The 72089-nt window shown below is 35.8% G+C and overlaps 5 protein-coding genes and 1 pseudogene across 7 annotated transcripts in view; 4 read left to right on the forward strand and 2 right to left on the reverse strand.

The window, feature by feature from the left end:
- The first annotated feature begins 8540 nt into the window (after window positions 1-8540).
- Window positions 8541-25979, forward strand: LOC132312275 (NAD-dependent protein deacetylase SRT1). Its single transcript, XM_059810578.1, has 14 exons — window positions 8541-8789; window positions 11115-11144; window positions 11260-11352; window positions 14348-14467; window positions 15021-15121; window positions 15375-15483; window positions 17226-17305; window positions 20403-20481; window positions 21687-21740; window positions 22003-22099; window positions 23300-23382; window positions 24045-24112; window positions 24655-24760; window positions 25408-25979. The coding sequence occupies exons 1-14, from the start codon at window positions 8691-8693 to the stop codon at window positions 25708-25710; spliced, it is 1422 nt and encodes a 473-aa protein (XP_059666561.1). The 5' UTR covers window positions 8541-8690; the 3' UTR covers window positions 25711-25979.
- A 1454-nt stretch (window positions 25980-27433) lies between these two features.
- LOC132312276 (nicotinamide/nicotinic acid mononucleotide adenylyltransferase-like) lies at window positions 27434-33841 on the reverse strand (annotated as a pseudogene).
- Window positions 33842-35089: 1248 nt separating this feature from the next.
- LOC132312277 (uncharacterized) lies at window positions 35090-55709 on the forward strand. The gene is made up of 10 exons (XM_059810579.1): window positions 35090-35618; window positions 36950-39303; window positions 45914-46621; window positions 49292-50687; window positions 52553-52902; window positions 52989-53192; window positions 53789-53946; window positions 54243-54334; window positions 54413-54558; window positions 55370-55709. Exons 1-9 carry the CDS (start codon window positions 35273-35275, stop codon window positions 54442-54444), a joined length of 5640 nt encoding a protein of 1879 aa, XP_059666562.1. The 5' UTR covers window positions 35090-35272; the 3' UTR covers window positions 54445-54558; window positions 55370-55709.
- A 3036-nt stretch (window positions 55710-58745) lies between these two features.
- LOC132312278 (probable L-type lectin-domain containing receptor kinase S.7) lies at window positions 58746-61446 on the forward strand. The gene is made up of 2 exons (XM_059810580.1): window positions 58746-60113; window positions 60262-61446. Exons 1-2 carry the CDS (start codon window positions 58919-58921, stop codon window positions 61143-61145), a joined length of 2079 nt encoding a protein of 692 aa, XP_059666563.1. The 5' UTR covers window positions 58746-58918; the 3' UTR covers window positions 61146-61446.
- Window positions 61447-67031: 5585 nt separating this feature from the next.
- LOC132314960 (early nodulin-like protein 6) lies at window positions 67032-68696 on the forward strand. The gene is made up of 2 exons (XM_059813725.1): window positions 67032-67236; window positions 68290-68696. Exons 1-2 carry the CDS (start codon window positions 67032-67034, stop codon window positions 68694-68696), a joined length of 612 nt encoding a protein of 203 aa, XP_059669708.1.
- Window positions 68697-69350: 654 nt separating this feature from the next.
- LOC132312279 (uncharacterized) overlaps window positions 69351-72089 on the reverse strand; it is an 11958-nt gene continuing 9219 nt past the window's right edge. For 2 of the 3 annotated variants that reach the window (XM_059810582.1, XM_059810581.1), the window contains 6 exons: window positions 72088-72089; window positions 71930-72001; window positions 71671-71756; window positions 71445-71541; window positions 70329-70467; window positions 69351-70022 (listed from right to left, as the gene is read on the reverse strand). The exon at window positions 72088-72089 is cut by the window's right edge and continues 117 nt beyond it. In XM_059810582.1, the coding sequence (XP_059666565.1) occupies window positions 70336-70467; window positions 71445-71541; window positions 71671-71756; window positions 71930-72001; window positions 72088-72089 (389 nt within the window). In that variant the 3' untranslated portion in view covers window positions 69351-70022; window positions 70329-70335. Of the gene's footprint in view, window positions 70023-70328; window positions 70468-71444; window positions 71542-71670; window positions 71757-71929; window positions 72002-72087 lie in introns of those variants that run through there. The other variant, XR_009483235.1, reaches the window with a different exon arrangement.

Genomic DNA, 72089 nt, shown 5'->3' on the forward strand with positions numbered 1-72089 from the left:
CCAAGTTGCAAATGACGGCAAAAGAAAACAATCCACAAGTCCAATTAATGGGATGAAAATTACACAACAGACCCGCATCCTGATTCATAAGGCCTGTTGATTCGGATCCAAATACTAACCAAACATGAAGCAGTGTTTGGATTGTGTTAGGATAAGGCAAAGAAAAAAAAAGTAAACTTATTTTCAGAAATATATATGTTCATTAAATTATTCACAAGTCTAATGAACTAAGTTACAAATTATTCAAACAAAATTTGTTTACTAGGTTTACAAATTTGTCCCAAAATTTGTCCCAAACATAAGTGTGGACAAAGGAATGGTTGGTTGATTACAACAAAAGAGTCACAACTTTGGGTGAAGGTAAATGTCACCGGTCATGTCACTTGTTTTAGTTGTATACCATTATATGACACGTCACTTGTATTAGTTGTATCCCATTATATTAGTGTCGCAGCTATAAGAGGCAAACAAGTCTAATCAATGACTTTTGTGAATGGATAAGGGGTAATACAACACTGTAATACTGTATTAAGTGTTGTACTACATTTAAGAGTTCAACCTGTAAAATTGTAGGTTATTGGGTTTGCATCTGGATCATGCAGCTCGGAAGTGTATTTGATTACATTGGCTAAATGTAATTAGTTGAGACCATATGGTCTTGATCACCTAAAAATTTCTCATCTAACTTCACACATTTGTGGACCCTACTATAATGTTATACAGGATTCGTGAAATTATTATATGATTTGAGATTATATAATTCCGATCAATCACATAAATCACAAAAATTATAAAATCAAGACATAATTATATATATATATATGATTGCTTGCAGTGATGGACCTAGGAATGTTTTTGAGGTGGGCGCCGAAGAATAAAAATAAAATAAAATTGTAGACAAATATTTTTAAATTTTTTTTAAAGTAGGGGTATTTTTGAAATTTGAACTAAAAATTTAGGTAACTATATAAAATAAAAAAATCCAGTTGAGAAATAAGCAGGTTAAAAATGCAAAGGGGCATTTTTAAAAATTAAATTAGAGTATTTTTTAAATTTTAACTAAAATTGTAAGTAATAATATAATTTTAAAAAAAATTCAGGGCATCTACCCACTGAGCCTGAACCGAGTCGGTGCCTGGTTGAATGTGAACAGCGGGTCCGGTTCATATAATGATTTCTCAAACCAATCGTAATCCACATATTATACCTTCATTTATTGATTTAATCAGCTGACGCCCTTTCAAATACGTCATATGGGTCCCACACATCTTTAACACGCGGGCTTCAATTGAACACATCGAAGCATGAGAGTGAGGTCCCACTCGCAACGAATAACGAATGCTAAAGCGAAGACATAAGAGGGAAACGCAGCCACAATTTGAACCATAGTGAAATGACCTAAGAGGACCCTCTATTATTGGTTCCACTTTCCATCAGTAATTAGGGCTGACCCGAAGTTGCCAAACGAAAATCCAGCATAATAATCCGATCCGACCCAGATTTTATTAAATACAGAAAATAACTAAATATCATCTCTTATCTTATTTGGAACGTTATTTTGTGTTTTTTCGTTGCTTTGGTTGTACGAGTCAGCTGATAATTGGAATTGCCCTTCGAATAACGCTTTTGGTCATGGTCATCTCTCTGACCCGTTTCACCCCGCTAAGGGTTGTTATGATGTCAAGTTTCAAGTCATGGTCAATAATCAAAATGCTTGAGGGGACAACTGACCCTTTTGAGTGTGAAAACGACTCACTCATGCAACAAGATCAACTATTTTCACAAACTGCTAAAAAAAAAAATTTAAAAATAAAAATAAAGAAGCTATATATTTTGGATAATTAAAGTGCTAATATCTCATATTTATTATTTGATATAAGCAAAGTCTCATTATAATTTCAAAAAAATGAAGTTGATTAAAATGTTGACGTGAATATAAAAAAATACTACTTACTCTAATAGAGAGATCACTTTTTGGTACGCATATGTCACTTTTAGATAAACATGTATCAGGTATCATTTTTTGTTTTGGATACAGAGTTATCACTTTTCTATCAGAGTAAACAATGTATTTTTATATTTTTATTTTTTTTAAATTAGGAGACTTTGACCCTATCAAATAATAAATACTTATATATTTTCACAAAATATGGAGATATGATGGTTTTATAGAAGTGTATCAAAATATCATCATGATCATGGACCCAATTATTGCGTAGTGGTATGACTTATACTTGATTTTACTTTATACACACACTGTATAGTAATATATATATTGTATCCCTCTTATTTTCTTTCTCTTTAGGCTTTGACCATTATAATAAACTAATAATGTCCTGTAACCAGTTCAATTGTACACTTCATTATTTCTTGTGCCTTTCGATTTGATTTGTAGCGCAGAGAGATGCGGCGATAAATTCATGATAAATGTAATTATACAATTCTTCAGCCACAAATAAATATTTAATTCATATATACATGTATCCATGTAATCATGATACATGTGTATATGGTTTTTGATAAAAATTCGATATTATATCCACCTCATAATTTTTAATTGCTAAAAATATATCCCTCTTTTGTTTTCTTTTTCTCCTTTTCTCTTTAAATTTCTTTGATTCCCTTAAAAAATGAAAAAATAAAAAAAACCAAAACAGCTAGAAACCCTTTCTTCAATCAAACCTTTCCATTCCCTTCAAAGTTTGTTAATTTTTCTTTCCTTTAAATTTGTTTTTTCGTTTCTTCTTTTTTTGGTAAATTTGTTTTTTATAATATTACTTAAAAAAAAAAAAGTGCCGCTTAAAAATAAAATAAAAAAATATAAAAAGAAAAGAAAAGAAATCACAATTTATAATTTCTGCTTATGCACTTAAAATCCAGCTCTCAGAACTTTTAGTAATTAATTTTCAATTTTATTAAACAACACCTTTCTCATTGTACTGGACCAGAAATCAATTATTCACACATAAGTGTAGGCAAATTTAGGGATAAAAAAAAAATGTTGGCACATATAATTTCTACCTAAGTCCAGTCCGAATTTAGACTGGATTCGTATTTTCTGGCCCAACCTATCAAACTTTGGGCCGGACTCATGATCGTCTGCCCAATTGCAGCCCAACAAAATAAATTGCAAAAATTGGCAATTTAATTTTGAAACAGTGAGCGTCATTGTCAAATGTCAATCCACTGCATTTATATCCATAGCACCTATTTTCCAATTGAGCTTGGTCCATCCCCAACAAATTGCATTAATGTGGCCTGTATCTATTTGGAAAATTGAAAGGACACAGACAGAGAAATGAAATAATAAGAGACTATTAAAAGAAAATTGAGGGAAAAGGACCAGATTCTTAATTGTCCAATTATATTGTTTTCGGACATTACTTAACGACTCCTTTTGAAATTAGATGAAAATAATTAGGAAATTACTAATTACACAATCTCATTCATATATTTTTGTTTTATAGCAAGTGAATTGTTGTTATTATTATTTGTTATCATATGTATTCACTTGGTGTAACAATATTAATTTCAATTTTTTTTTCTTTCTTTCTATTCTCTGTCTTTCCGATATAAGTTATGACGGGATTAACAATAAAATTTCCATAACTTCAAGGGATTAGCTTAATGCAAAGACTCTCACTTTATATTTAGAAAAAAATTTCTTGTAATTGCCTGGTACGTGTGGAACGGGAGGACTGTATATGTTCGGCGGTGAGTTATGAAATGCTCTTGACACTATCATTGTCAAATAATAATAATAATAATAATAATCCCTTGATTGGAGGTCAGGTGTCCATTTCACTATTTTCTTTCCTTCATACTTCTCCAAACACAACATGTTTTTTCTTAAAAAATTTCATTTATAACCAAGATCACCTTGTTTTTAAAAATTGTCAACAGAAATTAATGGCTCAATTAGATCTTATATCTTTTGCGTTTTCCACAATTTCACAAAAGTTTTTTGATTTGTCAATTCATATTTACAAAAAACAATGTCACCCGATCATCATCAAATTATTTGGAAATATTTGGATACAAAAGAACCTAAATATGCCGCCATTATTGAAATTTTACACAATGGCTGTTCGTCCTTCAACATTATGGTGTGACTAATCGCAATTTTGTTTCAAATTTGGAAGCATGAAATATTGACATTTCTTGGCTATTTTCAAATTGGAATCACCATAATTACAGGCATAATTTGGATTCTGTGAAAGTCCAAAGTCCAAGCTAATCATAATATTTTCATTTGTCTTCATTATTATGTCTTGTTGTTCACACTTTTCTTGCCTTTTTTTTCCAATGCAACCTTAGTAACCACTCTTTACATGATAAAAAACTAAGTGCCCAGATAGAATGTTTGGTGAAACAGTGACAAATTAACAAAGAAATTTGAATGACATGTGAGGTTTGTCTGTTCTCGACCAACATCCCCTCATGCAGGGACCGTTGTTGCTCTTTGATAACTAGTTTTGATGCATGGAAATGTTTTGTTTGAGTCAATATTTGTAAACACAATTAGACTTTTACTTGTCTTAATACATGGAGATAGTCATATAAACCCTCCTTCTCTTAATACATGGAGATGGTATGGAAAGTTTTACAAAACTATCTAAACCTAACTTTTCTAGGTCATGACAGCTCTTATCATAATATCTATTTCACCAGGCATCTCTAGAGTTTGAGTTTTGAGTGTGAGTTTGAAGTTCATGTGACTCTTATTTCTAAGTTCATTAAGTGAAATGAGTACAAGACAAATATATATATATATTTTTTATTGTGATTCTCTTTGCCCCTAGGAGCGGAGCCACGTTTTGAATTCAGGGGGGGCATGGTGGGAATTTTTTTTTAAAATAAATAAATAAATAAGAATAAGAGTAATGAAAAATGAATTTTGATGTAAATAAATTAGAGCATTCTTAAATAAGAAAAATTTAATCTTTTTAAAAAGGTAATTAAAGAAATTTAAAGAGTAAAAGAGAAAAAATATAATAAGTTTAAAAGAATTTCGGAAACTAATAATTTTAGGGCGGCCATAATATACAAATTTATATATAGATATGTAAAGAATATAATAAAAACCACATATATAGGGCGGGGCCAGGTCCCTGCGCGCCCCCGCAGGGGGGGGGGGGGGGGGGGCGTGTTGCTGCTTGCCACAACTCTTGAAATGTTATACTTATATTGTTTAACATGAGATCTATTTGTAACATGGGGTGATAAAACTGAAGGCAAAGCTACGGAAATGTGATTATGGGTAAAATGCCAAAAAAATAAAATAATAAATCAACATTTGATGAATATTTTTTCTTAGCATCAAATTGACAATTTATAATTTTTTTGGATCATTGACCTCTGAAATTTGTCAATTTCCCACATAGATCCCCTCTACATTTCATAATCACACTTACCTCTTATGAGGTTTTGGTTTATATAATATAATCTCCTGTTGTTTGAGGTATTTCGGCATTCAGCGGCCCTGGGGCTGTTACTGTGTGGGTGTGCCAAAGTCCTTGTGATTCACTCGGACTCGGGGTGCTGAGTTCGTAAACATCAAGCACTCTTGGTTCAGCCCGCGTCATGGTGGGCGTCGGCCTTAGTGCACCCAAAGGATTTCGCGCAGGTGATTGCGAGAGGACAAGAATGGTCCCCCCTCATTGGTTTGAAATGCTTCCCCGGCGTTTCTACCGGATACTGATCATGCCATGTGGTTGGTTATGTTCGGACAGTTGGGTTTGAGAGAGTTGTTGTGAACACCTTCCCGCCAGCCATATATTTGGCCAAACAATAAACTCGGACCGAAGTAACGAAACATACGACTTTTGTGGCCATGCGATTGGCCTGACGTCGTCGTACTTATTATATCCGTAAAAGTGTCGGTCTGGTTCACGTGGAGTATTGGGCAATGAGTTTAGTCGAGTTACATTTCCACCAGAAGATGGATATGGTTTCGCCATGAATGTGGGTTCGTATGAGAATCCCAAATAATACCCATTCTCAAACCGAAGAATCGGCTATGGAGCGGACTCACGTTGAGTAGTAGGTCGTTCATTACTTGGCCGACTACTCCGCTCCTATTCGGCCTTTCTGGCCAAATGTCGGGCACGGACTTTGAAGGCGCTCACCCTTTTCGGTAAACGGACAACCTTCCCACTATTTGGCCATTTATTGGTTAGCCTGGAATTGTTGGAGGGTGAGTCCTGGTAGTTTATTTAAATACTAGTACTTGGAAACTTAAAGACAATGCATTGAAAGTAAATGACTTGAAATTAAAGAGTGTTGTAAAAGACTTGTAATTTAAATGCGGAAAGTAATTAAGTGCAAGAAAGTAAGTTGCAACAAAAGTTAAGGGTGACAATTCGTGTTCGTGGGTCGTGTTAGTGTCGTGTTGATGTAAGGATATTATACTAAATAGGTAAACCCAAACCCAACTTATTTAATAATCGTGTCAAAAATTCTTAACATTAACCCAACCCATTTATTAAATAAGGAAACGTGTTAACCCGTTTAATGACCTATTTATCAAAATGAGACGATATTTAATCAAATACTAAATAATAGAAAAAAAATTGTCATAATTAATCCAAATATTCAAAATAAAAAAGAAAATCATAAGCCATAGACAAGGTTTATGTTGAAATGACTTAACTATCTATAGTAATTGGGTTTAAACAGGTAACATATTACATAAATCATATTCACGATTATTACATGTTGAGTTAAATGGGTCATAAACGTGTTACACGGGTTGAACCCTTCAACCCTAACTCGACACAATTAAGTAAACGGGTTATTCGTGTCGACCCTTTTATGACCCAAACCTGTTTATACCAAACCCAAACCTTTTTAACTCGTGTTATATTGTTGTGTCGCGTCGTAATTTACCACCCCTAACGAAAGTGAAGGGTTGAAAAACCATGGACTTGAAAGCTTCAGGGAAGCATTTAAAATACAATTAATTTAAAAACATAAAATAAACAAAACATGATAGCTTGGAACAAATCCATGAGAGGCGTTTTTGATCTATCGATAGATCTTGATCTGTGACTAACTGGTGGGAGAGCCTGAGCAGCGATACTTGGTCCATAAGAAGCCACGCGGCTGTCCTTTGTTACTTAGCCATTTGGGTTTGCTTTGCATTCGTAGGGAATCGACATTTGTCTTGTATTTGAGCTAAAGAGGCAAAGACATTAAGAACTCATGTCTAGTGTATCTTCGTTTAGCCGACAATGTAAAACGACTTTGGGCTTTATGCACGAATATTAGTTCCGGCCTGAACGAAGGTAATTTAAGGAAAAGGGACTGTTTGACTAGTCCTGAGAGTTTGTGCAAATCTTTGGTCATTTGGTCAGGATGAATATCCTGCATGGTGAGCTGTAACTTGCTAACCCAAGTCGTGTTTCCACCGGCACTCAAACTGTGCCCAATCTGGATGATAGGGGCACAAATGTAGTTGAGGACATGACAATGTTCTGGGCATGTGTTGTAAGTGTCGGTTCAACACTTTTTTCACCATAACTATCCACTATGAATGGTGGTGTGCGAGTATTACTGCCTGGGTTCTTCAAATTGGATTAGACTTCTATATTGGGTGTTGTGGGTTAAGCATGTAATCACTGTGCTTCGGCTAAGATGATCTGTGATTGGTCGATACATTATTTGGGTTTAGTTTCCTTGCCGATCGTCAAGGAGGCATGTCAAAATATTATTTTGAGTGCAAACCCGTATCATTAGGCACCTGGCAAATTTTGCTGATGTCAACAAGAGAAAATTGATAAAAGGTCAATTTTGCTCTTTTAATACCTGAAATGACAATATTATATGGGCAAAATAGTAAAATAACACATTATAGATACCAAGTTAGACGGCCATCGCTGACAGGGGTGGTAAGTGGAATTATAAAATGTAAAGGGATTTATGTGTGTGTGATATGGACAAACCTTAAAGGAGGCAAGTGGAATTTACTATTCATTTTTTTTTTTTTTTTTTTTTTTTTTTTTTTTTTAGCTTGGCAAGAAATTCATATGTTCACACACCGCTTTGCTCATATGAAGAGTTGGACCCTACAACGAAAGGTGAGGAACATGACATATAACCAACAGGCTAGTGGCCTAGCGGTACTAAGCCCCTACTTTTTAAAGAGATGTCAGGGGTTCTAGTCTCAGTGAAGGCATATGTGTGTAAGTACCAACTAGGGGAAAAAAAAAATGACATATAGATTTGATTAAATGACAATTATACCCATAGTTGGGTTACTTATTCTAAGATATTTCCTATTTTTATTCTTATGGTAAGGGCAATTTAGTACTCTTATAACACTTACAATTCATTTTTAAAATTTTTTCAATGCAGTTAAATTTTAAATTTTTTTCAATGCATTTACATATTGACCTTTATTGCAAACTCTTGTATTATTATTATAGTTGTTGAGGAAGGTATCGGCATTAATGTAATTTGGCAGGCAATGAGAAATTTTTCCTGTTATGAACTAATTTATGGTGTGGGAATCACTATTTTTGGCTTTTGGGGTCTCATAAGAAAAGAGTCTTAAGTACTTTATTAACTATACATCAAAAGAGAGAAAAAGACTTCCCAAGTCTCTTTACATTGATCAACTTCTCGAGAGAGAGATAGAGAGAGAGAATCTGAGAAGAGGGAAAGAGAGGATTCACAGAGCGAAACCCACCATGTCTCTGGGTTACGCAGAGAAGCTTTCGTTCATAGAGGATGTCGGTAAGGTTGGAATGTCTGAGATTTTCGACCCGCCTCGCGTTTTGCAAGAAAAAGTAAATTTTTTTCTCAGTCCCTTTTTTTCTCTTGACATTTTATTAAATATGCTTTCTTTTATGTTGTACTTGATACTTATCATTTTTGGGTTGGCTGTGTTGATGATCTCTTGAAATTGTAGTACCCATTATAGTTAGGTTTTGTGCTGGGACTTTTATCAATTTATTGGTGTTATATAGTGTACTGTGGAACTCTGTTTTGTTGGTTAATATATCTTTTTTAGTTTTTTGATGAGATATGACTGATGGGTTTTGCCATTTTCTTTCTCTAGTTCTTAATTTCACTTGTTCTGATACAGCGGTATGCTTGAAGTTCAATACTTTAAAAGGAAAATAATAATGTAGTCGAATTGATTGTATTGATGTTGATCACCGGTACAATTCATGCCGATATCAAATGTCGGTTATTGATTTAGATGGTGAATATTACGATTGTGAAGCAAGAACATGCAATGAACTTACTTTAAAGTGGAACAAGTATGTGATTCGGATGAATAAAATATCTTTATGGATTCACACACACACAATTCAAGAACCCTAGACTTGTATGTTATCTGTGGGATACTTGCAGCTCCTTAATTTATTGAAATTAAATGCTTTAATGTATTATTATTCTCATACCTTCTGCTCGACATTGTGTTGCGATTAATATTTTGATCCCCATGGATGCATGTTATGTATTAGGTGTCAGAAAAAAATTACATTACAAATCCCTTTAGCAAAATTGATTATGTATGAAAGAAAAAAGTATGGCTGATTTTTGATAAAAACTTTTGAAGCTGTGTAGTGTCACTTTTCTTTTTAGGGGGAAAAATTGCAAGTTCTGGAGATCCAATTCTCGAAGGAAAAAAATTCTCGAAGGACTTCACTTTCCGAAAAAAATTCTCGAAGGACTTCATGATCAACTCTCCAGTTATGGATTTTCTTATCAGAGATAGGATGGAAGGAGTTGGATGCTATTAGATAAGAATACTCGGTTGAGAAAGGGGATCTTACAGCGCTTAGTGATATAGAATTTTTTAAATTTATTTATACTTGTATTCTTTCTGTGGTTTAGGTGGTTACAATTAAAAATCAGTGGTATTCAACCTAACAATTGTATATGTTGTTCCAAATTCTTGCCTCCATAGTCAACTGTTAGCCAGCTATTGTTTGCTCTCCTCCCCTTTTTCGTAAGCTTCATCTATGATTTTGGACTTTTTGGGGTTCACGTGTTACTTGCGTATGCCTACACATTTAGGGAACTTGTTGCAGGTTGCCTTTGCTAAGCTTCAGTTTTAAGGGTTTGTTGATATTAAGAAATGTTGGTCACTTCTTATGAGCTATCCATGCTAATCATAGGAAAAACTTTGATGACGTGGCTTGTGGAATTGTAAGCACAATGTCTTTGTGATGCTTTTCATTTTAGGGAAGTCTAATGATAGTCTTTGATAAAATTCAGAACTCTTTGGTGAGGTTTCTTGTATTTTTTGTGCAACTGCTTTATTTTTCCTTGAGCTTCATTCTATGTATTTTGTTTGTTTTAATATTTTTATTCTGTTAATTTATTTTGATGCTTTTTGTTTGTATTTATGTTTCATTTTAATAACTTTACATATTCTCTACAGTTTATTATAAATTTGAAATTTGATCTTTGTCCTACAATTAAAAACTAGCTATCAGAAAATTGTTATTATTTTTTGTTAAAGGTAAATACTCACACCCTCATTCACACACAATAATTATGGGGCTCGAACCCCTCAACTCCCCTTTGAGGGAGGAGAGGTTATACAAGCTGGGCTAATGGTAGCAAAATTTAATACTGGAGACGCATAAAAATGCAATGATGAAGTGTCACAATCTCTTTCCTTCCCATCCATTGTTCACTTCGATCGAAGGAGAGCCTAAGCCAACCTTGACTCGAACATACAGTATTCATGACAAGTCACCCCAGAAGAAGAATTTGTTGAGCCCCCTTACAAAATCAGCGGAAATGAGCATGTGTTGAAAGAGTAAGTTTGGGGACAACGGTTAATGCCATGATGTTTTGGTAAGGTTGAAATGGATGGTACCTTTTAACTAAACCCAACCATTTCCTTACTTTAGAGGAAAGAGACCACCAACTCATCAAGAACTTCCCTCAGCTGATTCACACAAAAAATTGAGATATTCTTTATGAATATAGTGCCATTCATTATTAACTCAATGACAAACTACTAACACCAGGACTTCTGCTAATGTTACTATTCTTTAGTTTTCCAAGTACTATGCATTTTTGGTTCTTTGTGGCTTAACATACTTGGCGAACTGAAAATCTTGCTTACCTCAACTGGTTTGTTTTGGCAGATTGAAAGACTTGCCATGATGATACGGAAGGTTTGAGCTAACTACAACTCACTCATCTCATCCATTGTATACAGATTTTAATGTTTAAGTCTGCACCAATAAACCTTTTATTTTATTCCTCCTCCTTTATTGGTTTTATCTGCAGAGTAAGCATCTAGTGGTGTTTACAGGAGCAGGAATATCTACTTCTTGTGGTATACCCGACTTCCGAGGTCCCAATGGTATTTGGACACTTCAGGTAAATACTATGCAAAGTATTTTCCATAGGGACTAAAGAATGCCTTGTTCACTGGGGAAAATAAGTCATTTTGCTACAGCACAACCTCAACCATATGACATGCCCTAAAATGAATTAGCCGAGCTTTCTGAATTTTGATAATTTGATACTTTGTCTATTGATTGAATCCAATAAATAGTAACAAAAAAAAAATCTGATGAAAATAATTTTTAATATCTGTGTCCACCTCTTATTTAGGAGAAGTTGGTTTAATTTCGTATATGTCATGGAAAAAAAAAAATATAAAGCAGAGGAGTGTGGTTCTAGAACAGATGAAAGATCATTTGACCCGGGAAAAACAAAAGACCTTGCTTGTACATGGAAAAGTTTTTGCTTTCACTTATTTAGGAACCTATGAATTAAGTAATTAGAAATCATTCAGTGGTTGTTGTAATATGGAAGTTATTCTTTCTTGAAATTGCCTCTGACCTAATTAGAAGGAGATGATAATGGTGGTCAAAATGAACAAGAGGTTTGTAACACGCCACCTATCAGGTTTTAAGTGTTAGATTTTAAGGCACTGTATTTTGCTTTGAATCTATATGTTTTTACTACAATTTGTATAAAATTCATGTTTCTTACATGTATATAAATGCCCTTGTGGGGAGTAAGAATTAATGGAGAAAATATTCATTCATATAATAAACTTGAAGGACATGATGGTTACTTTCTACATGCCCTTTCCCCTCCCCGAAATTTTTGAAAAACAAAAGAAAGGTAAAGGGCAAGGGTAAGACATTTATTATATAAATGTGTATTATTGTATAATTATGTTTGTGTAGTGATTCAGGTATTTCAAGAATCAAAGTCAATTTAAACAATCTTGTCTTCTCTATATTGCTAAATCTTTAGTTTGATCTTCGGCGCAAGAGCGCTCAATCAATGAGCTACCTAATAGCCCATTGTGCAAGCCTGCCACTGGGGGCCTGCTTGCATCCTCTGTATTAGTGTGAGTGCTGGCTCAGAGTTGGCGGTTGCTTATTTCCTAAATACCAATTGGTGGCTTGTGAAGGGGAAGAGGACTGAAACATGCCATTGAAATATGAATTACATTTGTGCATTGCCAGACAGAGATTCTATTCTTTGTGGTCTAACATTCTTGCTAGCATTATACTCGTGTTGTTCACTGAGCTCGTTACTTGATTTAAACTATGTTATTAGTAACTTGTACAGTTCATGCTCTCTGGCTGTACACATGCTTTTTATGCAATTTCAAAAACCTGGAGACTCAACTAATATAAGCAAGGGACAGCGGTAGGAGATTGGAGGTATTGTAACAGGTATACCTGATGGAGAGGTGTTAAGCTTTTTTATCATCTCGGTGAGAGAAAAAAAGAAAAAAAGAAAAAAAGAAAAAAAGAAAAGGTAAAGGACAAGGATATACTATGAGGAGGGCACAAAACTCCCTTCTCTATTTTATACTAATATAAATTATATCTGTGGTTTTGCATAACTTTTGTAAGATGGGGGAATCAATGCACATGATCATCCCTCGCTACATACAAAAGTTTATGATGTGATATAAGTACACTCGTGGACATGATTGTCCCCTTGACAGTGTTCAATTCTAAGTAAATATTTATATTTCTTTTCACAGTATACTCTTACATGTGCATAAATGCCTCTAATGAAGAGAGTTTATTGAAAAAATATTCACATACTCAAAAATTAGAAAGACCAGCATTCCCCTCTGCTTGGGTTTGGTTTGTGGGGGTTGCCATCTACTTGTGAGACATGAGAATCTTGATCTGTGTGCTATTCTTGCTACAAGGAAACGACAAAGTTCATACTAGTCAATTTCCCCTTCTTGGCTTCAAAATCAACAAGTACAAATTTTACTCTTCTGGAAATTCTGCTTGGAACCTTCTTCAAAGATACCACTGTTGAGCAACACCATCGTTGTAGTGGGTACTCTTCTTGCTATTGAACTTTGATGGTTTTGTGAAATATGAAGGTGGTCTTCCTCTGTCAAAATCATTCAAGATATGATACATTTGTGGCCCACGTGCTCACTGTCCCCTTCTCCTAAAATGATTCTGAAGATTTCAGATCAAACCGTCACTTACCCTGCCCGAGTTCTGCTCTCCGTGTAAGCGACACACGGTTTTGGGAACTCACAGAGGCAGAATTCCTTCCCAAGTCCCACCAATGGTACACCAAGAAAATATGATATTTTTACATGGATTTTTTAGTCCTTTTATATTTTTTTGACTTCTCAACTAAAATAATGTTAAGATATAAGGGCATAATGGTAATTTCATAATTCACACCCAAATGTATATTTCAAGTTTGTGTTTGATAAGTGCTTTATTGATAGAGAATGAATCATAGCAAAGAGGACGCGATTCCTTGTTCAGAAAAGCATAGCAGAAGGAACAAAGCTTGCAATTTAATGCATCTGAAGAACCTACAAAGTGATCTTGAACTGAACTAGGACCACTACCTTTTAAGTTGTTTTTAAGTGTATAAAATGAGGGATAATATTGGTGTTGTGTCTGAAGTGGCAATGTAAAATACATTGTAATGTAGGATGCAGTGGACATGATGCAATCACCACCATCTCTCACTTTACAAGGTGTTTGAATTGCAGAAAAATGTCATATATAGGTGTCCATTCGTTAACAGCTTTAAAGAAATCGTTGAATGCAATTGGTTGGAGAGCTAAGTTCAACAGTCAGTAAAATTTTGGCTTCAAAGATTTTATAGATGGAATTGTTTAGATTGCTGTCCAACCCACATCTTCACACTGACAAGACAATTAAGAGTTGTAGGTGTGTCAAACAAGATTTTATTGTTTATCAACTCAGAAGGCCATTGTATGAAAGGGCAGGGGTGATCATGATGAAGAAAAGGCCCTCATATGGCATCTGGCATCTTAGTGTGGCTTGTTTTACAAATAAGCTAATTGATTATTACTTGGATGGTTCTTTTGATCCTTCTCTTAATTGATTTGCAGAGGGAAGGCAAAGCCTTGCCTGAAGCATCACTGCCATTTCATCGTGCAATGCCAAGCATGACTCATATGGCTTTGGTTGAACTAGAGAGGGCTGGTATCCTAAAGTTTGTTATTAGCCAGGTAAGGATGTACTATTCTGTTCTCCAACTATCTGCAATATATTATCTACTAGTGGAATACTTTACATGAAGATGGTTAATGAATCCATTTCTCTTGTTTTCCTATTTGTACTCTTTAAAAGCAAGTTTATTCAGGGAGCATTTCAATTTCTAAAGTTTATATGAGGAGACAAGGTATTGTTTTTGTGCTAATACTGAAATGAACCTAAAGGGAAGAGACCTTTTGTTGATTTGTATGGTTTTGATTTTTTGTATAATCAAAGAGTTACTTTATAGTATCAATGACTCTGGTAGCTTCTTGGGCACTAAGGAACATTTGGAAATTTTCGGAAGTGCCAGACAGTTTGTTAAGGTGTTTTGGCCTTTGGGATGACATCTATATTTCCTTTTGTAATCATGCTATCATGAACAATTCCGATGCTTTTGCTTACCAAATTTGGATTTCTTTGCTAATTGACCTGGCAACCCTCAAATGAGTTATTACTATTATATACAATCATATCTGATTGGCTTTCTTATTTTGTTGCTTAATACCAACTACCTTTAAATGCTAGAATATTGATGGCCTACATCTTCGATCTGGAATACCGAGGGACAAACTTGCTGAATTGCATGGTAACTCCTTCATGGAAATATGCCCTTCTTGTGGACTTGAGTAAGACTTGAAACTTTATCTAACAGATATATTTTTTTTTCAATATATATATATAGTTTTTCAGAACCATCTTCGCATTGTTATCCCTTTATTGTTATTTATTTATTTATTTTAAAAAATTATCTTGTACTTAAATTAATATTTTGGCTTTAATCTGCAATCACTTGTTTGTATGTGTATTATACTGTTATTTATTTGAGAAGGCTCTTTCTTCCGGTTCTAGAAATTGATTTTATGAATTTAAATTGTGAAGGTATTTGCGGGATTTTGAGGTAGAAACTATTGGATTGAAGGAGACATCACGGCGTTGCTCTAATGTAGGTTGTGGCACAAAACTTAAGGACACGGTTCTTGACTGGGAGGTACCAATTACTTGTGTTAACTGATTGCATCATAGTAGAGGCTATAGATATACAAATTACATTTGATTTGTTAAGGGATCTTTGGGTGTACAACTGAAATGAGTATTCAGTAATGATGATCATGACATTTCAAATAGATATATGTTGATAGTAATAGCGGTTGAAATAAGTCTAATTTATTTCATGTATGGATATTTTATTAAAAGTGTATGAAATTGAGTCTCGTTTATTGCATGTATAGGACCATTGTAGAAGTGCAAGGACTAACAATGAGTCATCTTCTTTTAGTGTCAATGTCTAGTTTCTGCTCTTCATTAAGACAGTGAATTCCAGTCTCAAATGCTTTTGGAAAACTGAAAATTATTCCTGATTCATGGGATCCTGGAAGAAGTGCTGATTCTGTGTTTCCTGATGGCATGGGGAATGTCTCACATACATTCAAGAAAGTTTAGCCTGTGAGAATTATTTTTCTGCTACCTTATAAGATGCTACATTTTTTTTTTTTTTTTTCAACTCAGTAGGATAAATAGAAATGGTCCGATGATGTAATGAGGGTGTTCTGTAGCTAAAATGTACTTGACTGGAAATGTCACAAACACAAGTGATGTATTCATGGTCAATACATGGGGAAGGCTGATTATGCAAAGATGCCTCTAGAGGCTTCAGATTGGAGCAAAATTTTATCCAGTTAAACATGCTGCAACAGTTATCAGTAGGGTAATCAGATATTCTTTCTGCTAAACATAGAATTTTGTAGATAGTTTTGAACAAAAAAAATAAATTTTGTAGATAATTTTGTGACATATTCATGGTCAATACATGGGGAAGGCTGATTTTGCAAAGATGCCTCTAGAGGCTTCAGATTGGAGCAAAATTTTATCCAGTTAAACATGCTGCAACAGTTATCAGTAGGGTAATCAGATATTCTTTCTGCTAAACATAGAATTTTGTAGATAGTTTTGAACAAAAAAACAACTTTTACAACTTTATGGTCCAATTTGAATATTGCAGCTGGGATCACACATTGCAGTTCTTCTGAATTCAAAAGCAACACTAATGAATCAAATAAAATTCACACTCAGTTGCATGTTATATATTCTCAATTTCAGTCATAATTTCTCTTTTCAAAATTGTGGAAACAGAAATATACTGAAATGGTATTTAATTTTTCTGATCATTAAAGTCCTTTTCCAACTCACGGAAATAAACCAAAAACAACAATCCTGCCAGAATTGTACCCTTGCATTATGTTATAAAATTTTCATCACTTTATTCATGTTCGCATTTTGTAATATCATGTACATCACATGGATATATGCATATGCATTCTGATGGTTCAGAATGGAGTTATTTTGACAGCGTACAGTTTTTGTTGAAGTTATGAATCTAAAATTAGTTCCCCAACAGAGATATACTGGTCCAACTTAAAGGAGATTTTCCACACACATTGGAAGTGTGGAAAAAGATGTCCCCTGGTACACACCCATGCACACATTGCTCCATGAAAGCAGCATTGCATTAGTTTAGTGATGCCTAGATAGGGAGCTAAGGCATAAGAATTGATCTATCTAGTGGACCCCATTGTCCAATAAATGACCCATTAAAATAATGATGACCACTTATCCAGTTTTTTAACTATTGGCTACTAGGATGAGAAGCAAAGGTTTTGATGCCTGGAATCTTCATTTCATTAAAGGCACATATTGCTGATAATCTCTCTCTCTCTCTCTCTCTCTCTCCAGGATGCATTGCCCCCAAAGGAGATGAATCCAGCAGAGAAACACTGCAAAATGGCTGATGTAGTATTATGCTTAGGGACAAGGTAATTATAAGGTTATCTATGTGACATTAACATTGTAATATTTGAGAATTCTTTTATTGCTTAGATGTTCCAAAAGATACTGAACTGGTTATTGGCCTCCTTTAAAGAGAGATGGATTGACAAACCTATATCATTCTTTCCTTTAAAATATTCATTATCCACCATATCTTTTTTGTGTTTATGGCGTATGAGATTAGTATAGCCTGCTATTGCCAATCCTACTCATTGTTCTTTTGCTGCCATAGTTTTGAAAAGTCTAGGTCATGCCTCCATATGAGGCATAAGAAAATGCCTCAAGGGATTGCTTTGGAGAGATCCCTGAAGTGTATACCTTAAGGTTGAGGCTTGGGTAGAGATATTAATGTTTCACGTATTATCAGGAAAGAAAAGGAAATGCCCAGCATAAAATTTTAAAACTTGAGCCCAATATCAATGGCAAAAAATCCGAATCACAGAAGGAAAAATTCACTAATGACAATGTAATTCATTAGTATCCTGAATAGGTGGTAAAGGATAAGTGTTACAAGGGGAGACTTGTCCCACATCGGATCCGGATGGGAAGTGACATGGGTATAAATGGGTGGGTATGCAGCACTACCCAATAGCTTAAGCTTTTGGGTAAATGGATAAACACCTACCCGTTACAGTTGGTATCAGAGCCAGACCCAGTTCTTAATTCGGTGCCACGCCAAGGCTTGGTCCGGAAGGCATCCGGGTGTGTTACCCGAGTAGGCAGGGTGGCCCGACTGCAACGAGGATGTTGCAAGTTCGGGTGGGGGCATAGTTGTTAAAGGCGCCGGAGGCGCAAGGCGCCACCATGTCGCCTCCAATGGCTTAAGGTGCTGGGGTTGAATAGGGTGGCCGCCTTTGTATAACAGGCGCAAGGCGACAGGCGCTCAAAAGGCGCGCCTGCCTGAAAAAGGGAATTTTTTTAATTGTTTTGTTACTTTTTTGGTTTTGTATTGTTTATTATTTGTTTATGATTACTTTTTATTTGTTTATTACTTTTTATTTATGTATTACAAAACTTACAAGTTACAAAACAAAAAAATAAAAAGAAAACCAAAAGCAAAAGTGGAAAGAAGAGACAGATCTGCCGGCAGCAAAGGCGATATCTGCAAAGCTCTCGGATCTGCCGGTAAGTTCTCCTTCTCTCTCTTCTTCTCTCCTTCTCTCTCTTCTTCTTCTCTTCTCTCTGAATCTCTTGTCAGATTTTTTTTTTTTTTACTTTCTTCTTCTTCTCTCCTCCTTCTCTGTCTTCTTCTTTTCTCTTCTCCTCTCGTCAGAATCTCAAATTTTTTTTTTTTTTTGCTCTTTTCTTCTTCTTCTCTCGGCTCTCTCCTTCTCTCTCTTCTTCTTCTCTCTTCTCTCCAAATCTCTTGTCAGATTTTTTTTTTTTTTTTTTACTCTCTTCTTCTTCTCTCTTCTCTTCTCTCGTTAGAATGTCAGATTTATTTCTCTTTTCTTCTTTTTTTCTTCTTCTTCTTGTCTTCTTCTTCTCTCGGCTCTCTCTCCTTTCAGTTCTTTGAGTTCTTTCCTTTTGCTTTTGGCAGATTTTTTTATTTATTTTTATAATTGTCTAGAATCTAGATGATGTTGGTCCTCTGTTTTTTTTTTTTGAGGGTTTTTGTGGCTTAGTTGTTGTTTCTATAGATTAGTGCCTTACTGCCTTGCATGTGTTTGGTGATGCGCTTGATTGATTTTGTTTACTCATTAAAATAGATAATAGAGATATACCTAATCAATCAATTACTTACCCAAAAATGATTTGAAAAATAGAATGAATCATGGTGCTTATAGAAAATTAGATTGATTTGATTTGAAAATATAGCACATCCTTGATCCTTGTGGTTTTTGCAAGATAAATTCATAATTTCTATTTAATGCATCCAAACATGGTGTTTGCAGTTTGCAAAAATGTTTTATTCGTGCTTAATGAAAATTAGATTTGATTTGACTTAAAGGTAATAATAGCACATCCATGTGATTTTTGCAAGATGAACTCAAATTTTCTATCAATTAATGCAGCATCCAAACATTATTACATCTTTATATATACTATTGCATCTTTAATTCTTTATTGGGTGGGTTTTGTTTTGTTTTTTTTCAACGTGCGCCTTACTTCAGTCGGGCGCACGGCTCGCCTTGCGCCTCAGGCTCCGGGAGGCATTTGCGCTTTTGTGCGCCTTGAGCCTTTAACAACTATGGGTGGGGGAGAATGTTACAGGGGGAGACTTGTCCCACATCAGATCCGGATGGGAAATGACATGGGTATATATTGGTGGGTATGCAACATTACCTAATAGCTTAAACTTTTGGGTAAATGGGCAAGCGCCTACCCGTTACAATAAGAGAGTAGGACAAGATGAATGATCACACAATGTTAAAAATGATACCAATCTGTTGTAATTTAATGATTGAAGATGCAAGTGTCCATCAGGTCTATGTAGTTGGATTAGAAGGGATTTCAACAGATTCTCACTGCCTTCTACAAGGTAGCTTGTTTCTGACAAGGAGTGTCAAAAGATTTAGCAATAAAAACAGTATATAGTTTTGTATTTACAATAAACTACTATATAATGATGAAGAAGCTGCAAGAAGTTTTAGATGTCTCCCAACTCGTTATTGATAATGAACAGCAGATGAATGGACTGTTAAGTCGGCAGCTTGGTTGTCTTATCTTATAATAATTTATTAAAATTCAAGCTTGGATAACTGCAGATCTTGGACATCTTTGCATATTTTTGTTAGCTTCACAACTAAATATTCTAGTGTGATCATTAAATTTTACCTTCTGCATTCTCATTCTTATTTTTCAGAAATGAATATGAAGCATTAAGTAATAATGAGGAGAAATACAATTTAAAAATAGTGAAGCCAAAATTTGGAACAACTTTCTGAATTTGGGTTACGTCATCATTCACTCTCTTTTACGTCGTCTATCCCTCTAAAAATGAGTAACAAGACTTGAGTCCATGACATTGTTTTGTTTCTACCTTTTAGCAAGCTGGGTTGTGCAGGTCTTTGGTGTGGATCCTATAAATCTGCTCTCTTGCATGTTTCATTCAATGATCATGAGTACAGCCATTCTGTGCAGTTTGCAGATAACTCCTGCATGCAATTTGCCTCTAAAATCTCTCCGTGGTGGTGGGAAGATTGTAATTGTGAATCTTCAGGTATTTTCCTTCTTTTTATTTTTAAGTGTTTACAGCTTATCTAAACAAAAAGCTGCATGTAACTTGGATTACTGCTCAGGCCATCCTCCCATGGGTCCCTTCACTTAGTCCCTACTCCTTACAGGAGAAGCAAAGAAAGACATTCGCATTCAGGTAGCTGGGGGGTGTAACCCCACAACCCCAAAAATGAGGAACTGAGGAGTACCCCCAAACCCCCCTAGGCACATCCAACTCCCAAACTAAAAGAATTAAGATCAAAATATCGAGTGTCTTTATTGGTCTTGTTAAATCCTCATGATCTGCAGTTCCATCAAAGCAAAAGCTAAATCATAGATGCATGATAGTCAATTACCAAATTACAATTGTTGTGGATTTTAACCGTGGATAAGTACAAGCCCAATCTTATTCCCAGTTGTTGTCTATATAAATGCTGAAGTAGCATACAATGGAACAACAATAACGCTGTGTAGACTGAACAGCAAATCCTGGCCTGTTCATAACCCTATGGATGAGCTAGTCTATGGCAGGGCCTTCCGTAAAACCTTTCAGATTGCTTGTGTCTAAAAGGCCACTAAAAACCTTTTCCATATTTCACACCAGCTGAAAGTAGAATTGTTTGATAGATTATGAACTTTGGCTTCTTTAATTTGAAACAACTAGCACTCTCGACATCATTGAAGTTGGAAGTTTGATGTAATCTCCAGATTGCTTGTGTCACTGGAAAACTTTTCCAGGTTTCACACCGGCTGACAGTAGAATTATCTAATTTTGAACTTTGATTTATCACTTCTTTTGATTTGAAACAAATAGAACTTTTGACACCATTAAAATTAGCCGAATTCTCACTCTAAAAATTGCACAAGTTACATATGGTAATCTCCACAGGATACATCTGTACTTTGGAGTCCAAGGACTACCACCTCCCAGCAAGGCTATTAACATTTTCTGTCTCAACCATAAATACTGAATCTTAGAAACAAGACTAAACAAAGGTAGCTGTTGAACACTACTGAATACTAGTCCAACCAACAGATGACATAACCATATTTATGACACAACTTACTATAACATAAACAACATATTCTACAGATATAATCTTAGATATGGATCTATGTTTTATCCGCTGTTGGTGTAATATTCTTGTTCCCTTATTTGTAATAAGGCATCAATTATCCAGTTGTTAACTCTTTTTCTAAATTTTACAGAAAACTCCGAAGGACAAGAAGGCATATTTGGTGATCCATGGGCTTGTAGACAAGGTATCATATTATTTTTATTTATTTATTTATTGAGTTCAATGAGCATTCTTTTGACGAGCTTGGATCTGTTTCATACTTGCATACGTTCTAATCTCCCACTATGTCTCTACATCCATAAAATTTTTACAGCTTTGATATTGTGTGTCTTAATAAGACTGAGTTTATCTGGGTTTTGGAATTCATGAGCTCACTTGCACCTGATTCATACTTTGAATAGATTTTGCTTTTTTCTCAGTTTGTTCATTACTTTGAATAAGAACAGGTAATGGCAGGAGTCATGGACCTACTCAATCTGCGGATTCCTCCATTTGTCAGAATTGATCTTCTCCAGATCATTTTTGCTCAGGCCTTCAGTTTAGGTAACATTCTGGATTGTTCTTTTTCTGTTTGTTTTCAGGATCAGGGTACACACAAATAAAACTACAAGCACACATGGTATATGTTTGAAGTAGCTGGTATCATCTGAATTATGGCCCAGCGTTTTTACATTACTCTTTTGTTGTACTGATGGACTTGAACCCTGTTTGCCTTTTTTATTTTTATTTTTATTCAATATTTTGTTTGCCACTAAATGTGAAGTGAAGCCATTCCTTTTGCTGTCCGGTTGCATGAGCCCGTGTGTTCCATGAGAAATGTAGTTGAGATTCTCTCTCTGAAACACGGTTTATTTTTGCAAAACAAATACAGGAGGAAATAGAACCCAAAATCCCCCATTTTTTTCTTTACTGGTGCACAGTGGGTTATTATTTTATAAAAGAAGATTCCTTTTAAATCCATAAAATGATAGAAAATGACTTCTTTGTGATCATTGGGAGGTTATTTGTTAATATATATGCTGGCTATGCATGACTTTAAATATTGGCTGTTATTGCTCTGTGAGACTGTTATGTAATGCTGTTTCTAATTCAATATTCGGTTTTCAATTAGAAGTGCTGTTGAGATTCTCTCTCTCTCTGAAGCATGTTTTATTTTTGCAAAAGAAATACAGGAAATAGAATCCAAAATCCCCCATTACTTTCTTCAGTTGAGGGTGGGCATTTTATAAAATAAGTTTCCTTCAAATATTGGCTGTTAATGTTATATAACTGTTATATTACAGTATTGTCAGGGAGCGGTGGCATTATGGGCAGATATATCGGTCCTATTAACATCAAAATTTCAATAGCCATTATAGCTTGGTAAGGGCCCTTGTGGTCAGTTACATGCTTTTAGAAACCTGTTGTGCTGGTATGACAGCATTGTTAGATGATATAAATTTGGGATAATTACACTGACCTCCCCTGTAGAAAGGCTTAATCACAGTCACTTCCCCTACGTTTTCACTTTTCAAAAATAACACTGACCTCCCTTGTCAAAGGTAATTTTGTAACAGATTCCCAATCCGTTAATGGTCTAAGCTATTCAAATACGGAATCCGCTGATGTCAGCATGCTTGTGCACAAATCCAAATTGTTGAAAGAATGTCAAGTTATTTTTTGTTTTTTATTTTGGTGAGTGTCTAGTAGTTAGCTGAGGCTTTGATTTACAGCTTTCTCACAGACCATTCACTTGCATTACAGATAAAAGGTATGTGAACTGGAGCCTCAGGGTAGCAAGTGCGCACGGGAAGAAAGCTCCATTGCCATTCGTCAAATCTGTTGAGGTGGATTTATTTCTAAGAATTCATTATGCTCATTTCCATTTAATAATAATATATGAAGTCCTACCCGTTGTCAAATGACATTTTGTTTGTTTCCAAAACCAGGGATTAGGTTATCCATATACTGAAAGGCTTGTTTGTTAACAAGGCTATTTTACCAATGTAAATTGATTTTTTGTTTCACACATAATGTTGTGTTGTCGCTTGGTAACTTGTCACTAAATAAACTGTAAACATTGAATATGGGGTTGAGCTTTGTGCTTCATAATAGCAATTCAGTGGCACAAAAACTAATTATTATGGACTACTATAGAAGAATTTCTAACTTAGTTATTTCCATGCCAATTTATTGACTCTGCTGACTCAGTTCAAGGTGGCTATGAAAATACCCATGTATGATAGACTGTTTATTTACGCCGTGACTAGTCTGCGTTCTTTGGACTTCTCAAACTTAGCAAACTGGAACATCTAAGTTGCTAAAGGAAGGGAAATCAACTGAGACCCTGCTAGTAGCGGCGAGTGAGAGCGGGTTAGGGAGACATTGATTCGATTTCAGAATACTGATTGGATTTGGAACCTTTTATTCTTAAATATAGTATTTTTTGTCATTGTTATCACATCTTATGTTGACAGACGGCTAACCCCACTGCTGTTTTGCAACTTAGGTTTCCTTCTCAGAATCACAAAACATGAAAGAAGCTGTTCTACATGAGCAACCACTTCAACTAAAAAGGTAGCAGCAGTCATTTTCCATACTGCAATTGGTAACATTATAATTTACAAGGCTTATTCTCTTACTGGATTCGTGGTATATATATTAAGTAGTACTAAAACTAGGAAATATCATCCAGTATCTGTGAATTTCACCAAGGGAACTACAAAATTCAACATGACAGTGGCAAAGAGTAAATTAGCTATAACTTTTCTATTCGTCTAATATTTCATTTGGTTAAATGGAAAAGGTTTAGTGAAAAAGAATTGCAACATTTTAATTTAAACCACTAAGTTTCTCAAAATAGTCTTGGTTTTATCATACAATCCTTGCAATAATTTAGACTAAGTTTTGGCCATATTTTTTGGCTGTGCAAAATTATGCAACAAAATTTATGACTAAAAAGATATGCATGAATTGAATTTAACTTGTAATTTTATTGTTCGTCACTTCATCCCAGAGTGATTACCCACATTGGATATGTAAACTGGTATATGCTATATGAACTGCCCTGATAGGTGCTTCCTACTCACATTTTCAGTTATATTTATGTGCTTCCACAGGAGAACAGTGAGGACAGCGGAACCATTTGATATTCTGTTGAAACTGAACTTCAGTGATGGTTGTGGGTGTTCATGCACCCGTATCAAGATTCCAATTGACTTTAAGGTAAAAAAAATTTTTAAAACCATTTATAGGCTCTTTTAACCGTGAGCAGAAAAAGGTGACTGATTGCAAATGCTGTGATGCTGCATTTGCAAATGATTCTTTAGTTTTCCAGTTATAGTTGTGATTCCGGTCATTGTTGTTAAAATCATGATTTTTTCATTTATTATTATTATTTTTTTATCACATGCAACCTTTAAGCCGAGCATATAAATAATCCAAGTTTATTGCATATGGCTCAATAACCTGTGATTTTAGGGCTAGTATAGCCTGTTACTAATTATTCGTGAAAATTGTAACTATTCTGCAGAAGCTGAAGTATGACATGCTTCATTCTATATTAACCATTAGCTGAAACTTGTCTTGGCAGGAATAACTCAAAAGTTAACTTTCCATAGAAGAATTCGAGTTGCAGTGTGAGGAAGAAAATATGCATGACCTTTTCACCTTCAAGTCCCCGAACTAATATCAAGTTATCTTGTTGATTTCATAAATAGTTTGTAGCTAATAAAAAAATTTATTGATGAGATGAACCGTACCATATTTTAGGTGGGATAGATAAAAGGCAGCTGTTTGTCTTCCTGGATGTGTCACAGTAATGATCTGTGTATTCTGAGGGCCTGACCTAAATGTACCTATTTACTGTGCAGGTCCCAATGGACTGTTTTAAGCGTGACAAGGATGCTGTCTTTCAGAAGCTGAGAGAGAGAGCCATCCAAGACCTATGCTGTGGGAAAAAGTCAGTTATCGAGAGAGAGGCTGTCACAGACCCTGAAAGCGAGGTCACAGTCTATGCAATTGTAACAGACATTATTAGGTATGAGAAAACTTCTAAAGCATTTGAAGCTGCACCCTTAAGTAATGGCACAGTGAAAAGGCAAGATTTGGGTATCAATTGGATTGAAACACCTCGGAAGCGACGGTGTAAGCATAAAGTAGGAGGTAGACGGTGAAGTGGTAGTGATTCAAGTTGTGTAAATATTTTTCTACCAATTACTAGAACTATGGATGGTAAACAGATGTTTGCAGAGACTGGGTGAATTTTGCTATGTACTACACTCAAGTCTCACCAGGCATGGTATGAAGATGGAATGTGGCTGCCATAACCAAAATTTTGTAGGTTAAAGGGATTTGGGAATCATGCATTCCATGGTGGAATCATGCCTATCATCTCTACTCTTTTATTTCTTTTGATGAAATATATCAGCCAGTTTTGTTGCAATCAACTTTGAACCTCAGATTTCTTTGAACTTAATTGTATTTGTGCTAGGGATGCAACTCGGGCGGTCTCAACCCGAAATAATTCGTGCGTAGCCCGAGATTTTGTTGTGGGCTTGGGCAATGTTTTTTTAATTTTTGTTTGGGCCTCGGCTATATATTTTGAGCACAAATTTAATTCGGGGTGGGCTTGGTTGATATGGATGAAGCTTGAAGCCCAACTCGAGCCCGAAAATATTTTATATATTTATAATTACACTTAAATCGCATGAGTGTAGTAACCAAATTGGCAGTGTGCTTAGGATTTTATGTTTAAGGTTTTACGTGTTCAAGTTATGGGTGTAGCATTAATTGATTTATTTTTTACATACAAATTCTTTTGAGGTGGGCTTAGTGTGGGCTCGGGCTTAGTGTGGGTTCGGGCTGGACAAATTATGTATGGGCTGGGCTTGGGTAGCTCTGCTCGGGCTTAAGGCGGGCTTGGGCTGAAGATTTTTTATATGGGCCTGGTCCGATATGAGTGCCAAGCCCGCCCAACTCACCTGAGTTGTAACCCTAATTTGTGCATCTACAGTGATGGATCTGTATTCATTAATAACGTGCATTGGCTGCATAAAATTGTCAAGTTACCAATTACATGTGGAAATGCACATCAAGTTCATCAACCATTCCTGCTGCTTTCAAATGCACGTCAACCATTCCTGTTGCTTTCAAATGCACCTATGGATTCATCATTTTTCGTGAATTAAAACCTTGCATAACAATATATAAATTGTAGTAAAATATATATATACAAGGTAAAACGGGTGGGCGCTTGCCCATTTATCAAAAAACTCAAACTGTTGGGTAGTGATGCATACCAACCCATTTATATCTATGTCACTTCCTATCTAGATCCGATGTGGAACAAATCTCTTGTAACATTCTCTCATCTGAACCCACGCGACGCCCTTGTTGCGGTCAGACCTTGCCTACCCGGGATGAAGACCTGGATGCCCTCAGGGTGAGGCGCTTGGCATGACATCGAATGAAGGACTGAGTCTGACTCTGATATCAATTGTAACAGGTGGACGCTTGTCCATTTACCTAAAAATTCAAACTGTTGGGTAATATTACATACCCACCTATTTATACCCACGTCACTTTCATCCAAATCCGAGACAAATCTCCCCTCGTAACACAAGGCATCCACAAGATCATCAAACATGCAACACATATTAATTGAAGTGCACTAGGAACCAAAAGTTAGTCTAGCGAGTGGTACAGATTCATTTAAATAAATTGACTACAAACCAACAAAATTACCACAATGGTAACAATAAAGTAGTGCAACATGCACAAAACATTCCGGTTCACGCGATGATGAGCTATAACTATCTTATAAGTATGCATGCGTCTATGTGAGATGTTGAAGTTAATTTCATTGCACCAGAGAAACCCAACAAAGCCAATCTCTTTCTTTAACCAAAAATCATATTTCATTTCAACTTCTATTGTATATTTTGTTGAATAAACTCCCCCTTAAGACCTCACAAGATTTTTTTCACGTTGTGATACAACCACAAACAAACCTTTTCTTCAACTACTTGGAGTCGGCTATTTCTTTTAACCTAAACTCGAATGTGACTTGAATATTATTAAATTTGTCTCACATTACAAAAAATGCTTCGTAAAATACATAAATAACGATGTACTGCTTGTGAAATTCCAGAGCTTGATGTCTGTTGGATCAACGTTTGTCCGTGGAGTTCAAGTATAGATTGTGCTCTTGAATATAATCAATTACTCCATCTGCTGTCAAATATTTGACTGACAAACCTCTCGAAATGCAATTCCTGTATACACAACAATCAACAAAACTAAGCATTTCCTAATTCCAATTTTGTCAGATTAATTACATCACCCTCCAAAAAAACAAAACACACACACAAAAACCAGTTACCTTATTCTCGTCGAGTTGATTTGGTTTGGTACAAGTTCATCCACAACTTTGATATTGTTCTGCAGGAATTTAAACGGTAACACAGTGAAAATGCAAGACCCTTTCAAATTGTAAACCATAATTAACCCATTTATTCCACATGATAAAATGAAGATCTAATTTTAAATTTTGAGTAGGCTCAAAACGTTGGTCGAATCTGAAACTAAAACCATGTGTCATCAGCTGCACCAAATTTGCACAATTTTTTTTTTTCGGAAGGCAAAAGTGCTTATGCAATTTGCACAATTACAAAGGCACCAACCCTATTTTACTCTTAAATGACCAAAAGAAAGTTTGGCTAATGTTCTAATCAAATTCCCCATAAACACAGAGTATCCACATAGGTAACTTAGATCACCTTGTACTCATTCAAAATGTCATCATCTGAGATAATCTTCTCAATGTCTTGACCTTCTCTGCCAAACCACACCATAGTCTCTACATATAGTCCTGACCTGAAAATTTGGAAGTTAAAACATTGTAAAACCAAAATTTTCTGTCACTAAAATTAAAAAAATCCCGAATCCTACCCAATTGTCACTCCACCAATGTCTCAAGTATAGCGCTTTAGTAGTAATTTTTAGCATTCACATTAATTGCTTTTATTAAATACGGGAATCCAAAACTCATAATGCAACGATGGTCATGATGGTTTAAAGAATCAATACAGAGAATGCCCACAATATTTCAACATCTGATGCCTCACATTGTTGTGGCAAATATACAAGATGTAGCACAAGGAGGCAAGCACCACGTTTGAAATGGAAGGTCGCACAATTTTAAGTCTAAAATCTTCCAAATTTAACAATTGCTTAGGGATCGCACAATAATAAGTCTAGCATCATCCAATTTTAACAATTGTTTTTTGTCTACTACTATCTGTTATGTACAAAACAATCCATAATACAAGAACTTACCTGCTCCCGTATCCAAGCTCCAGGAATTCCGAAAGATTCTAGCAGATCAGAGCCACAGATGAGCATGACCTTAAGGGAGTCTACAAGCAGGAGAAGAGCAAGTCATGACATCACCACCGAATTAGAGAATAGAAACATGCAATGAAGCCATTACCTAGTGTGGTCCATGTTAATTGTTTGTACTCGGAAAGGGGTATGCTAGGTTCAGAACTAACCTTTTGGCAATATTAGTTTTTCTCGGCCCCTATGTAGCCAAGCAGTGATAAAGGGAACTAGTTGGTTGATTGGTGGTGGTTTGGGGGGGTGGGGGAATGATTTGATGTGGAAGATTCTTTCTACAACAACTTCCATACGTGGCTGTATAAGAGTTGGAAGTCCATGATAATTGTTTGTGCAAGCCAAGCATGTACTACTAAATACAATTTGTGAAAATATTATCAAAGATCGGGCCCTTACGCAGATTGTCCCTCTCAGCACCCTCAATTAATAGGGGACCCTATAGGGTAATGGCTAAAGAGTCATATTAAACCTTTTTTGTTCAAATCAAACTTCAATTAGCAAAATGACAAAATATTCCCAATAGAACATGAAAAAAAAAAAAAAATTTGACTCCATAAGACAATTGCTCAAATGCAGAATGGAGAAAGAAAAATGTAATGCTTCTACAAGCCTTACCATCAGATATGAGTCCACTCTCACATAAGACACTCCTGATTCTAGACAAAACAGTCACTGTGCGTTGGAAGGTACTTTGATTTGCCTGCAACAAGGGCTTGATACTTCCATATTAGTTTCAATGGCTAAATGCCTAAATACCAAGCAATAGCATAACAAATGAAACAAAATATAAAAATGATATAATAATGCACTTTTTGTAAAAATTTCAACACTATTATAAAGAATCTGTGAAATGACAGAGATACCTCCCAGGGATCCACCATTATAAATCCAGAACTTCTACAAGCTAGATGGCACATTTCGATACGATTTTTAGCAGATATAAGGCCCTGTAAATATTATCATTATTAGCTGGAAATTTGTTAGATCATGTTAAAATGCAGTCATGTAGAAAGAACACATTTATGATTTTGCAAAATATAACTTAGCTATAATTAGATGATTCTCAATAGGGAGCAATACCAACTATTACTACATAAGTACAAATGCAATCAACCAGACTGAGCCATAATGCGTGGAAAAACGTGGTCATAAATATGATTGTATATCAACTTCATCACATGAGAGAATAATATCACCATAAAGAGAATAAAAGATGAAGTATAAACATGAAACAATCCTATATTAAAAAAAGCCGTCTCGACAGTAACATCTCTATTAAAAAGGCTCCACCACTTAATCTCCACAATGGATATTTCAATGTCGAAAACATATATGAAGACTAAAAAATCATTGACAGCTTCTCGCCACAATTTAGTAGTCTCTCACTGCTTTATATTAAGGCAAACATCTTCATTTGCCAATTTGGATGCACCAGAGAGCTTAAAATACTTAAATAATCATAAACCATCCTAGAACTATAAATCCCTGCCACGACAAATTTTTTGCTAAGAAAGTCGGCTTTATTTATAAAGAGGCAATGAAGATACTAAAAGAGGATGGAAATGAAAAAAGGATATGATTCTGAGAAACAACTCAGAAATACAAACACACATTAGTTATTGGAGCTCTAGAAATGGAGGAGATCACTCTCAGAAAGAATTAAAGAACTGTACACACACATTAGTAATTGAATCTCTAAAAAGGGATGAATAAAAATAATCCACTTGCTAATTTTTCGGAGGGTGAACTAATGAGGAGTTGCAATTTTTTCCCGTTAGCCAGGAAACAAAAACAACGAGCCTTCACTTCATATCCAATGAAAAACAGAAAAAATAAAAGGGTTGGGGTTTTCTCAATGTGTCTATTGCACGCTTTTCTGTCTTTAAGAGTTAGGACCAATGAAATAAAAATGTGTACCATTGCACCTTTCCGGTGTCTCAAAGAATTTTCTACAAGCATGCCCGATGATATGCTTCAATATGTTACATACCTTTTTCTTTTATGCATCACTCACAGGTGACATATAACCTCCAATAACACAAAAGCCTTCTGAATTTAATGCATCTCTTGCCAGCTCTAACAATAAAAACAAATTTAAACAATGAAAATTAAACAAAACAAATAACTTTTAACCAAAAATGAAATGATGTGATCCACCATGTTTGTATAGAGGGAAAAGAATATTGTAAAAAGAAAAAAGTAATAGAGGGAAAAGAATATCGTAAGGCTTAATACTCCCTTCACTGATGAATTCCAGCGCCATATTTACATTTCAAAACCCTGAATTGACAATCATATCCCTTCAAATTCTCTCTTCGCACAGATGTAAGAGTTAAAAATAAAATTTAGAACAGGTAAAACCTCCTATTTTGACAGTTTAAGAATCTCACAAGCCTTGATAAGAGTTTGATGTCAACTTCAAATGTTGCTATTAGAACAAACAAAGTACCAAGGTTATGCAAAAAGACGCAAATGCATGTAAGTAGGAGGATTGAAACTTCCAGTTGACACAAGAACGACATACAGTTTGCCCCTATAAGAGAGAGAGAAAGAGAGTTAGCATTTCTATTATTAATTTTTTATTCTTGTTGATGGAGAGGTAAACCGTTGGGCAGTGGAAGCGTGGAAACATTGAGAACCAAAACAATCCAACAAAGCAATCACAAACAAACACAAGATATAACGTGGTTCAGCCAAAACCGACTTACATCCATGGATGAGGAGAGATTCCACTATGATTCGTAGAAATTCTACTGTGATTCGTAGAGATATCACAATTGTAAAGTACCATTCCACGAGTCTCTCTCCTCGCTACTAGTGTTTTTCCTACTCTACCAATCTACATACTACCTCTACCAATCAACTCCCTCATGAGACTACATCTCTCTCAATCTTATAAGTCTCAACCCATAACGTAGGTATCTATTAATAGAGTTCCAAACCTAATTCCTTGTTGGACAAGAATTACAATTTCTTAAAGGCCAATTTTTTAGTGACGTTTAAAACATACCATTGTCAACCAAGCATGCATTTTGACGCAATGAAGGAAAAAAGGAACACTTTCAAGCAACCGAGCAGTAAAATAATTGGTAATGCAACTGAAAAAGGTAAACTTACTCGATTTTAGTTTCCGTGGGTCCTAGAGATAACTTATCCAATGGCAACGCAATATCCATGTTACCTAAAGAAGGAACAAATTTAAATTAACAATTAGACAACAACCAACTAATGAGACAAAATGTTCATACTTCTTGCAATTATCTATATTGAATTAGGAATATCAAAAGAGTTCCGAAGGAAATGACAAAGCAGTGTACAAATGGATTGAACCAAAACATTATGAGCAGCAGGCAATAAGGTTTTATTCGAATCCTTGCTAAATAAGAAGCAGTTTCGTGAAAAAAGAGTGATCCCAGAGTGTCAAAGCAAACAAGGGTTTAAAACTGAACAGAGCTATCACTAGTTAAGATACAATAGCAAAAAAAAAATTCAGAAATGAGTGCGTGTAATTGAACATAATCATTAAAGTCCACAATTCTTGTGGTTCCACAAAACCTACTGGATAATTATTAAGTACATATATGGACAGCACCAAGACTTTCCTAAGTATATTGTGCAAATTTTTGTTGTGTTTGGAAACACCAAATCAATGCTTTGAATTTGGGATTGGAGAAATTTTAATTCACAGATTTAACTAAAATTTTCCAATTTCAAATCCAATCCGTCGATTCGGTGCTCCCAACATAGTATATAGGATTTTATCCTGCATAACCCATAAGAATGTGTGGGCAACTATAACCACAAATATTTAATACGACATCCGTTAATTATAGCGCAATTAACAATAACAATAACTAAAGTGCGCCGAGCATAATGGCCTTAACTACCACCATAACAGTTTTGAGTTTCTTAGAAGCATTAACAAGCAAAAAAGAATAATTATTAGAGGCTAAAACCAATTAATATAACAAATTACATTTTCTATCACTTCCTATTTTTTTTAAGGTGGATTTGATTGACAACATGTAAAGTAATAAGTAGAAGTACATCTGGTACCATCTCTTTATATTGATTTTATTAAACTTAAAACAATTCAAGAAAGAACAATCCACTCAATTTCCTAGTCATATACGTGTGTGTAACAACAAAAGGGGATTAATTAATATGCGCAACTTGATCAAAATAAAATTCCAATACATACATATAGAGAGTGTGTGTAGGGAGAGAAATATAGATGGAGAAGGAGGACGGAGAGGGAGCTAACCGGACATTTTCGCCAAAAGAGACGGAAATTGGCAGCAAAAAACAGTTAATCTTGACAGGGCTTGTGGAAGTGTTTGTTATACTATCGAGAAATTGAAATTTTCCCGCAAAACAATTTTTTCTAGCGTGCCAAATGGGGTTGTAGAATCGTATTCCTCCTCCCTGCGTGAGCTAGACGCATTGCAATAAAGGTTCCTGAGTCGTGGCTAATTTTTTTTTGTGGCGATACTCTCACACCAATAATTTTGACGGATTTCTTACGGAGAATCCTAAGTGGCAGTCCAGCTGGCAAACAACCGTCTCGAGGCGATCTTCAACCACGGCAACGTGTTCCGATTCGTGCCTCTAACATCGCCGTTGAGCGTCAACTACGGCATCGTCGCTGTCGTCTGCAACACGCGTCTCACGCACTCCACGTTCAACCTAAACAAAAACTCCGGCGAGGACATAGACCCAGCACCACTAGTGGATATTACAGCTGGAACGAAATTCCTAATCTCGCCGACCCTCTGTATTCCGAAGTTAAAACTATTGTGTTTTCGAAAAAAAGTTAAAGCTATTGTGTCTACCCATCGGTTTATAATCGATCACTTTTTCATTTGACACCTTCGTTGCGGCTAGAGCCACCTGCCTACTGACTCACCCAGACGTCGTTGCGGCTAGAGCCACCTGCCTACTGACTCACCCAAACGTCTTTATAGGCCTTACGCTTACAGTAAAAAGGATGAACGATTTATTGGTTTATCCAAAATCTGTTAGCTAATACAATTCATATCTATCCATTTATACATAATTATTTTTTTATTTAAATTTCATGTAAAATAAATAATCCTTGTTACAATAACGTAAATTTGACAAACAAGTCGTCAAATATTTGCTTTTTATTTTTATTCATATACATATATATATATATATATATTTTTTTTTTCCATTTTTTTTACAAACAATCACAATAGCAGTCAGCACCAATAGAAATTGCTGTGAAAATTTCTCAACTCTTAGTTGTCAAAAAATAGTAAAAACAAAAATTTGATCAATATGGCAATATTAAAATTTATTTTATTTAGTCGGATATCATATTAAGTATAACAAGAAGTTTAAGACTTGCCGTCATTTGTTTGGACTTAAATTTAAATCTATAAATGGATTGAATTTGAATTGAATTACAATTTATGTTGGATTTGTTATTAATTGAAATCTGATTAGATAGATGTAGTTGTTTTTTTTTTTTTATAATAATACAAAAAATTAAAAGGAGTGAAAACGGAAGACATAAAATATGAAAGAAAAATGAGAAAAAGATAGTTCAGTATTTGTTTTAAAAAATACTTGTTTGAAATAACACTTATTAAGAATGAGAGGAATTAAAGAGAGGGAAGAGGAAGAAGAAAAAATAATTATAAAATTATTTTGATAACATGTAAATATTATATATTATTGTAATAAATAATATATGTTTAAAATATTATTATATAATTTATTATGTCGTTTTGAAATATTATCAGATCGAATTGATGTTAATTCATAGTCGAGTTATTAGATCAAATTCGAATTAAAACTTTAACTCATAACTGAGTTATCGAATTTAATTTCAAATTATGTAATTAAATTTTAATCCATATCCGAGTTATCAGATGGAATTCGAATCAAAACTTCAATATATAACTGAATTATCGGATTTAATACGAATAAAAATTTGATTTATTGGATGATTGGACTTAAATTGCTCTACTAGGATCTACGATTCTTAACAATACTTTACTTTGGAAATAATAAATTTAGTTTTAGTGAGAGTTTTGACTCAAACTCAAACTCATGTCTCATTTTTTATTCTCCCGAAAATGCACTTCTCATTTTATGGAAAATGATCATCAAACATACTTTTATTTTTTATTTTTATTTTTATTTTTCCTATTTTGGGTTTTATTTCAAGGTTTTGAAACTTTTTTGATACGTTACTCGCTCTTTATCGGTGTAAGCTTACTTCAGAAATGCCACACTAGCCTACCGTCGTTTTCCCGAAATTTGAAATCCTATCCGCGCTCTAATGGCAACCCCATCTCTACCGTTCATCTAATGCCCCAAATCTCTCTCTCTCTCTCTCTCTCTCTCTCGCTTCTGGACTCTGGACTTCTTTCTCTCTGTCGATCTCTTTCTCTCTCCGTATATATATATATATATATCTATCTATCTCCAGGGGACATTGATGAGTGCGTTGATGGCTTGTTCACTCTGAAGATGACGACCATAGAGAAGCTATTCGTGCAGATCTTCGAGCGAAAGAAGTGGATCATCGAACAAGTCAAGCAACAAACTGACTTATACGATCAACACCTCGCTTCCAAACTCCTTATTGATGGAATTACCCCTCCAAAGTGGCTGTGGAACCCTAAACTTCGCTCTGATTGTTTAGATCCCAAAGGTACTGCTACTCACTCACACTGCTTCACAATTTCGCGTTAATAGGTCCATGTTCGTCTCTCTAGGGTTCTATTGTTTGCTGTGATAATTTGGGAAAAGAAAAGAATTTGAAATTATGAATTTTCAATTTTTTATTTATAATTTATAATTTTGAGACAAGACAACCTAAACATTAACTTTACTGAGCATAGCACAACTGTATGAATTTTTTATTTATTATTATTATTATTATTTTTTTGTGATGTACATTCAGATGACTATGTTGAGTTTAGTTTTCCAAAATAATTAGAAACTAAAACAAAAGAATATTGTGAAAGGTTCAAAATTTATATTATCTGTATTTCCTTCTGTTTTCCTTTTGTTTTCTCAGAAACCAAACACATTCTCTCTCTAATAAAATTATAAATTTTGAACAAACTATGCATACTTGCTGATAAGAGGCATATATACCCATTTTATTCAATGCTAGTCCTGAAATCACAAGGTTCTAAACTTCTAATACGTGAACACATAACCATATAGCATTTTACTGTTAGTGATAGAATTGATTTAATTGGACATAGGAAAATCATAGTTAATATGTTCTTGTAAGACCTACAATTGACATTTTCTAGTTAATACATATATTGTTGTAAGACGTACAATTGACGTTTTCTTTTTGTATTTAGAAAACCTTTGTTTCATAGTTTAAAGTACAGGGTTCTGAATCCAATGCCGAAGGCTAAAGAACATGCACAGGCTTAACTTTGGTTGTGGTCATAAAAATTACAGTTATGAGTTGAATTTACTTGCAACGGGCCACTTCAATTCAAGGACTTTTGGATCCTCCCCATTGTTTAGTTCAAAATTTCCTTACAAATTATAATCAATCTAGTGGCTTTCCATTCTTTAGTTGGTTATGGTTCATAGTTCATAGTTCATACCAGTTTTTTCCATGTTTTGTTAAATTATAATTTTACCATAGGTGCATGCTTGGCTTAATAAAAAAGTACCTATAAATTTTTATTTAAAACTGACATATTTAGTAGTCAAGGTGATCTGACATACACCTTTACTTTAGGTATACGACCAACGAGTTTTGGTATGCTGATTAAAATTGAAAATATAAACTTTTTCTTCTATTAATTAGTTGATATGATAGTGCTGAAACTGAAAACCAATCAAATGATAAACCGCATTTAAGATTCAATTTTTCATCGTTTGTTGGGAGGCCATCAAGTTACAAGACCTTGATTAATTAATTAAATGTATGCCATTGTATTCTCTGTCTATATTATTAGCAATAAGTGATAAATATTTACATCTTAATTTTAACAGACTTTTGCGTTGTAGAGTTGAAGAAAGAGAAGTTGATTTCTGAACTTCTACTTCCACATCCACATCCACGACCTGCAGTCCCTTATTCTGGTGGTTGCTGCTCTTTGTACAACAAATCAGTTATTACAGAAGATAATGGAGATTTACCCAATGAATTATTCACGGAAACTCATACTTCCAACAAAGGAGTTGATGAAGAAGATGGGCCAACAGTTGTGCCCGAGTGCCACGATATTGATGGTGGATGTGCTTTAAATTGTGTTCCTGAGCTGGATTTTAGTGCTGCCTCTCCTCAAGAGCAGACAGATGTAAGAATCTCAAACATTTCTACTGCATCAGATCCGTCACTTGCTAGAATTCAAAGGTCCAAGTCAAGGCAAAAGGCTCTGGAGCTTCGCAATAGTGCAAGAACAGTTACTAAAAGCAATCACGAGAATAATACTGGTGTTTCTTCTAGTGGATTTGTAGCATCTAGATTTAATTCTCAACCGCCAGATAAAGTCAATGACTTTTTGGAATTGTCCAAACTTTCTGATATTAGCAGTGATAACTGCGAGGAGAGAGAGCCAAAAGAAAATTGCCTGAGCAAGGGAAAGGGTACTGACATTAATTCAGACAGGATTACAAGATCTAGAAGTTCTTCTGTTGGATTTAAAACATCTGCGATTGCTTCAAAAAAGCTTGATCATGTTGATGAAATGTTGGAATTGGCCAAGCCTCCTGATATCAGTAGGGATAGTTGTGTGGTAAGAGAGACAAAAGGTGATGCCTTAAGCAAGGAAAAGGGCACTGACATGTATCGCAATAGAATTACGAGATCTAGAAGTTCTTTCAATCCACGCAGTTGTGTTGATGAATCTTTTAAACTGGATAGCTCTTCTGATATTGCTAAGAAAGACGTTGGCAGAGAGACTAGGTTGCAAACAACTTGTAGTATTGAAGGAATATCTAAGCCTGTAAATTCTTCCAATATTGTTGGCCCAAGATTTACAAGGTCAAGATCTAGTGAATCTGGCAAGTCTCCACTTGCACACTCATTAAACAGTTTTGAAGGATATGATCTTCAGAACGTGTTAGATAGTCAAGAAATCTCGTATCGCCTTGATACAGATGATATTGTTAAAAAGGAAGGAAGTGCTGGAACTGCTACAGGAACTCAGCATGTTTCTGATGGACAAGCTCTGGCTGATTGTTCCGGGTCTAATTTTGATGGTGCTAGGCTACGGTTGGAAGTTTTGGTCTCAAGGCGGACTTCAGATCTTAGTATGTCTGTGAAGCCCAAGCAACTTGAATATGATGACGTTGAAAAGTGCACTTTGAATGAAACCTTTAGTCCTAAGTTGGAAAAGAAAATGTTGGCCAAATCATCAGAAGATAGTACTTTAGTGGATCCTGCAGCATCACTAAATGAATTAGCATCTGTTGACCCTGACAGAAATTATCAGGAGAAGCAATCATTGGTGCAACGAAAGGTTTCAAACAAAGCAGGGGAGGCTCAGGGGGTTTCTTTTGAAGCTCATGTTGAGGAGTGCGTTGAAGTCGATTCAAATGTCAATGAGAATCCTATGCTGAAGAGTATTGAGAATACCTTAGTGGATCCTGCAGCACCACTAAACGAATTAGCATCTGATGACCCCGACAGAAATTCTCTGGAGAAGCAACCGTTGGTGGAACGGAAGGTTTCAAACAAAGCAGGGGAGGCTCAGGGGGTTTCTTTTGTAGCTCATGTTGAGGAGTGTGCTGATGTCGATTCAAACGTCAATGAGAATCCTATCCTGAAGATTATTGAGAATACTTTAGTGGGTCCTGCAGCATCACTAAATGAATTTGCATCTGATGACCCTGACAGAAATTCTCCAGAGAAGCAATCATTGGTGGAACAGAAGGTTTCAAACAAAGCAGGGGAGGCTCAGGGGGTTTCTTTTGAAGCTCATGTTGAGGAGTGCGCTGATGTCAATTCAAAGGTCAATGAGAATCCTATGCTGAAGAGTACTGAGAATACTTTAGTGGATCCTGCAGCATCAGTAAACGAATTATCATCTGATGACCCTGTCAGAAATTATCCGGAGAAGCAATCATTGGTGGAATGGAAGGTTTCAAACAAAGCAAGGGAGGCGAAGGGTGTTTCTTTTGAAGCTCATGTTCAGGAGTGCGTTGATACTGATTCCAACATCAGTGAGAATCGGGTTTTGAAGGGTATTGAAGATAATTTAGATGCTGTCCTGCATATTCAACAATCTCCTGTTTCTCATGAGGTACACGATAAACTACCAAGTGTTGATAAGGGCCCTGCTGAAGAAATCCATCAGAGTTTGAAATTTCATTTAACAGAAGGGTTTGAGTCTTCACCTGATACGCAGATTAAAGAGGTATGTATTTTCCTGTTGTAAGTTTTGAATTCCTACTTTTCTTTTTTATTGATAAGTCAGTTGGTCAGTTATTGTATACACATATTCCTGTTTTCATGTGTTGTCCATGATGTATTTAGTGTAGGTATGTCTATGTATGTACTATTTATACATATAATTAGTTAGCATGTTCTGAGAAAGAAGTTGAACTGTAAATGGTTGTGATACATTGTTTAGGCAGTCATCTAGATGTTATTGTAGAATTCTGGGTTTCACAAGTCATAACCTAAGTTATTTATCTTTTATTTAAAGAGATATGAGTACGTACTTATGAAAAAAGAGAGAGCCTCCAATAGAAAGTAATGTGGAGTTTGATATCCATATATACTGGTCCTTCTTAGAAGCTCACACAAAAGATTGACATGGTTGAACTGTCATAAGCCAAAATTTATGATAATTCAATTTATCAATTAACTCTGTCCATGGACGCTTTAGTATGTATCATCATGAAAAATAGAAAATATTACTCCATGTTTCTACTGGCAAAACTGATATGCATGGGAATATGTTATCACTTGACAAATAATTCTTGTTTACAATAAATACATTTTACTTTAATTAAAAACCCAGAAATTGTAAAATATCCTTGACATTGAACATTTGTTCTTCTGCTTGTTCACCGTGCATATGGCTAAGTTGAGAATTGAGAATTGAGAATTTTGATTGGGCAGGGATCCAGTTAAGCATACATTTATTGACCCAATTGATAGCATGGTTGTATATGGGAAACGACATTTTTAAATTTAATAGAATCTCGATTAATTTCTTATTAGGTGAATATTCGATATTGTATCATGCAACATGCTCTTATATCATTAATGTTGAATATTTTTAATATGTGTTTTCCTCTCTCTCTCTCTCTCTCTCACACACACACACACACGGCGCACATGCCTAACACATACATTTTAAAACTTTGCCTGCTTCGCTTTGTTTCTTGTATGTTGTATCATATTCTATGGAAGTTTTTTTTTTTTTTTTCTCTCTCCTCTCTCTCTCTCTCACACACGCACACACACGCACACACACAATGGCATGCATGCCTAGCACATACATTTTAAAACTGTAAAAGTGAAGATATGTATATTGTAGAAATACACAGAGAGAGAGAGAGAGAGACCGTAAGAGAGAGACACTGAATAAGCTTCTCATATTTTCATTATACAAACCCTAAGACATAAGGAGAGTTTATATACAATACAATACAATAAAGGCATAATTACATAACAGCCACAAACCCTATATCTAATTACCATAAGACCCCAACCTAAATGCATATATACATATAAGTGTTTTAACACTCCCCCTCAAGCTGGAGAATATATATCATATAATCCCAGCTTGGAACAAATTATTTTTAACCGATTAGGACCAAGAGCCTTAGTAAACATATCAGCTAATTGGTCTTCAGACTTCACGAATGGAGTAGAAATATTTCCACTCAATATTTTCTCTCGAGTGAAGTGACAATCAACTTCAATGTGCTTGGTTCTTTCATGAAAAACCGGATTGGATGCGATGTGAATAGCAGCTTGGTTATCACATAGCAGTGGAATAGGAGTCTTGACTATTAACCCAAGTTCTTCAAGAAAGTGTTGAATCCACATTAACTCACTAGAGGTATGGGCCATCGCCCTGTATTCTGCTTCAGCGCTAGACCGTGCTACAACTGTTTGCTTCTTACTTTTCCATGTAACAAGGTTTCCACCAACAAGTGTACAATAGCTTGTAGTAGATTTCCTATCTGAGGGAGAACCAGCCCAGTCAGCATCTGTGAAACCTGTCACATTAAGATGACCATTAGGTTTATATAGTAATCCAAAACCTGGAGCTTGTTTGAGATATCGAATAATTCGAAGAACAGCATTCCAATGTGGTACTCTAGGAACACTCATGAACTGACTTACAACACTAACTGCATATGAAATGTCAGGACGGGTGATAGTGAGATAAATTAATTTCCCAACTAGACATCGATATCTGCCATGATCGTCAAATAAATCACCCTCATCAGGTAATAATTTTATATTTGGGTCCATAGGAGCATCAGCAGGGCGAGTACCTAACATACCTGTTTCTTTTAACAAGTCCAACACATATTTTCTTTGAGATAGACTTATACCTTCCTTGGATCTAGCAACCTCAATACCCAAGAAATATTTGAGTTTGCCTAGATCCTTTGTGTGAAACCGATTCTGCAAGAACAATTTTAACTTTGCAATGCCGTCAGAATTATCACCTGTTATAACAATATCATCTACATATACCACAAGAAATATAAAGCCAGTTTTAGTATGTTGGTGAAATACCGAATGATCTGTCTCACATCTGTTAAGGCCAAAGGAAAGTACTGCCTCGGAGAATTTTCCAAACCAAGCCCTTGGAGATTGTTTCAATCCGTACAGGGCCTTTTTAAGTCGACATACAGCATAACGAGACTCCCCCTGAGCAACAAATCCAGGTGGTTGCTCCATGTAAACCTCTTCATGTAAGTCACCATGTAAGAAAGCATTTTTCACATCTAATTGAAACAATGGCCAATTACGATTGGCGGCAATAGAAATAAGGATTCGGATAGAAGAAATTTTCGCAACAGGAGAAAAGGTCTCATCATAATCAATACCATAGGTTTGTGTGTATCCCTTTGCAACAAGACGAGCCTTCAATCGCTCAACAGATCCATCATGGAGATATTTGATAGTGTAGACCCACTTACAACCAACCATTTTGGAACCGAGGGGTAAGGAAACAAGATCCCATGTCCCATTATGATGAAGAGCATCCATTTCATCTATCATGGCTTTGCGCCAAGCTGTATCAGATAGAGCATCCTGCACAGTTTTTGGAACAGCAGTAGCAGATAACGTGGATAAAAAACAAGAAAATGAGGGCGATACCTTTTTATAGGAAACAAAGTTGGATATGGGGTGTGCAGTGACACAGGAGCGAACACCCTTACGTAATGCAATAGGAAGATCATCAGTAGCAGGAGGAGCCTCAATAGAAGTAGACAATTGGGGGAGGGGGGCTACTCGTGATCGACGGCTATACACTTGAAGAGGCGGTGGCACATGAGATGATTGTGGTGGGTCACAGGGTAATGAATTTGACACAACAGGTAACGGAAGCAGCAGCTCGGTATCTAAAGACGAACTATGTGAAGAAAAATAAGGAGTATCCTCAAAAAATGTAACGTCCATGCACACAAAAGCCTTATGGGTGCTAGGATCCCAGCATTTATAACCTTTTTGAGTCCGAGAGTATCCAATAAAGACACATTTAATGGCACGAGGAGACAATTTATCAGCGCCAGGACGTAATATGTGAGCAAAACACACACACCCAAAAACACGAGGCGGTAATGCAAATAATGGTCGAGTAGGAAAAACAAAGGAGTAAGGACATTTCCAATTAAGAACGGAAGATGGCATACGATTAATTAAATAACAAGCAGTTAAAACAGCATCACCCCAAAATGCTTTTGGAAGATGCATATGTATCATCAATGTACGAGCTATTTCAATTAAATGCCTATTTTTCCGTTCAGCTACGCCATTTTGTTGAGGAGTATAAGAACAAGAAGTTTGGTGCAAAATACCACGGGAGTCACAAAAATTAGAAATAGCACCTTTGACATACTCCATAGCATTATCAGATTGTAAAGTGCGTATAACACACCCAAATTGGACCTCAATTTCTTTTAAAAATATATGAAATATGGAAAACAGTTCAGAACGGTCTTTTATTAAAAACAACCAAGTCATCCTTGAATAATCATCAACAAAGGTAACAAAATAAGAAAAACCTGAGTGACTAGTGTGACGAGCGGGACCCCAAATGTCCGTATGTACTAATTCAAATAAAGAAGACCGACGATTAACAATACGAGGAGGGAACGGCACTCTATGGTGCTTACCCAACTGACAAGACTCACAATTTAAAATAGGTACCGACTCAAGAAAAGGCAAAGCAGACTTCAAATACCGCAACGAGGGATGACCTAACCGGTAATGCCACTGGTACACAGACATCTGGGAATGTAAAGCAACAATGGAAGGTTTGCAATCCAAATAGTATAGGCCATTTCTGTTACTGCCCCCACCAATCGTCTGTTTCGTGTTGAGGTCCTGAAAGACACAAGACGAAGGATAAAATGTGACAAAACACTTCAGAGCTTGAGTCAATTTACTTACAGATAATAAATTAAAAGGAAAATTTGGAACTAATTGCACAGAGGATAAAGAAATGGATGGGGTTAATTTAATTGTTCCCTGGCCAATAATGGAACATGTTCTACCATCAGCCAGAGTAACAAAAGATGAGGAACTAGACTTCTGAAAGTTAGAAAATAGAGAGGCATCACCTGTGAGATGGGTAGAAGCCCCAGAGTCAATGACCCAAGGGGATGCTGAAGTCTGTAAATCGGACAAGCATGCAATATTACCTGATTACGCAAAATTAATTACATCAGTAGAGTTGGGATGTGTCCGGTTGACCAAAGCACTGAACTCAGCTCGTGATAGTGATAGTGTCACAGTGTCACTAGTAGCTGCAGGTGATGGTAATACAGAAGTCTGACCAAGAGAGGGATGAGACCCCGCAAGGTCAGAGGAAGATACTGCTTGGTTTGCCCATGCTGGTTTCCCATGAAGAGTCCAACAGTTCTCAACAGAATGGTTAGTACCTTTACAGTGGCTGCACATACGAGTGTCACTACGTCCACGACCACGGCGATTGCGACTTCTATCGCGGCCACTACCGCCACGAGAACTACCTGAATTTCCACCATACCCTCTGTTGCCACTAGGAATATCTCCTGAATTTCCACCATACCCTCTGTTGCCAGTAGAACTATCACGACCTCTAGAGGACTGTGGAAAAATAGAAGGAATCATCATAGCTGAATTTTCTTTCACTCCAGTGGGTGTCACATGTGATTGTTCTGAAACCCTAAGTAGGCGGGAGTAAATGTTACCCAAAGATGGAAGTCCTCCATCACCCGCAAGAATCTGGTCCCGAATATTATGAAGGTTCGGGTGCAAACCAGCAAGAAAAATTGAAACAGAAAATTCCTCACGTTGTCGCTTGAGAACATCAGGATCAGTAGTCAAGGGGTGGTACTGATTTAACTCATCTAACAGGCTTTTGAAATTACTGTAATACTCACCAAGCCCTTGACCAGAGAAGTCAGATTGACGAGAATGAAATATCTTTTCATACAAAGAATATATGCGCGAAACATTTGTGTCCATGGAATAAGTTTCTTTAACTGCATCCCAGATTGCCTTGGCAGTGTTGACAAACATAAAAGTGGATGCAATTGAAGGTTCCATACTGTTCCACAACCAAGACATAACTATATAGTTATCAGTTTCCCATTCCTCATATGTTGCTGATGTTTTTGATGGAGGATCAGTAGTAATAAACTTCAGCTTTCGTCGGGCACCTAAAGAAATCTTTACTGCTTGAGCCCATAGTAAGTAATTGGAATTACTTAATTTCATAGATGTAATTTGCAGCCCAACAGGATCAACATATGTTGCAGAAGATTTAACTCCAGAAGACCCAGAGGCAACATTTGAATCTTCCGGCATGGAGATGTGAATATGAAAGGAAAAAGAAAACTTATCTCTGCCAAGTTACCAAAGAGGCTGTTGCACACGAGAAGGCAAGACCAGAGTTTAACCGCGAACAAAAGAAGATTCGGAGCGGAACAGACCCGGCAAGAGAATCGGGCCGGATCCTGGATCGGGTCTAACGGGCCGGATCCTGGATCGGGTCTAACGGACCGGATCCTGGATCGAGTCTAGCGGGCCGGATGCTGTTTCGGGTCGAACAAGCTGGACCTTGGATCGGGCCGAAACAAATCCGGTTTATATTAACCTGGATTAGGATAGCGAGCACCTGTAGCCAAACACCATTCGTCTCTCAACTCTCCGGCGAGTACGCAGCGGCAGCGGCAACGACGATGGAATAAGCAAGCAGCGATGCACCTCGCAACAGCCGTCGGTGACCAAGCAGCAAGCAGCGACGGCAAGAGAAGGCGGCGAGTAACAAAACTGGGTTTCAGATCTGAGACCAAACGACGAGAGAGACGAGCGACGACGACGAGAAACGGCGGCGAGCTCGTCGACACCCAAAAAAAACGGCAACAACACCACCGTCGCGAACTCTGAACTCTACAGATCTATACAAGAACAATACAATTGCAATTTCCCACACTCACAATTTTGATCCGCTCTGATACCATGTAAAAGTGAAGATATGTATATTGTAGAAATACACAGAGAGAGAGAGAGAGAGAGACCGTAAGAGAGAGACACTGAATAAGCTTCTCATATTTTCATTATACAAACCCTAAGACATAAGGAGAGTTTATATACAATACAATACAATAAAGGCATAATTACATAACAGCCACAAACCCTATATCTAATTACCATAAGACCCCAACCTAAATGCATATATACATATAAGTGTTTCAACAAAAACTTTGCCTACTTTGCTTTGTTTCTTACATGTTGTATCATATTTCATCTGATGCAGCATTTATGTTTTATTTTGTTGACAGGCTGAACTTGGCTATGAAGGGAGAAGCAAAACCACCCCTTTCACATTCAAACACAAACAATTGGGGCCATCTATTGTCTCAAGTTTGACCAAACAGGAAGCTGGAGACTCACAAGGTTGCGTGGTTGAGGAAGCGGGAATGACAGATCCAACTAGCATTGTCGTTGATAACCAAAATCTGTTGCACCCAGAAGATAAACTTGATTGGAGAAGTAAAGGCATTGTGGCTTCTGATGAGAGAAACCTGCAGGAAAGGAGAAAAACTCGTCTGGTTGAGGGTAGTTTATTTGAGTATGGTTCAGTTGGATCTGTGCATAACGAGGAGAAGAACGCCAGTTGTATTAATAGTGAATTCCAAGTTGCAAAAAAGTCCTTTCTGCCACAGAGAAGTTTGAGCTCTGCTATGCAGGATTCATGGCCGCAGTTTAAGCGGAGAAAGATCGAGGGACAGCAAACTAAGTTCTTCTCTGCTTCTCCAAGCTGTAGGGTGGAAAGGCTACATAGTATTGAAAGAGGGCCTGCAAAAAGATATTTGAGGACTGTGGAAAATGCAGGGGCTGTCCCAGAATTTAAAAAAATTCCTGTTTCCCATGAAGTGGATGCTAGACAATCAAATGTCTATGAGAATCCTGACGTGGAAATGCATCAGGCAGGGAAGTGCATTTTGGCAGAAGAAAATGAGCCTTCACCTAAGCTGGAACTGGAAGAGGTATTTTGATATTCTCCGGTTTAATTGTATGTTATTACTTGACTTATTAGGAAAGAAGATATTGAACTAGAAAGGTCCGTGATATATTACTAGTTATCTAAATGTCATAGAAGAATATTGGGATTAGGTCGGTTGCTTTTCATTTATTATTTAGAGAGCCTCTAGTAAAGTGGGATTGCAATGTTGATGTTGGATCTCCACAACTTATTGGCACTGCCTTGAAGATGATTGACAAATGACCTTGGTAGATGACATAAGCCTAAGCTCATAACTACTCTCATAGTTTAGTTGTCTTGCAGTTACGACTGTTAATGAGTTTTGGTGAAAAACAGAAACTTTATTTCGTGTTTTATTTTTTAAAACAATAACAGACATCAACTGAGTTTGTGATGTTCATTGAATCTCATCAGTACTTAATTACAATCAATATGCCATTCTACCTTAATTTTAGTAGTAAACAGGAAATTATGGTAAATTCTTGAGTTTCTATCGTTGCTTTATATCTGTTCTTGACTCTGTTGGTTAATAAGACAAAATGATGGATTTAAGGGAATGGCTGACAGGCTGACACCCTATGGTCAGATTACCCACGTTTCTAGTTTAGACCTAGAGAGGGGGGATTAGGTTTAAATTCCCAATTAGATATTTAACTTAGCGTCTCAATAATCAAATCAAACAAAATCACACTTGCTTTTAAATACAGAAAGTAGAAACTTAAAGTAAAAAGATACAATTTTTTGTGAAAAACCCTAGAAAGAAAAAACCACGGGAGCTACGGTCCAGGCACGAACAATCCACTATGTAAGAGAAGTTTACAATCTAAGTTTCATACTCTACTCTCTAGAATCACCTAGTTACTTGTTATTCCTTGAACACTGTTGCTGGCAATCAACAAACTTGATTTTCAACAATGCTTGATCTCTTTTGTTGTTCGTCCAATCCGTGTTCTTCAATAATATCTGGTTGGTTGATGGTTGAAAATATTCAATCGATACTTGCTTTGATTCACTCAATCACACAAGAAGAATGGAGTTCTATGTGAAACCCTAGGTAACGGTTGAATGTCAAAGCTCTAAGTTTTCTCTATCTATATTTTTCTCAAAAGCGCATACTCTAGGCTGACTATAATCACATACTTGTAACTACAATATAGGAGTCTTCCATACTTGTAGCTAATATAGGAGTCCCAAGTAAAATAGAAAACTTATATAAAATAATTTTATAAAATTAGCTGAGAAAGAAAGTTATTTGTCAACGATATGTCAATTAAGCCTTAGGTTCATTGGTCGAACTTTCCGAAAAGCCTTTGATCAATAGGTTCGACTGATTGAGCTCCGGTTGTCCCTTCTATTTTTAATAAAATAAGTTATAGTTTGTTCAGAGTCGTCTATTATTCATTGTTATTTTGCCTCAAATGTAATTAAGCACCTCAAAATATCTAGGTCACAGGTGGTCCAACTATTTAATGAATTAATCAATCTAGTTCTTAACTTCCTTTGTCCATTAATGTTAGGAACTGCCTCACACGGTGCGAAATTGTCCTCTTTGCACCTCTTGGAACTCACTGTTTTAAAACACGTCTACACAAGTAGGAGGCATCCCCTCTTATAAGTGCCAACTCCCCCCCCAAACGATGTGAGACATCATAATCGTCCACTCTTGGGATCCAACGTCCTCGTTGGCGTGACCCTCATGGGCTTGTGCTCATTTCTCCCATATTCTAGCTAGGGATTGACTCTGATACCATTTGTCAGGACCTGCCTCACTCTGTGCAATATTGTCCGCTTCACACATGTCGCAATCAAGGTGTTTTATTTACCTTTTTCTGTTTGTGTGATTGACCTTGATGAATTTCTACATCTTTGGTTGTAAAAATATATACACATTTTGTTTAATTACAACCTAGATTTTACTTTTTATAGGAACCTGCCAATACATGACTCAAGATTCTAAATGGATTATCTTCTTATAATTTTACGAAGAGAAAAGATTTAACTACTACTGGGGACCATCTTTTGGTGGATCCTGATTCATACTGCTTGTTGGATTTACGGCCCAATTGTGGTTTGGGACTGGATGGGAAGGTTCAATATGCATATATTAGTCATACAAAGACAATGATTAATTAATCATAATCCTGGTTGGCCACATGAATTCTCTCTTCCCAAGCTTTTATATTACATGCCAATCCGCCTGCTATATTTAACCTTTTAAAATCATTTTTAATAACCTCATCCCATGTTATTTTTGGCAGCCCTCTCCATCTCTTACCTTCTATTACAACTGGTCTTCCTCGTTTGTCCGGCACGCCACTAGGTCTCCGAACCATAAGTCCAAATCATGATTAGTTAAGGAAAAGTATTAGTAAGAAAACTTTTAAACACAAAAATAAAATTTCAAATGTGATGCCGCTCTAGTCTCTGAAAAGGAAAAAGCTTAAAGGTTAACTTATTTTTAGCCAGATATATAATCGTTCATCATGTAAAAATTGCTCTTACATATTTTACGTTGCATTTTGGATTTTATGTTCTATAGTTATGTGTCAGAACAGATATTTTCTTTCTTTCAGTTTCCTTTTTATTATTTAAACTTCTGCATAGGTAGCTTTTCTGCTTGTATCAAAGCCCCTTTAATGCGGGAATTTTGTTTTTTTTTTACTGTGTCTGACAGGATCTACTTGGCTCCGAGGAGAGAAATAAAAGGACATACACCCCTTTTACATTCACACACGTACAATTAGGGCCATCTCCCGTCTCAAGATTGGCCAAACAAGTTTCTAGTGATTCTAGTGGTTGCCCAGTTGGGGGAATGGTAACAGAGGATTCAACTAATGCAAACCTTGATGCAAGAAGGGGCTACAATGAGCAAGATTACCATTTTTTACTGCATTCTGAAAATAATGTTAATATGGGAAATACAGTTGATTTGACGTGTACTGAGAGAACCCTGGAGGAAAGAAAACCTCATCTGGGAGAGGATGGCCTATTTTCATATGGATTAGTTGAATCTCCACAAAACAAGCACCTGGATTTGATTGGTGCTGATCAAACTTTGCCTGTGTTTGAGGGGTTCATTCTTGATGCGCAAGGAGAGAATGGACAACATCATATTGCTGGATATGGAATCAACTTTGACAAATTGGAGCTTCCTGATAGCACAATAGAACGCGCTAGTTTTCTGGAGCAGCTTTGTAAATCTGCTAGCATGCATAATACACCGTTGTCTCATTTTTCAGCTACATTTAAATCGCACAAAACACCAGAACTGTACCAGTCTGTACCAAATGGACTTCTTGAGCGCATGGAACTGAAGAGCACCTTGCCTCTAAATGATGATGGTGGCATGCAGTTTAGGGCCAGTTACAGTTGTGATAATGAATTCAAATGTGCTTTTGAAGGGGTCTCATATTCTGACTGTCTACCACATTCTAATCAACACTTTGGTTGGAATTTGGAAAAACCATATATGTCTCCAGTTGGAAAACTCTGGGAGAGTCTCACATCAAACTTGAGCAGTTCGGAGAAGAAGCGGAGCTTAAATCCGGAGCTTACTTGCTTCCCAATTGAGGAAGATCCTAGTATCAGTGAAGAAAATGAGAATACAGATGATGTGGCCGATACAATCCAAGAAGGCATTAGTTCAGTAGCACTGAATAGTGGTGCCAAAAGAGAACCACTTGCTGAGATAACAGAAGACCCTCCTGCATTGATTTCTGCAGCAAAGATATTTCCAGATAGAGAAAGTTTAGATTCCATAAATACAGAAGGCATCTTTACTGGGACTCGTAATAGGGTCAAACAGAGTCTTGGAAATCGCCATAGCAATAAGAGATGTACTAATGAGGCAAAGGAGAATCAAAATTTATCAGTGGGTGTAATTGGTGTTAAGAAGGCTGCTGAATCACTGCATAACAGGTATAGTAAGCCAAAATTATCAGGTAAAGCAAGTTTGAGGAAAGGAGGGCAGAGTCTCTCAGAAAGGGAGTCTAAGCGTAACAACATTGTTTCAAATATCTCCTCCTTTGTTCCACTTGTTCAACAAAAACAAGCTGCCGCTGTATGTACAGGTAAATTCTTGTGTTCTTTGCTTTTCTCATGCTATTTACTTCAGTGTTTTTCTTTTCATCTAAAATCTCAGCAATCTTTTCTCATGGTATTTACTTAATTGTTGTTCTTTTCACTAAAATCTCACCAATTTTTTCTCTAAACAATCTAATGCCACAGACTTTAATTTTGGGATTGTTCTGATTTATATTACAACTGGGATCATAACAATGCCATTTTGCCAAAATTTGATTCTTGGTTTTGTTTTGCTTTTTTTTTTTTTTTTTCCCTAATTGGTTTTGTTTTGCTTCAAGTACTGTCACGTGGCCTTATTGTTATGTCCCCACAATCTTGGTCATTTTTAAATCTGAGCTTTTCAGCTTCACTGTTATTTAAGTAGGTACTATAATGGTGGTTGATTGTGCTTTTGCCTTTTATAATATGGCTATCCCATTTAACTTTGGATTTTTTTCCTTTTATTTCTCTTTCTTATTGTTTTTGGGTAAACATATTTCTCTCTCTCTTGTTACCATGGGAATTTTGGAAGAGCTTTGAACTTATAACCCCCCTCTATTCCTGTTCTCTTTCACACTGACAAGTACAACTATATGCATCAAATGTTATTATATTTAAGTTTTATCTTATTCAGAAGCTGGAATTAATTTAAAAGGCAAGAAATTTTTATTAATGGAACATGGCCAAGCAAGGTTTTATGGAAAAAAATCACTTAGGGAAAATACTCCAAGATGTGTTGCAGAGAAAAGGATGCAGTTTTAAATGAGTGAAAGAATTGTTTAAAAGTTAATCATGAATACAACAAGCCTTTTTCCTAACTATTTGGGAAAAGTTAGTCATGAATACTGACCAAAAAAGAAAAGTAGTCATGAAATCAATTAGTAGCTTAAATGGTAATATTCTAGGGAGTCCCATATCAAATGATTTGAAAATTTGGAGGCCGTGAATTGGAGACGAAGGTTGCATTGGTAATGATCAGGATTTGCAAACAAGCCTTTGGTGGGTTGGTAAGATTTGTCTTATTGGACTAAATGGATAGATAGGGAATTGTGGATAAGAAGAATTATTGGAATCTTAGGGCCTATTTGGGAAGTGTTATGATATTGTTTTTTCTGATATTTGTATCCAAATTTTGATCCATATCACGTTTGACATGGCTGATATTGGTTTGGAATAGTTCATAACATATCAGATTTTTTGGCCAAAATCCATATTACCAAATTGGTGATATTGTGTGTTTTGGTACTGTAGCGGAGGAACTAAAGCAACTTTCCGAATTTCTCAAAATAAATTTTCGTTACCAAACATGATTTCAATTTCTACCCAAAACACTCCTATAACAAAACGGTTGTTTTGGTACTGACCAAAAACATAACGCCTAAAACACATCGCATGCCAAACGGGCCCTTAATATCAACTACTCCCAGGCTTCCCGATAAATGTGGTTTTGGGGTGGTTGCATGTATGAATAGTCCCTCTACCTGAGGGACTGGGGACACCCTCTATTACCAAAATAATAATAAATAAAATAAAAGAAAAAAAGAGAAAAATTACTGGGGACTGGATGTTATATAATATATATATATATATATATACACACACATGTATTCAATTGCTGTTGCTTTTCTTTTGTCGAGTTATTTCAGTCCCATTTCATGGTCGAGAGTCTGGAAACTTTGAGTTGCATTCTGAAATTTGAATTTTTTTTTCCTTTTCTTTTTTCATCTTTTGAACTGGGGAGGTAAAGGCAGGAATTTAGGTGCAGTTGGATTCTTATTACTTGGTTGTACCACATAGTACAAGCCATTAGAGCATTCCGGAGTTACATTTGTCTTTGATATATAATTTTGGAACCTTTTTCAATGCTTTATAGGAAAGAGGGACATCAAAGTGAAGGCACTAGAGGCTGCTGGGGCTGCAAAGCGCCTTGAAGCAAAAAGAGAAAATGAACGTAAGATGAAGAAGGAAGCATTGAAGCTTGAGCGAGCCAGAATGGAGCAAGAAAACTTGAGGCAAATGGAAATAAAGAAGAAAAAGAACGAAGAGGAACGGAAGAAAAAAGAGGTTGATGTGGCAGCAAGAAAAAGACTGAGGGAGGAAGAAGATAGGAAGGAGAAGGAAAGAAAAAGAAAAAGAATTGAAGAGACACGGCGACAACAGAGAGAACATGGGGAGAAATTACACACGGGGAAAGGGGAGAAAGAAGTACCATCTGGTGCCATAGTAAGATACCTTCTGTATTAATGCACTTTATAATTCCTTTCTGCTTCTTCTTGTTGCAGCGTTGACTATGTTTATGTTTGTTATAGGGTAAAAAAGTGAACAGCGGGAAGGAATTTAACGATGAATCAGAAAAGCATCGGAAAATGGAAAAAGAAAGGGGAGACGACAATATTGCTGAAAAGCCTGAGACTGAACTGAAGACAGCTGGGCTTTCCACAAGTGATGTCAGACAAGCAAGCATTCTTTCTGAAGATTGTGGGACTTCTACTGATTGTGGTGATATAGAAGAGGTATAATATCTTGTTAAGGAAGTTATTCAAATTGCTTTTTTTTTTTTTTTTTTTGTTATTTTTTAAGCTAGATGTTCAATTAGTTGAGACAAATTTCAGAATATAAGAAGGAAGCAATCGGCAGGCATACTTGTATAGGAACAATCCCCGGGCTGCTGCCTCCCAAATCTGCCGTAACTATCCAGAAAAAGAAAATAAGGGTTAAAATACTTAATCTACTTCCATTTCGTGTGATTTTGCACATCCATGCAGTGGAATGCTCCAAATTTGGTTGTGTTAGTAAGAGTGGGGATATGATTTGGATGGTCAACATTATTAAAAGTCTTAAGAGTCGTTGTCCTGTACTGTGGTAAAGATCCTACATGGAACCTGTGCAAGGTTGGTTACTCTTGCCACCTTTATGCCATAGTGAGAAAGGAAGTTACTCAGCCTTAAGGAAGACCTAGTTTGTAACTTTTTTCTTTTGCTTAGTAGTTTAAGTGACCTTTATCCAAACTACTTTAAGGAGAGTTTCAGCAGCACTTATTTCATTGTTATTTGTATTCTTATTGAGTGGCATGTCAATCCCATGCTTAAATAATTTTTTATTCTCCTAGGCAATGATTGTTTCTGATAAATCACCTGAGAAAGATGACCGGGTTAACAAGACCAGTCGAGAAAAATCGTATGAGATCTCTCCATATCAGTGCTCAGATGATGAAGATGAAGAAGAAGATGATATGCCCACCAGAAAATTTATTCCTTCATGGGCCAGGTGATTCACTCATTTATGTATTTCAAAATGAATATGATCTTTAAAGCACATGAAGCACTATTCATACACATGCACCTGTATGGGATACTGTTTTGATATGCATCACATATTGAACTTTCCAAGGCCTTCTCCACTAATAAACAGAATTTGGTTCGTTAGAGGATTATAGGATTAATTTCATCTTCTTGTATTTTTTTTTTTCCCTTTCCTAATGAAAACCACGATTTGCAATTTGGATTTTTTATGATTCTGTTAGTGTCGGGCTTATTTAACGAGTTTGTGATTGCTTTTTGCAGTAAAAATGTAGTGGCTTTGGTTCTGTCCTCCCAGCAGGAAGTTGACCCAGATGTAATATTCCCCCAAGAAAGTTTTTGCAGTATGGATGAAGGTGATTTTTAGAGATATTACAATTTGATGGACTTAATTTGTCATTGTTGAATTAAATAACGTAATTTATTGTTTGTAGTTCTCTTGCCTCGAAAATTACTGCTAAAATAGGAGGCTATGTTGATGGGATGGTTGGTTTTTGCAATATTTGCATTCTGTGGTCTTCAAGAATATCATATATTCATTCATTTGGAATATGGACGAGATCTTCTGCACCAAAATAAGGTACTTTCTGGTATTTTCTGATTCCGTCTGAAGGTAATAGAGAGTGTAAACCCAAATTGGTGGCAATAAGCATAGCCCTATCCCACGTGTTTTTTTTATTTTATAAAATAAATAAATAAAAATTAATATCATTATTTTATTATTTTTTTCTTCTGAATTTCTGCAATGAATTTGCCTTTGCCCTGTGAAGTTGTCATTGCATGCTATTAAAGGATATTAACTCGGGTGAGTGCAAGTGGAAAGCCATCTATTATGGCAGTTTGGCTGTTTACCAAGCACTTATCCTTCCATGGACATATTAAGTGACTATTACAGCGATCTGGTGTTGGTAACTGGCAGTCACCATTAAATTCTCTTCCCTTCCTCAGTGGCGGTGTTGGTGTCACCAAAAGTTAAACCTATTCATTCCTGTGTTAGGTCTAGTCAGAGTTCCTCATCTCTTCAATAAATGACTGCATTTTTTTCTTCCTTAATTTAAAACATTGGTCTTACTGAAGAGCAGTCCGATATTTGGGAAATGGCTCAAAATATGAAAGCCACATTTTAGGGTGTATTGTCTCCAGTGAATAATTGTCATTTTTAGTAGAATCCTGCTGTTTTTCAATATTTAGCTTGATTAACAGACATTTTTATTCTCTATTGGGAGCAAGAAAAAGAAATATCAATAAATTCTATGTCGCTTCTCGTTCTTCTTCTTCCTTTTTTTATTTTTATTTTTTATTTAATAAGAAACTCTGGGTAATGTCATATTCTTCTATTTCCTTGTTTTTCTTTCTTTCATTCTTCTTTTTATTATTTTTTATTTTGTTAGATGTGACGGATCTCAGAGAACGTTCAGGAGGAGTCGGAGGACTAGATGAACATAAATGAAGTTTTATGGCTGAAGGTATTCAAAATTATAAGTGGAATGACATTGTTAAGGTGATACCATCCTAGCTCCTCTCAGCTAGGAGTTAGATTCAGTGATGTATATAATTCATATGCATTGTGATTTGAGATCCCTCTCAAACGAGTGGAGTTTCAAATTCGAAAAGGCTAGTGCCTGACCTTTTGATCCACCTGTGCTTTCAACATTTGTGATCTGTCAGCAGGATGAAAGACACGATTTTGATTACTAGATCATAAAAGGGTAAGATCTCTCCCTCTCTCGCTCTCTATGTCTGTGTGTGTGTGTGTGATAACTTGAGCATATATATATATATATATATATATATATATATATAATATGTCATTTCTTTTTTGTTTTACTTTGTTTACTATTTTTAGCAACTTTTTTATTTCGAATCTTCAATCTGACAATACATTTGTCATTATATATATATATATATATATTTGAAATTAATATGTCATTTCTTTTTTGTTTTACTTTGTTTACTATTTTTAGCAACTTTTTTATTTCGAATCTTCAATCTGACAATACATTTGTCATTTGGATTGAATAAGTTAAAAGAAAAGGAAATGAAATGGAAAGGATGGAGAGTTTAATTTGTTCATTTTGGAAGGATTTGAAAGTGAAATAATGAGAAGAAATATTGTTTTCTCTTTTATTCATATATTTTTACAGTAGGAAAATTTTAGTAGTGTTTTTTTCACTTTCTTTTCTCTTTTATATCTTTTCAAGTAGTGTTACCACTATCTTTCACTTGTATTTCTTTCTTTTATTTTCTTCTTTTTATTTATTTATTTTGGTGGCTTCTTTTGAGCTTTTATTTTTCTTTTCCTTTTCTCTTTAAAGGTGAAAGTAACGAATCTTGACATGTTAAACTAACACGAACTTCGAGATCATCTGATCAGCGGGACTAGAGAATGTGGTGGTCAATGGTTTATTCAATCTTGCAACGGATATATGACGTGTGATTGTATGATATAGCCTTTTGAAAATGCTTTGAGAGTTTGAACCCCTAATCAGATTTTGCAGTTGCATGTCCGAAGGCTCGTCATGTCGCATCTCTATGCCATATGCCCTTTTCATCCTCGCATTTTTGTACTTTTGAGATTTGAATTGTTTTTGACCAAAAAAAAAAAAAAAATGTCGTGATTAAATTCCTCTAAGTTTTGAAAAACAACATTTTATTCATTTTTTGAATGTCATTTAAAATTTTGATACTATTTGGAATTATAATTATATTTACTTGTTATCCCACTTCATTTTTTAAATAAAAATAACAAGAGATCGAACACGAGTGGAGTATATCAGTACTAGAGCAACGGTTGTGGTTGCAATGTGGCCGGCCAAAGAGTTTGCTCGGCAGGTCACGCAAAAATTTGAGACAGCCACACTTCTTCTCTTCTGGAGTAGTGGATTGCATAAATAAATAGTCAAATGTTATATAACCAAATCTTTGAAATGCAATGGCCATATTTGTAAACGACCATGTCAGTCCAATGAGTTGATGTGACTCTCCCACAAATGTAAATGTAGCGAGCTAAAAAAGAGACACCATATCCCTTGCTCTTAGATAATTATGAATTGAGAATTTTTTGAAAACTAAAGTGTCATTCTTCTTTCTTTTTTCGTTTTTTTTTTTATAAAAAAAGTAGAGTAAATAAACATAAGCAAATAGAGTGTGAGTATTATTTATTTTTTTGGAAACAATTTTCTACTTTCAAATGGGAGGTAACAAAATTAGAAAAAGCATGAGACCTTTTTGTAACGTTTGGTTTTCTCCCCTTCGTACTAGACATTCTTTTGAATATAGACTCTTGTACACTTTATAATAAGGACTTGGACTCTCTCCCATAAATTTTCTCGCCCAACATTTATAAGCCTATGCCACCAGCCATTATTTATGCAACTGCTTATGATTAGTGATTACATACACAACTAAATCCAAATAAAAATGATAATACCCCTTTATAATTGTTGGATGATAGCTTAAATAAAAAAATTAATAGAGTATCTAAATATTTTATTATCGATGATACTAATAATTATGGGATCATCCTTATCATTTATTATGTCAAAGTAAAAAACCATATAAATACAAGCAAGATGTTTAGATGATTAAATAATAGATAAGATAGGATGACAGTCTCTTCTATTTACTGATTAATATATAGGACCTAAGGGAATAATTTTATGGCAAAATTCTAATCTTCCATTGCGAAGGTTAAGACTTTGAATATCTTTGATATTAATTATATGATGCTTTTATCGTAATTGTCTTGATTCATAAATTATGAAGTACTCTAAATAATTTGACAAAAATTTATTATACGAAACTACTCTGGTCATTACAGTGTCTAAAAACGGTCGGCTGATTTGCTTCCGTGGACGAAGAATCTCATACATACAATAGAAAAGCACAATCCGCACCTCCATTAAGATTGCGGAGTCATCTTTTCATACTGAAAATGATTATTGTGTAACCTATAAATATAATACATTAGATAGTAGTCGTTTTCGTGCCTCCTCCTTTTTATACGCTCGTACCTTAGATACTGTCTGTACAACGGTTTGTTTTGAAAATTATTGCCATTTTATTGATTAAATCGTGTACAGTGTGTGGACCCGCCACTTGACTGGGTCATCCTGACCAAAATGTCGTCGTTTTGTATCTTCGACGCCACCCTGCCTTCCAAACTTCCCACATAGCCGTTACAAATCTGAATTTCTTGCCCTCCCACTGTTCTTCTTCTTCAACCCACGCGCCCATTTCTCAACTCCACTTTCCCACACCAAGATTCCCACCACTCACTCACTCTCTCTCTCTCTCTCTCTCTCTCTCTCTCCCCCTTACCTTTCTTTCTCTCTCTAAATCTTTTCTCAACAAAATAATTATAATATATATATTTTTGCATGTACATTTTTAAGAATAAATTTATAAACATAAATAAAAAGAAGATTAATTAGCTGTTCATTAATAAAATTATCATTGTTGAGTATTTTATTATTAAGTTTGATTTTTTAAAAAGATCAAAAGAGTTATAAATAATTTATTTCACAAATCATCTTTAATTTTCATAAATGAGAAATTTATAAAATTCTGAAATGTCAATTTTAATTTTCCTATACAAAATTATCATTAACAATTATGAATAATTACTGTTAAAGATATTCTGAAAAATATTTGGAGGGTCAAATTTAATATTCTATACAAAAATACAATTAATAATCATTAATAACTCTACATTAGGACTACTAATAACTTAAAAAATTGGGGGCATGCCCGCCCCTGCCCATCAACCACCACAAACTGTGTACACATTTTCTGCTAAAAACCCAAATTTATTTGATTCTGTTCTCACCATTCTCTCTCTCTCTCTCTCTCTCTCTCTCTCTCTAAATCTTTACTACAATGAACCCATCAACCCCCAGAAACTGTTTACACTTTTGCTGCTAAAAACCCAATTCGACTAGATGATGTTCGTCACCAATATGCATCCAAGAAAGGTTCTTGTTTTCTTGTTCTTCTTCTTTCTCTTCCAATTCTCACACCCACCATTGGTATTATCATTAGCAGAGAACGCGAGTTTCGATTTCTCACACCTCACCCTCCGCAACCTCACTCTCCTCGGCGACTCCTACCTCCGGAACGGCGTCATCGGACTCACCCGAGAGCTCGGCGTGCCGTCGTCCAGCTCCGGCACTCTCATCTACAACCGCCCAATTCCCTTCTTCGACCCCCAATCCAACACCACACCTTCTTTCTCCACAAGATTCTCTTTTTCCATCAACAACGTCAATCCCGCATCGTTTGGCGATGGCTTGACCTTCTTTCTCTCTCCTGACAACCAGACTCTGGGAAGCCCAGGTGGGTACTTGGGTCTTGTCAATTCCTCCCAATTGACCAAGAACAGGTTTGTGGCCGTCGAATTCGACACCAAACTCGATTTGCATTTCGATGACCCGAGTAACCACCATGTTGGTCTGGACATTGACAGCCTCAAATCCATCAAAACTGCTGATACCACGTTGCAGCAAATCGATCTCAAGAGTGGGAAACTGATCACGGCTTGGATTGATTACAAGAATGATCAGAGGGCATTGGATGTGTTCTTGAGTTATTCAAGTTTCAAGCCTGCAAAGCCTCTGTTAAAGGTTGATATTGACCTCTCTGGGTATCTCTCAGAGTTCATGTTTGTGGGTTTTTCAGCATCCACAGAGGGAAGCACGGAGCTTCACATGATTGAGAAATGGAGCTTTAAGACTTTTGGGTTTCACCCAATGAGACCAAGGATTCATCCTCACAATGTGTCTGACAGTTCTGTGCCATTAACGCCGCCAATTCCAGTCTCTGATTCGGCCAACAGGCATCACAAGAGGCTCGGCTTGGGTCTTGTGATTGCCGGTCCGGCCTTCTTTTGCGCGGTTTTGGTTGTTTTTGGTTGGATTTCGATAAAGAAATGGAGGGGTATTAGAACACAAAAGAGCTTCAAAGCAGAGCTTGTGACAGGGCCAAGACAATTCAGCTACAAAGAGCTGCAAATAGCCACAAGAGGGTTTCATTCTAGCAGGATCATAGGCCATGGAGCATTTGGGACTGTCTACAAAGCCTTCATCAGTTCTTCGGGTACTATTTCAGCTGTGAAAAGATCGAAACACGCCCACGAAGGTAATGTTAGGAATTCTCTACTGTTCTAATATTTCTACATAATCATAGTGAATCTTTTCTCATTGGTGGAGTTTTGCCTAACCATGTAAATTTTGTGTTTTTTGTGTGATTGCTTTATATGTTTCTTATGCTTTCGCTGTCCTAACAGGTAAAACCGAATTCCTAGCTGAATTGTCAATTATAGCTTGTTTGAGGCACAAAAATTTGATTCAGCTTCAAGGTTGGTGTGCTGAGAAAAATGAATTGTTGCTCGTTTATGAGTTTATGCCCAATGGGAGTCTTGATAGGGTGTTGTATCATGATTCTGAGCAACGCAATCCGCTGGAATGGACTCAAAGATATAACATTGTAATTGGGTTGGCCTCAGTTTTGACATACCTGCATCAAGAATGTGAGCAACAAGTGATTCATAGAGACATAAAGACTAGTAATATAATGCTGGACTCGAACTTCAACCCGAGGCTCGGAGATTTCGGATTGGCTAGGCTGATGGATCATGACAAGAGTCCTGTCTCAACCCTCACTGCTGGAACAATGGGGTACTTGGCTCCTGAGTATCTGCAGTATGGGAAGGCGACAGAGATGACCGATGTTTTTAGCTTCGGTGTGGTGATACTTGAGGTGGCTTGTGGGAAAAGGCCAATTGAGAGAGAGCCAAATAGTCACAAAATGGTGAACTTGGTTGATCATGTTTGGGGATTGTATTCGGAGGGGAAGATCCTCGATGCAGCGGATAAAAGGATGAATGGGGAGTTCGAGGAGGATGCAATGAAGAAGCTTTTGCTTGTGGGGTTAAGCTGCGCTAATCCTGATAGCTCGGAGAGGCCTTCGATGAGGAGAGTTTTGCAGATCCTGATCAATGAGGCTGAGGCAGTTGTGGTGCCGAAGATGAAGCCCAGTCTCACTTTCTCTTGTAGCTTGTTGCCTTTGAGTCTCAAGGACATAGTTTCAGATGATGAAGAAAGTCAAATAGTTTCAGATGATGAAGAAAGTCAAACTCCTGAAGCAGTGCTTGACATCAAAGGCAATTAAACTGAGATCTCATGTCTGTTATGCAGTGTAAGCTAGAGCTTTGGATTCTTTCAATTCTTTTATATTTAGTGTAGTTATGCAGTGCAAGTTAGGTTTTTGTTTTTTTGTTTTTTTTTTTTTGTTTTTGAAATAATATTACTGTTGTTTACTTGAGCTATTAAGAAAGACTATTTGAGTTCACTGGACCAGTTCAAAACTACCATTGAACTATTTGGTCTTCTGCTGTATCTTGAGCATTCATAATGTGTATTTGAAATCCATTACATTTCACCCAATTTACAAGTTTCTTAGCTCTAACTCTTCTGCCTATTGGTGTTACTTTTGAGTGTATAACACACACACACACACACACTTTAAATACTGCTATGCATATAAGCCAAAGAAAGAGGACCAATAATCACACACACACACACTTAAAATACAGCTTAGCTATTGGTTTTAGTTTCATGGAAGACTTTGCAACATGTTATGCCTCATATTGAAAGGCAGTGGTATATCAGAAGACGGTTTTGAGGATTAAACAGACAGTTCTTGAGGCAGAAATAGAGGAGGGGTACAGTTTCTTTGGGTACAGCAGATAGACTTGTAAGTTCAATGTTACCCTCAGTTCCATAATAAATTTCAAGCATTTACGTTGAAACTAGACATTTTAAATACCAAACTCGATATCAATATCCTCCTCAAACATTAGTTATAACTACAATAGTGAAAGATTCAAGCAAAATCATTAGTTACATAAAACATGATAATTTCACGCATGATTCAAGATCTTAGAGTTCATCCATCTTTTGTTCAACTTCAATTAGGAGTAGCGAAGCACGTAATCAATCTTGTGAAACAAACCAAGACTCCAGGGTTAGAGAACTGTGAAACTGATAAAAAATTTGGTCTCACTTACTAAAAGTGAACTCAAAAGTGATAATTTATTTATTCGAAAAGGTAAGCTTTTAAAGAATTTTGTTTGAATCAACAATGGCAGAGCCAAATACACAGGGTCATGGAAACCCTAAATCCAACAAGAAAGAAAAAAACCAAAAAGGACAGCGCGAATAACATACAAGATAAACTTGAACCAAGACATAACAATCCCCCATCTCTATTGCAACAAAGAAAACTCAGCCAAACATAAGATTCTGACAAGCCAAACACATGAAACATCCATTCGATCATTTCTGGTACCATAATTTAAACCTTTCCGGAGATTTTTCTCCCTGTTTTTTTGGAAAATGAAAGAAAAACCAAAAGGGCACCACAGCCGAAAAGGACAGCCTAACACACAAAATAAACTTGAACCAAGACATAACAATCCCCCATCTCCACTGCAGCAAGAAAACTCTGCCAAACATAAGATTCTGACAAGCCAAACGCATGTGAACTAGATGAAACATCCAAACACATCTCTGCTACTATAATTCAAAGCTTTTCGGAGATTGTTCTCCCTATTCTTTGGAAAATGGAAGATATTGGTGCCTTACAACTGATAGGAGAACCAATCAAATTTATCCATATAATTCCAGAACATTCTAGAACCACCAAGTCATCAGAACCAGCTACTAAATAAATAGAATATGCACAAACTTATAGCAGCCATGGATCTATTACTGCTTGATAATCTCCACTGAAAACCCCCACTCTCTACACCACCACTTATTAGTAGCAGAATTTATCCACATCCTGTAAAGAAGAAAGTTCAAGTTTAATCACGTCAACAATATAATCGAGTCAGGATTAGTGAAAACATACCATTCAACTCGAGAGAGTCCTCCATACTTAATTAGAGCAATTCAGCATCCACAATCCAATATTTCAAAACTTTGGATCGTTGTGACAAGAATATTCCTCTAAATATTGTCCACTTTAGACTGCTTGCAATCCTCACTTCCTCCTTATTAATCCAAGTGCTTTTGAAACTTAGATTTAAGAGAGATCACTTGCTCACTTGTTTCAATACATTCTTGAGCAACCTCCATCTCATTTAAATTTTGACTTGTGCTAGCTAGTAGAAGATAAAGTAAATTTTTTTTATTTATTATTATTTTTTTAAAACAAGAAGATAAAGTAAATATACCTCATTGAATCTCTTACTCTTTTAGCAAGCTAATTAACCATGTCAAGAAGAGAAAAAGATAAAATTCACAACAAAAAAATGTAAATACGTTAATTTATAGCAAGGATCATGCTCATTGTTTAAAAATTCTTTAACTATTCAGATAAGGAGCTTTTCCATTTCACAAACTTCATTAAATATGAATTGGACATGATATACGAAGTCCACACATGTATACAATGACACTATAAATATTCTACAATTTTTTTGTAAAAATCTGGGAGCTATTGATTCTAATAATTATCAGCATATGGGAGGGAGGTTCATCTTTAAATTGTATTGCAAATGTTGCTTTTTAAAATTGCAACATGTGACATGAATGTGGTTATATATTGAATGTTTCAACCTCACTTACCTCATGTTTCATGATTAAATTTAATATATTTGTACAACACCTCATGTGAAAGAAGTTGCTGCCTAAAACAAAACTGTCATTTTCTCATAAATTGTTCTCAAATATGCAACAACAAAATCAATATTAAGTTTGCATATATATATATATATATATTTTTATACCCTAATTCAATCAAACGTGACTCATCTGTTTGACCAATTGTCTCACTTTTGTAACTTGTAATCACACAAAAGTTAAAAATTCTTATTAAAATTCTGATCTTTCTTAACAGACATGGTCAGCAAGAAACTCAAAAATGAAAAGATTGTTGATTAAAAACTCTTCATAGATAACATCATGTAATGCTCTTGAGGAGGCTCAAAAATTAGACATCAATAGCCAAAGGGATTGAAATGAAACAATCAATTAAGGAAGTTTGAGAAATCTACCTGAAATCGATGTAGCACCGGTCTAGAAGTAGTACATGTTTTTATTTTTAGTTTTTCACAATGGAAATATGGTCCTCGATTCATTGACAGAGACAAGTATGTTGGGCTGCAGAACCACATGTAGATACACCAATTGAACAAAATTATATATATAATACAATTTGAGTGAAGAGGGTAGAGTATGGCAGTTACTGTCAAAGATATCAGAGATTTTAGGTAAATATTTTTGTAACACCTTTCAAAAAAAAAATTGTAACCTATTGGAAGATAAGTTATACCAAATTTGTTTTTTTTTTTTTTTTTTGGGTTTATTTTATGTTTATGAAGAACAGAAATATCAATTCTGACATCAAAATTACACATTTGATTCAACATTACCTTACCCCCACCCCAAAAATAAAATGAAAATAATTGAAAAAACCTTATACCTCACCATATATCCAGGACCATTGATCATGAAGATGATGATCATGATAGACAAATATCAAAGGAAGTAGTGAGATGTGGTGACAGAAGCAGAGAGAGCACATCCCACAAAAGCAAAAAACTCTTTTGCTGATGGTGGGTTGTGCTCTCTCTCTTCTGTCAACATTTTCTCACCCCCCATTACTCCATGCACATAAATGAGTTTCACACACACATATACGAGATTCCTTGCAGGGATTTATATCTATATATGCAAAAAAAACTGTATCTTCGTGTACATGCATGCACTCACATCATCAATATGATAAAACATGATTATCCTTATACATACATACATACATATATATATATATATATGCATTTACATGCATCATATTGATAAACTCAGCAGTGCAAACATAATCAGCTGTTTCTAAGTATCTTGTAATATGACAATCCTTAGTCACATATATATATGTATATGAACTTGAACATATATATATATATATATATATATATATATATATATATATATCAAATGGTCATTCAAGATCAACATATGAAGGAGAGAGAGAGGATCAAGATATGAGAGAGAGAGAGAGAGAGAGAGAGACGTATGTGGTAGGAAGTGTTGGTGCAATGAAATGGTGGATGTGAAGATAGGGATTTTATAGAGATTTTGGGGGAGTGTTTATAGAGATTTTGGGGGAGTGGCTAAGAGGAAGAGCAGTAACGCATGCATTATGAAATGGCTATTGATGGTAAAAAGTGGTCCACCAATTAAAGCTGTGTTTGTTAATATTTGGCAGTTTAGAGAATCTGCTAAACTTGGGAAAATACTTATTTGGTTGTCATAATATTTAATGAGCTTTACCAAACAAATAACCTTGGACAGAGCCAAGTGATAGGAACCTTGTTCAGCACTGATAGATGCCATGTCTACCCAAACTAGTGAGATGGTGGAGTCATGTGATTGTGAACCTTGGTACCCCCCACTGTTTGGAATGAAGGAATATTATAGCTAGGGCTAGGGGTAAAGGAAATTAAAGGAGGGAAGTCATTTCCTTCGTTTGGTACACACAAAATAAACAAAAGAAAGGAATGTCTTGTGATCCCCACTATTTTTTTTTTTTTTTTCTTTTTGTTCTTTTTTTGGGGTAACTACGGTCGTGGAGAGGTACAAAATATAGCATCGAAGTTGCATCATGCAAAGTCTTTACGAAAGAGAGTCTGAATGCATAAATTTGATAGAAGACATGGTCCAAATGAAAACCCAAAAAAAACCTCAAAACACCCATTTTTGCCTCTGGAAATTCGAATCCCCAATCTTGTTCTTTTAAAAAATGAAGGAAATATTCTTAAGTTACAATTCATTTCCTTTGTTTGGTAGAGGATAAAGAAAATTAAAGGAGGGGAGATATATGGAATTCATTTATTTCCTTTGGCTGGTATTGTCTTTTTTCCCGCTATAATTTTTTGTCTTTTTTTTTGGGTATGTACGCCTTTGAAAAGGTACAAAATTTTAAATTTAACTCCAGGGAAAAAAACTTGTTTGTGTCAGGTGTATGATGCACCACTTTCCACAGCCTTTCACGACCATCATTTACAATGGTGATTTTATTTTACATTATTTTATATTTGTAAGCAAACAATCGAATGATAATGATTATTCTATTCCACTCCCATTCTATTTCATTTCCTATGTTATTTCATTTATGTGTAGCAAACTAGGCTTAAGAGAGGGGGGAGGGAGATTGATTTTTATTCTGATATTCAGTGTGTCCAGGACTAATTTTAGCTGTGCATAACACGCGTCGTCACATACACATCACGAACAGCCCAGATTAACCCGATACACCGTGCACAGACGCACTGGATATTTCTTCCAATTGCAGGGTGCAGAGTGATAAATTCCATTTGCTATACTTGTTTGGATTGTGAGGATGTGTCATGCTATTGTATTTTAGTGCTAAGGACAATTTGTAAATTTATTTACAAATCAGACTCACTGCAAGGGGACCTTACACAACTTTGCTTTATTTTCATTTGGTTTTTGATGATTATAAATTGTTTTTAATCTAACAATACTTTTAAGTTCCCATGAAGGTAATAGTCAACCTGATTTTAATTTCTTTTTAAATAAAAAATGAGTGACTTGATGTGTGTTTTTTTTTTTTCTATTGTAAAAGTTATAGGCTTCATTATTACTTATCCAAATTAAATTCTTTGTTATAACTTGTACTTATACCACACAATATATGTATATATTAGTTTACTTGGCAAATCTTATTTTAATTAAATATAAAACAATAGTGATAATAATCCATACAAAGTCATGTAACTATGTAAGCTCAACTGCCCAACCCCACTTCCCCAGTCTCTTATCCCACTCACCTGAGAAACAACTAACTTAACTGCCATGCCCCCTCTCTCTCCCTCTCCCTCTCCCTCTCCCTTTCTCTCTCTCTCTCTCTCTCTCTCTCTCTCTAAATTAATAAAGCTCTAAACACCATTCATTTTCTTCCCCACTTCACTCTCCTCTTTTTCGAGCATTTGCTTCTGCGTTGCAATTGAGTGATCACTCTCCACCTATGGCTTCTTCTTCAGTAACCAAAGTCTTCAACTTGGCTTTACTTTCCTCTGTTTTCTTGATCTCCATAGTTATCATCTCCGTCTCTTCTTACCAGTTTCAAGTTGGCGGTGACGAAGGTTGGATTAAACCTACCGGAAACAACACAGATCAGGCATACAATGTCTGGGCTGGCGAAAACAGATTCCATGTTGGAGATACAGTTTGTAAGTAAATTCATTAGATCCGTCACTCAGATTTTAGCATTATTATTATTTTCCTTCAAACTAACTCGCACTCGTCCATGCCCTCAAGTATACACAAATTTAAAAAGATCTCGTGAAGACTCACGCAATGTCTTCACGAAAAACTTTTTAAGAGTTTGGATAGAAAGAAAAGGAGAAATTTGAAAAAGATTCTCTGTCAGTACTAACTTTTCTCCAATAATTTTGTGTAAAAAACATAAGTGGTATTTTTAGCGTCTTCAAGTATTAGAATGCTGCTTCTTTTTTCAATAATCGGGGTGTTTGGGACTTCATGACTAATCCACGAGACCTGTACGTGCAAAGCGACCCCTCCACACGAATCGGGTATCAGAATGCTATTGTCCTGCAAATTTCTTCTAAATTTTCCATTTTCCGACATTATTTTCTTCAACCAATGGGCATTAATCCAGATATTATGACCTCTTCTCTCCATTAGGGGTGGGTGTGTGTTATGTTTGTTTGAACTTTTTGGGGGGAAAAAATTATCATAATTTTCTTTCAAAACAAATGTAGCCTATGAAACAAGATTTGATGTGTTTTTAGTGCAAGTGTTAAGATGTTCTTTTTAGTACATACTAGATTGTTAGTTCTTTTTTTTTCGATCACCGGGTTGTCTAGGGTTTCATCCTGACTAATCCATAAAACCTGTGCAAAGCGACCCCTCCACACGAATCAGGTATCAGAATGCTATTGCCCTGCAAATTTTTTCTAAATTTTCCATTTTCTGACATTTTTTTCTTTAACCAATGGGCATTAGTCCAGATGATATGATCTTTTTTCCCTATGAGCAATATTGTGGGTGTGTGTACACATTTGTTTGAACTTTTTGGGAAAAAGAATTATCATAATTTTCTTTCCAAACAAATGGAGCCTATGAAACGAGATTTGATATGTTTTTAGTACAAGATTGTTAAGATGTGTTTTTTAGTACTAGATTGTTAGTTTGTATACATAGTATTAGTTTCATAGATTGAGTTTGAATTCTGGTTGGCATTGTTGGCCTGCATGTTTCAGATTTCAAGTACCAGAAGGACTCAGTTCTGGTTGTGAACAAAGCTGACTACGAAAATTGCGTTGTGTCAAACCCAATCTCCAAGTTTCAAGATGGAAACACAGTTTTTCGTTTTGATCGCTATGGATACTTCTACTTTATCAGTGGAGAGGTCGGTCACTGCAAGTCCGGTCAGAAACTGATTATCCGCGTGATGGTGCATCCTGAATCAACTGAGCCACCAGAATCTGCAGCCTCGCCTCAAGGAGGTGGTGGTGGAGGTGCAGGAGGTGGATCAAACGGCGGCGGTGGCTCGGGTTCTGATTTCTGGGGACCTCCTGGACTGAATTCTACCAACAAGTTGTCTGCTGCCTCTTACTTAATGACTGCTTTAGGAAGTGTTTTTGCCATACTCTATTTGGTCATGTAAGAATTAGGATCAGTGACGTTTTTCTTTGAATCTAGTGTAGTTTATTTAAATTGATGATTGTCTTGTATGACAGTTTTATCTCATGATTTATATATATTTCTCTGGTTGTTTCACTTTTCATTTGGTGGTATCGTAATTTTTTTATGCCAGATGATTGGTGCAATAATAAAACATTGAACTTGACATGCGCTAGAATAAGCGGTGTAAAGAGGACAACCCGTCATTATCGGGTTGACAAGGTCTAGGGAGGGTTGATGTACGCAATCTTACCTCTACATGAAAGGCTATTTCCAATGTACGCAATCTAAACTCTACATGAAAGGCTATTTCTGTATTTTGAATTCATAATCTCCAGGTCACAATACACGAACCTGCTTTATTTGATGAGAAGGAGCAGCATCAAAGAATAAACTCGAGACCTAAACCAATCTTCCAGATCTGTTCAGATAAAGAAATTGCACCTCACAAGTGATAAACAATGAAAAGTAAAGTTGTAATTTTCACATCTTTGATTTTGCTCCGGCACAGTGCTAACATTCAAATACCAAAATTCCATTAAGATACATTCTGCTTTCAAGAAAATTACCAGAAATGCAATGATTTAATCAGAAAATAGATTTAGCGAAGTCCAAAGATAATAGGCAGAGAATCACAAATCCGAAGTTTCTAACTCATTTACCAAGCTGAGGTTCAGCAGTATACAAAGAATCAAATGAGCTCACTATTAGTTCCACGGAGACTTGCATCACAGTCATGGAAATGCTACAAAGGTTATAAAAGAATAGATAAAACTACACAAAATGGCTACAATCAGTAAAACTATATAGGTTTTACATAGACGTAAACCAATGGCATTAATAGTTCACTGATCTGATCCATCAATGATCCCAACTGCCAACTGGTGATGTGCCTCTTCAAGATAAAACTTAGGAGCTGTCGTGAATGAAGTTCCTGGAGCATCTCCCAATGTCTTATCATCGGAATTAATTGGAACTGAGTTTATCAATCTGACATGCTCTAAGATATCAGATAATTTGCCTCTGTATTGACGTCCGACTCTCATTCTGGATCCCATTATTGCAAACTCACAGGATCTGCATTCATGTATACTTTTAAAACACCCAATGAGGGCTGGTCCCATGTTAACCCTTTTTTCACTTGTGCTCAGTCATCTGTCTTCTCAATAAGTTTAGAGGGTTTTCATCACGCCTCAATTGTAAAGTGAGTTTCTGTTGAGGGAACCATAAAGGAGAGAGACTGTGGCCTGTGAAATGGACTTTCTACCGGGAACTGGGTGTGCCTGGAAGCAACTTCAAGAAATTTTACCTGTAAATTAAGACCACATACCAATTTAATAACCTCAAGCAATTATTCTGCTGAAGTGGAACAAAGTAGTTCGTCCAACATCGTAAGTTTTGAGTTTGACGTAAAAAAAAATGGCCATTTTGGGGGTTGAAAGAAAAGTTTTGCTCAATGCTTAATCACCATGTTACTTCCGCAATTATTTGTAAGAAATGTTGAAAGAGGCTGACAGAAATTGATTCCGAGGTTACTAGAACAATTCTTTAATTGAATGGCTTTTCTAGATATTTTGAGGAACTCAAATAAAATGTAGAGCATTGGTTCACTTACATTTGTTTTATGAAGATAGAACAAGACGAGCTGCGAAGGCTCCATCAAGTGAATGCCTCACAGGGTTTGAGAAATAGAAACCATGTTCTGTGACAAAATGAGGTGGTACATATCTTTCAGCAGGATCTATGCTGAATTCCTGCACATAGATAATAATTGAATTATGTCAGAAGCATTACGTTAACGTCGCATTCTTAATTCTAGAAATTTTTAATTAAATTTTTTAAGCCAGATAGAAAACTCACTATACCACGTCATAAACAAGGAGGTACGGTTCACTTATCAACAAAATGTTCTTGTATTACAAGTACTAAGATGAGTGATATATCAAGGCAGCAAAAATCTCTGAGGCACATTAACGAATTTATTCCAGAACATCTATTGATTTGTAATTTTTGTGTACTTTCATTATATTTATGTGTGTGCTTTCCCATTTAAGCATTAGATCTTCCATCATATACAAAGTAGATCTGAAAATAAGTTCCACTTAATCCTCAAAATTTGATTTCACAATTCAACTCCGTAAAACTTTTACTCCACTATTCAGGATTGACTACAATAATCCTATTTCGCCATTTTACTCTAACCAACGTCATAAGTTCAATCAAAGCACATGCTATCACATATATATATATTTTTTAACCATCTCAACTATGTCTATTCACTCTTTTCATGCCCGTAGCATTATTTTCAATGTGGACCACATTCCCCTTCATTAGTGGTGCAGTCAGTAGACTTCATTACACATGACCAAACCGCCTCATAGTCAATTTTCTCTCATGTTATCTCCAATGGGTGCTAATTCAACCATCATAAGCGTGTTCATTTCTAATTTTATCCTTCACATCTATTCCAACATCCTATCTTGGTTACATTCCACATATTCAGTTACGGTCCTACTTATCTTAAACCCTCTCCATTCTGAAGTTTCTCTCCAGATTTCAAATGGAGCACTTATCCCTACTTAATTTCATAAATCAAAACATTATCATCAGCAACAATACACATCATGGAACCTCATCCTGAATGACTTTTTTTCAGTGGGCCAACCATAATAAGCTAAGTGATGAACACATATAATAAAGCATTTTTAGGATTGAGCATAATAACTCTTACTGGATGTCTTATAAGGAATGCAACCACCCTCTCTTCATTCTCTTCAGGATCAATTGAACAGGTACTATATACCAGTATTCCGCCAGGCTTTACCAACCTACAAACACGATATTAGAAAAAAAGAAAAAATGAATCGTCAGAAAAATAAATTATGATAATCTCCTCCTTTTCCAATAATTATGAAGACTAAAATAAAACATCAGCAAAGGAGAATAGATGGTATCACATGGAAGCTGCATCAAGAAGTTCATCTTGTAAATCCTTAAGCTGTTCCAAATCTTCTAATCTCCTATTCCAACGCAAGTCTGCTCTCTTCAATAATTAGAAGAAGAAGTATAAGATTAAAATAGCCCCACTAGCCCCACTAACTTCATTTTGAAAAAAAAAAAAATTGGAAAGATGAGCACAAACCAAAGGAGAAAAACTCCTCACTGTTGATAGAAGTTGCTAAAAACAAATACTTAGATGTGCAGAGTTGTGGATACCTTGGAGAGGACACCCAGTCCAGAACATGGAGCATCCAGCAAAACTTTATCGAACTTTACCTGATCATTGTCCTGCAGAAAGTAAGAAAGAAGCAAGAAATCAGGCGCTACATGTTCCAAAAAGTACTACCTCATTTTCTATATGAATAATTACTTACAG

Source organism: Cornus florida, unplaced genomic scaffold, assembly GCF_030987335.1.
Source record: "Cornus florida cultivar Cherokee Brave unplaced genomic scaffold, ASM3098733v1 CherokeeBrave_3.0.0_Hap2_Chr06, whole genome shotgun sequence".
In the NCBI taxonomy this organism is placed as follows: domain Eukaryota; kingdom Viridiplantae; phylum Streptophyta; class Magnoliopsida; order Cornales; family Cornaceae; genus Cornus; species Cornus florida.

Coding starts and splice junctions, on each gene's coding strand:
- LOC132312275 (XM_059810578.1), top strand. CDS start 8,691: ATGTCTCTGGGTTACGCAGAGAAGCTTTCGTTCATAGAGGATGTCGGT. Junction 11,353..14,347: donor ATGGTATTTGGACACTTCAG/GTAAATACTATG, acceptor ATTGATTTGCAG/AGGGAAGGCAAAGCCTTGCC. Junction 15,484..17,225: donor ACACGGTTCTTGACTGGGAG/GTACCAATTACT, acceptor CTCTCTCTCCAG/GATGCATTGCCCCCAAAGGA.
- LOC132312277 (XM_059810579.1), top strand. CDS start 35,273: ATGCCCCAAATCTCTCTCTCTCTCTCTCTCTCTCTCTCGCTTCTGGAC. Junction 50,688..52,552: donor AGCTGCCGCTGTATGTACAG/GTAAATTCTTGT, acceptor AATGCTTTATAG/GAAAGAGGGACATCAAAGTG. Junction 52,903..52,988: donor AAGTACCATCTGGTGCCATA/GTAAGATACCTT, acceptor TGTTTGTTATAG/GGTAAAAAAGTGAACAGCGG.
- LOC132312278 (XM_059810580.1), top strand. CDS start 58,919: ATGATGTTCGTCACCAATATGCATCCAAGAAAGGTTCTTGTTTTCTTG. Junction 60,114..60,261: donor ATCGAAACACGCCCACGAAG/GTAATGTTAGGA, acceptor CTGTCCTAACAG/GTAAAACCGAATTCCTAGCT.
- LOC132314960 (XM_059813725.1), top strand. CDS start 67,032: ATGGCTTCTTCTTCAGTAACCAAAGTCTTCAACTTGGCTTTACTTTCC. Junction 67,237..68,289: donor CCATGTTGGAGATACAGTTT/GTAAGTAAATTC, acceptor TGCATGTTTCAG/ATTTCAAGTACCAGAAGGAC.